At 40.5% G+C, this 72,089-nt stretch overlaps 1 protein-coding gene and 1 long non-coding RNA gene across 2 annotated transcripts; one reads left to right on the top strand and one right to left on the bottom strand.

Annotated features, from left to right (window-relative positions):
- Window positions 1-23,761: 23,761 nt before the first annotated feature.
- LOC128606395 (uncharacterized) lies at window positions 23,762-27,079 on the top strand. Its single transcript, XR_008385671.1, has 3 exons — window positions 23,762-24,166; window positions 24,316-24,917; window positions 26,957-27,079. It is a non-coding gene; the product is annotated as an uncharacterized LOC128606395 (long non-coding RNA).
- A 2,843-nt stretch (window positions 27,080-29,922) lies between these two features.
- kiaa1549lb (KIAA1549-like b) lies at window positions 29,923-60,663 on the bottom strand. Its single transcript, XM_053622484.1, has 20 exons — window positions 60,290-60,663; window positions 60,033-60,148; window positions 57,562-57,781; window positions 54,572-54,705; window positions 53,674-53,842; window positions 50,963-51,022; window positions 50,516-50,667; window positions 49,234-49,405; window positions 46,854-47,017; window positions 46,566-46,601; window positions 44,269-44,447; window positions 43,477-43,607; window positions 41,379-41,503; window positions 40,238-40,470; window positions 37,551-37,683; window positions 34,805-35,182; window positions 32,374-32,468; window positions 32,120-32,244; window positions 31,058-31,209; window positions 29,923-30,179 (listed from the first exon to the last, which is right to left on the bottom strand). The coding sequence occupies exons 1-20, from the start codon at window positions 60,657-60,659 to the stop codon at window positions 29,928-29,930; spliced, it is 3,396 nt and encodes a 1,131-aa protein (XP_053478459.1). The 5' UTR covers window positions 60,660-60,663; the 3' UTR covers window positions 29,923-29,927.
- Window positions 60,664-72,089: the final 11,426 nt, after the last annotated feature.

The raw sequence follows: 72,089 nt of genomic DNA, 5'->3' as shown, positions 1-72,089 counted from the left end.
CTCTCATGTCGCAGGTTTTGTGTAGCCATGTATTCAGACCAAGCACATGAGAAAACATACGTGCTCCTCTGGTTGGGAGTGATGTACCCGTATGTGTTCTGTCGAGGATGGCGGTACCGCAAGTAGTTTTGTTTCACAAACTACAGTCCTCTGAAGAAGTGTTTGGCAGCCTGATCAGCAAGTGGAAAGAGGCATTTTCTTTCTTGTCTGTCTGTGTGGAGGCAGTTGTGTTGTCCCTTTCTTTTCAGGAATGTAAATCTCTGTTCACAGGAGGCGAGTAGTCTGCTTTCAGAGGGAAAACCCTTTTCTTTTGCTGTAACATTTCAGTCCCAAACGTCTCTGGTTGTCGTGTAGGTGCCAAATTAGGTTGTTCGGAGCGCTTTGCTGAACAGCTGATGTGAAAATAAAACGTTAGAATGTAAAAGCAAGGGAGCGAAGCATGGAGGAGTAAGCAAAAGCACCCGAACAGTAGCGAAGCAGGAAGCAGTGAAATGGCAAACATCGCTCTCTACATCTCTATATGTAGACATGACTCAAGGTAACCAAAATCCAAATTGAAAATAGACTTAAAAGGTTCATAATGGATAAAGATCTGTAAAAATAAATAAATAAATAAATAAATAAATCGAATTGTCTCTAACGGTTAATTGGGCGGAGTTGAGTAAGATTTGAATGATATATATTTTTTTACTCATTGCGTTGTGCCCGCCCCCATTTCCACCCTTGCACACAAAGCTCCACCCCCAAAATTTATGGTGGTTCAACTGAAGTTAACATTAGCAAGAACTGTCATGACATCACTTTCAAGGGCGCTCGTATGTTCAACTGCTTAAAAGCCATAAACATGCAACAATAATGATTTATGAGGATGTGAAGGGGCATTGAGGGTGTGTCTATAAAATAACTGACAATTGGCCGATCCAATTAACACCCCGTCCAGGGTGTCCCCCGCCTTGTGCCCCATGACCCCTGGGATAGACTCCAGGTACCCTTTGACCTTGTAAGGTTAAGTGGTACAGAAAATGGATGGATGGATGGATGGAAGAGGGCAATCCAAATACAAAAAAAAAAAAAACTTAAATGATTTTTTTTTTTTTCTCCATAAGTTTCCACATGATTTGTACTATTTAGAAATGAAACATGGTGATTATTGCACCTTTTAATGGTTCACGGTGGATTTTTACTTTAATAAACATTTCCACAGTTTGGATTTCGCCATTCATGGCCTTCAGCGCATCCGTGAGTAACTTTAATTATGAGAAAGTTTCCCTCTTTATTAGCTTTGAGGAGAGCGGTTTCACCTCTGTTTAAAGACCTGTGTCATTGGAATCCGTGATTATCGGAGCACATGCTGAGGAAGAGGAAATGTAATTATACCCCAGCTGACAACTTACAGAGCTCTGTAAACTGTGCATACTTTTAGCATTTAATGTAAATATTCGTTGCAAAAGGGATATATATATATATATTTCTATAATGAAAAATTCTATGTACCTTAGGCTGCATGCATAATTCCTTTAAAATGCTTATGGCAACAGTTTGTGTAGGTCAGAGATTTAAAGTCGTAATTATCTCTGCCCGCTGAGATACACACGGTGTAATAACAGTAATGTACATCGTAATGGCCGAGTCCCACTGCGAGGCCCAAGCTAAATTTTATTTATAGTAAATAAGACCACAGCTAGAGAAACATTCCATTAGAGTTAGACAACATCTCAATTATAGATACATAAATGCTACAAGGTGAAAAAGTTTTCAGAGTTTTCCTTTAACCTTTTAATCTCATGAATTATTTATTCAGTTATTTATCTACAGAATATTACCCAGTAACTGCTATGTATTCGTTCGTACATTCATCCTCAGTAAGCGCTTTATCCTGGTTAGAGTCCGTGTGGATCCAGAGTCTATCCCGGGAACACTAGGTACATAGTGGGAATACATGCTGTATAGCGCACCAATCCCATCGCATACCTACGGCCAATTTATCGTAACCAATCCATCTACTAGGATGTGTTTTGGAAGATGGGAGGAAACCAGAAAACCTGGAGGAAAACCACACTGACTATTAAACCACTGTGCTGCCGTATAACTAAACAAAATAAGAGTCTATGTCAACAACTGTTATACCACAGCGCTGATGAAGACTTGATTCTGATTGGTCAGAAAGGGTTGATAAATCTTCTATAACAGCAGCTCTGACAGGGACTTGTATGGCAGACTGTCTACATAAATGGATTACAAATGTGTGTAATTGTTCATATGATGTAGTTTCTGTATGAAGATGTTTAGTTAGCAAGAAGGAAGGAGTCTCCAGTGTCGGAACAGTCAAAGGTAACTGCGTTTTTGTCTTATTAACTTCAAGAGAGTGAAAGAAAGACAACAGGAATGAACTTGATTCACGGATGTTCAGCAATGTTAAGTGTAACAGTAAATACAGATAAAAAAAATAGTTATTTAACAAATAAAAGATGTAATAATTGGCAAACTGTTGTGGTATAAGAGAAATAATAATATATCAGTTATAGGAAAATAATGAACGTCAGGTTGGTCATCACTCCATGCCGATGTTGATTATTTCTCTATAACAGCATGACATTATTGTGTTTCATTCCTTACATAATGTTCTGGATGTGCTTCAGAATAAATATCTGAACTTCAGTCAGTCTCTTCCTATCGACTTACTTCGCTCTGTCCACTCCTCAAGCTCACGTCTGCCAGTTTGTCTGCAGCTGATGATAATGAAATGTGTCCTTATTCATCACTCTAACAAAAGGAAGACACTTTTTGAAGTTGTTGTTCGGATACAAAGCGTCTCGAGTCTGCAGATTTACTGTACTTTTAAAGCTTTTCCAAAGAATGATGTACGCTGAAGTGAAATAAGGAGCTGTCGTAGGATCATGTGCCAGCTGAAACTGTCTGAGAATGAAAATAAATTACATATCTGCTAAATGTACCGTGGCCTTTTCATGCAATCAGAGCATCAGAGAGACGTAAACCTCTCGTCTAGAACAATATATTACGGTGTTATACATTGTTGTTTACAAATCCAGAGAGTTGCTATCCAGAGTGTGCACAAGACACATTTTACAACTCATGCCTGTGCTTCCTGTCCAAGACGACTACTGCAAGACAAACTGGATTCGCTGTGGGACTCCAAATGTTCCAGTGAATCCTAGAAAATGTGTTAAAGTTTAATGCATGAAGCAATAACAGTGAGACTAGAGAAATCTCAGCAGGGTTTCTGACACCATACAGAACATCTCAATTCCTCACCTGTCCATCCTCGTGTCTCTCTCTGCCTATGTCAGCCCTGTCTGTACTCTGTCTGTACTCTGTCTCTACACTGTCTGTACTCTGTCTCTACACTGTCTGTACTCTGTCTGTACTCTGTCTCTACATTGTCTGTACTCTGTCTGTACACTGTCTGTACTCTGTCTCTACACTGTCTGTACTCTGTCTCTACACTGTCTGTACACTGTCTGTACACTGTCTGTACACTGTCTCTACACTGTCTCTACACTGTCTGTACTCTGTCTGTACTCTGTCTCTACATTGTCTGTACTCTGTCTGTACACTGTCTGTACTCTGTCTCTACATTGTCTCTACACTGTCTGTACACTGTCTGTACACTGTCTCTACACTGTCTGTACACTGTCTCTACACTGTCTGTACACTGTCTCTACACTGTCTGTACTCTGTCTCTACACTGTCTCTACACTGTCTCTACACTGTCTGTACTCTGTCTCTACACTGTCTGTACTCTGTCTGTACACTGTCTCTACACTGTCTGTACACTGTCTCTACACTGTCTGTACTCTGTCTCTACACTGTCTGTACTCTGTCTGTACTCTGTCTCTACACTGTCTGTACACTGTCTCTACACTGTCTGTACTCTGTCTCTACACTGTCTGTACTCTGTCTGTACTCTGTCTCTACACTGTCTGTACTCTGTCTCTACACTGTCTGTACTCTGTCTGTACTCTGTCTCTACACTGTCTGTACTCTGTCTCTACACTGTCTCTACACTGTCTGTACTCTGTCTCTACATTGTCTGTACTCTGTCTGTACACTGTCTCTACACTGTCTGTACTCTGTCTGTACACTGTCCGTACTCTGTCTCTACACTGTCTGTACTCTTTCTGTACACTGTTTGTACTCTGTCTGTACATTGTTTGTACACTGTCTGTACACTGTCTCTACACTGTCTGTACTCTTTCTGTACACTGTCTGTACTCTGTCTGTACATTGTCTGTACACTGTCTGTACTCTGTCTCTACACTGTCTGTACTCTGTCTCTACACTGTCTGTACTCTGTCTGTACTCTGTCTCTACACTGTCTGTACACTGTCTCTACACTGTCTGTACTCTGTCTGTACACTGTCTCTACACTGTCTGTACAATGTGTGTACACTGTCCCTACACTGTCTGTACTCTGTCTGTACACTGCCCTAGTTTATTCATTCATCTCTAGAGGCGACGCTCCAGTAGCCCCCTGAGATGTTTATGTTCATATAAGCAGATAAAAAACTGCAGGAGGTGAAACATGCTGAGAGAGTCAGCTGACACATCAGATATCAGATATCAGTCTCTGACATGAACAAACCGAAACGAGCCTGCCAGGCAGAGATGGAAAAAAAGTTCTTTACTCGAGTTAAAGTGCAATTAAATATCTAAATAAATCATCTGGTGAAAGTTGAAGTACAGCTTCGAATTCTTCTCTCAAGCTGAAGTATCAAAGTGTAAATGCTTAAATTGTTATAATGATAACGAGTCTTTATTAATCACACATACTTTCCCTTTGTGTGCCATAGCCTATATTTGCAAAATTAAATCTAATGTAATTGTGATTATTTGCTTTAAAACTAAATCTTAATGGCTGATGATTACTCCTTTTTCCAATGTTTAACCTTGTTTCCAAAACTAAGTCGAGTAAATTTGAGTAAATTAAGTACAGTCCTTATCTTTGGTGCCAAGCACTCAGCCTCTAGCTTCTACAAAATTCTTTCAGTGCAGTAAACCTTTCTCACCTTCTCAATATTCAGAAAGATTATCATTAATATTCCAGATAAGAAGTGTAAATATTGACTATTTCTCTCCACTAACCATGGAGAAACGTGAAATACTTTCAGCTTGGGTCATTTTCTCTCTCTGGACACTGAATTGGAGTTTAATTGGAGACCAAACAGGGTGGACGCCATGTGTATGACGTATTATTTGATGAATGCATGTTCCAACCAGAACTAATGTTCCATGCACTGGAAGTGGAAGCTGCATTGGCTCTGGCTGACATTTTATGGATTAACTTTTAAATGATTCCTAAAGGTACAGAGCTGTGCTTGTAAATAAGTGTCTCATTTACACATTCATGTTGTGTGAAAAAAAAAATCGATATAAATAATACCTAAAAACTGGATTGAACGGTCATTAGGATGAGTTTAAAATGCAAGCATTAGTAACTTCAGGTTATGTCTCGTGTGTAAGGCACATTTCCGTCACCATGAAACAAGGTTCTCACTTACATCGTTCCTTCAGTTCCTTCAGACTCTCTTTTCTCTCTCTCTTGAAGAAGCTGACGCTGGAGACTCCTTCCATCCATCCATCCATCCATCTTCTACACCGCTTATCTTTTTCAGGGTCACGGGGAAACCTGGAGTCTATTCCAGGGAGCATGGGGGGTAGGCGGGGTACACCCTGGACAGGGTGAAAATCCATCGCAGGGCACAATCACATACACACTCACACACCCATTCATACACTACGGACACTTTGGACACACCAATCAGCCTACCGTGCATGTGTTTGGACTGGGGGAGGAAACCGGAGTACCCGGAGCACGGGGAGAACATGCAAACTCCGCACACACAGGGCCACGGTGGGAATCGAACCCCCGACCCTGGAGGTGTGAGGCGAACGTGCTAGCCACTAAGCCAACAACGCTAACAACATATTAGAACGTAAAGCTTGGGATTTGTGGCTGCGCTACTGTCCGAGCTGCTGTAATAGAAAATGAATCAAAACCTTCTGACCAATCACAATCCAGAATTCAACATGGCACAGTGTAAATATCTATAAACCCAGATTGTTGACTGTATACAGTATGTATTGGCAGCTTAAATAAATGATTACACAACTCGACTAGAGTCTTCTTAAAATGTTCTTTACGGTCTATCGTGACAAATTCAGCTCATGTTCCAGAATGTTCCAGATAAGGAGATCAGCGTGGTGACTCTGTACCTGAGGATTTCAGCTGCTTAGTTCCGCTCGGGTCGACAGCGTTGCTGGAGGTGGAGGCGAGTGAATGAGCATATGGAGGGTTCTGTGCTGCGTCAGCCTGTTAGAAAAGCTTTCGCTCTGAGTTAAATTTAGCTGTCTGAGCTGTCATGTCACTTTTAATAAAACCTACTCAGCTGAAAACTTGTGAGTAAGAGATGACATCTCTATTCGGTTATTCTATCTTACTATCCAGGGCAATCTCATAATATTTAATTAGCTAAACTTGTTAGACTAACAAAATTTCTTAACCCTTACGTGTGTAAATTATTTTCAAGGATATCCAGATTCTTTAGCTTTTCTCTCTCTTTTTTTTTTTTTTTTTTTTTTAACTTATCTAAAATATCAGGATGTATTCATTTTGATTCTGCGCAAATATTAAATGTTTACAAAGTAAACGGATCGTTTGAGTTAAAGAAAGGCTCAAACAGAATGTCTGAACAACAACAACAACATGAGCAATATATAAATCAATATATATTATGTCTAAAATATGAAATAAAGACAAAAATCACAATCACATACACACTATGGACACTTTAGACACACCAATCAGCCTACCATGCACGTCTTTGGACTGGAGGAGGAAACCGGAGTACCTGGAGGAAACCCCCGCAGCACGGGGAGAACATGCGAACTCCGCACACACACAGGGCCATGGTGGGAATCGAACCCCCGACCCTGGAGGTGTGAGGCGAACGCGCTAATCACTAAGGTGGGCCGTCATGAAATTGTATTTTTCGGGACGGGCGTAACACGTGAAGAATGATCATTCGTTACTCATTTTCAATAATAAGTATCATTACATTTAGTTCATTTTAGAGAAAGAAAAAAGTTCCTGTTCTGGCACAAATTAAGTGCTGGTGCGACTCGTATTGCAGCTTTATATAACAGATATAATAGCATTGCTTTCCCGAGCCTTGTTTAGTCTCAGATGATTAGCTCTAATGAAACAATGAGTGTGTGTTTGTGTGTGTGTGCTCATGGTAGAAGTGTGTAATTAAAATCACCTTCAGCACAAACTTTCCTTCTTCGTCAGGGGTACTTCTGATGGGCTGGAACGTAAGAGGCATTGAACTGAACTGAAAGCACCTTATCTGCATTTAAAATCTTAATTAAAAACTCCAGGGAATACAATTTTATAGGAGGAACAAGTCTGCAGGTCCGCCCGTGCTTACGTGTGTGTACGTGTGTGAAGTCCGGTTTGAGTAAATACACGGGTGAGAAACGGAAAGGTGGGAAGATTTGATGTCCCTCACAATGCCTAAGGGGTCAATGAGGATTTATCTTAAAATACACGCCGAAGATGACGTGCTGCGATCTGAAATAAAATTCACTAAGCGGGGGATGTGTTCTTCCCGGCTGTGGTTAAGGGGCATCGCGAAGGACAAACCTGCAGGGAGTCAGGAGGCAGCAGAAGGAGGCGAGAAGCCACTCAGACTGTTATCTCCCACTGGGACAGATGCTAATTTGCAGCAGAGTGAGCAAGTGCTCAAGGGGATGTAATTTCCACAGACACCTCCATCCTCTTAATGAAGCCTCTGTATTTATATGATAAGGTGACCTACTGTTTCAGAGCCCAAAGAAAAATCGAACAAACTGTTTCGCCATCTGCACGAACACGGTGCATTTCGTTAAGTGCTTACTAGAGGAAAAAAACTCATCAGTTCATTCGCATAAGTTTAGAAGGACAAGCATCATCAAGTGCTAATAGCAGTGTGGGGACATGCAGTGATTAATCTAACCTACATTTTATACCACATAAACCAGTTTTGTTTTTGTTTTTTTCTTTAACGTCTGTAACTGTTGATGATATGGCGACTTTTTCTGCAAAGAGATTTACGGAAGGAGTCTCCAGTGTCAACATTTTCAGCAAAGAGGAGTTTTTACGCTCCTCTGTAACAGGACGAGCTGGATTTTGTTTCTGTCTTATTAACTTTAAGAGAGGGAATAAAGAGATGAGAGAGCGAGTGTTTATAGCTGCTATAACGTAAGCGAGAACAGGAACTAACTTGTTTCGTAGACGTTCCATAGCGTTAAATATAGAAGTATGAAATGTCGATGTTTATTTTCATTGGATTATTGGAAAATTGTTGTGGTGTAAGAGGAGTAAAACACTTTGGGATGTGCTGTTATAGAAAAATAATCAACTACAGGTTCGCAAAACTGGCTCCACTTCATCACGCCACTATATACAGTCGGTTCTTTTCCTCTAACAGCATGACATATATATATATATATATATATATATATATAGTGTATACCTGAAATTTTTTTTAGGTATATAATGATGTTTTTCTCATCAGGTCCAACAAACCGAATGACAGTGAAAGGAGATCGAAAGCAGCGTGAATATGAATGAGTTCTCAAGCTCGGTCTAATCATAAAATCCTCATTCCACACAGCAGGTCTCCGTTTCCACCAGAAAGGTCACGATTATAATTTTAATCATATTAAATACTGTAAAAATCAACAACGTGAGCCTGGTGTGTGTACGATCTCTGCTAAATAGACAGAAAAACCCCGTGATACCAGTGCTGAATTAACGAGAATTACAGTCACTGTTTTCGTATTATTATTTGTATATAATTGTATAAACTGGGGGGAAAAAGCTATTTAAAACTAGATTTAATCACAGTGGCTCATGAAGCTTCATCAAAACATTTGTCTTTTTTTTTCTTTTGTAGTATAACTGTTTGATGGGTTTTGTATCAGATCGTATCAGAGAACATAGAAGGAGCTTTTCTTTGAAGCTTTTTTTATTATTATTATTATTATACCAACTCCAGGTCTCAGACGGATATATGTAATATTTCAAACTTCAAAACCTACAAGCATAGAAAATAGGATTTTTACATTTATTACTATTATTAGTAATATATACTAATAGTATATAGTAAGATATAGTAATTAGTAATATATTATAATTATTATTGTTATTATTAGTAGTAGTAGTAGTAGTAATAGTATTGTTATTATTGTTATTATTATTATTATTAGTAGTAGTAGTAGTAGTAGTAGTAGTAGTAGTACTGTTATTATTGTTATTATTATTATTAGTAGTAATAGTATTGTTATTATTGTTATTATTATTATTATTAGTAGTAGTAGTAGTAGTAGTAGTAGTAGTAGTACTGTTATTATTGTTATTATTAGTAGTAGTAGTAATAGTATTGTTATTATTGTTATTATTATTATTATTATTAGTAGTAGTAGTAGTAGTAGTAGTAGTAGTAGTGTTGTTGTTGTTGCTGTTGTTATTATTATTATTATTATTATTATTATTATTATTATTAGTTTGACTCCAGAGCTACCAACTCTAGAAACTGGTATATAACTGGTATTTTGAAAATTAAAAAACAACCCTACACACATAACAACCCTAAAGCCTAATAAAACAGCACCATTAAAAGTCCAGATGGTGGTTTGGACCTTGTGCCCTACATTCCGGGCCTCATCGCTGCCCCTCGAGGATGGAAGTAGAAACAAATGTCCAGTTTTAGCGCTTTATTATCAGTCCTTTTTCTTCTCTTCTTGCATTATTCTGTCGTCTCCTCTGAACAGTGAGCAAATTCAGAGCGTATTAAAACCTAAATCCTACCAGCTCACCTCTTCCTGCTTATCCTTCTGAGGTTCAGATTGTTTTATTTTAACGATGCACGGTATTGGAATCGAACTTCCAAACGAGCGGAAGTAATCTCTTGGATTATTCTTCAATTAAAGTTTGGGAATGTCTTTAAATATGATCCATGCTTCTCAGTTAAAGGAGATTTTATCCTCTATATAGGAAATAGCATAGCGTGTCTTTTTCTTGACATTCCCTGACTATCCTCACTTTAAAATAACAGGAACAGTGTTGATTTTAACTGCACTTGACAAGCGAACGACCGCTGTCTGCCAAACAGGACCGAATTTCCCGTATTCCTCTGTCTTTCTCTGTCAGGTTAAACAAGCACTCAGACTGGAAATGTATTAAATCTTTATATAGTTACACTATCATGTAACACTATCATGGTTACACTAACATGTGCACGCTTTCTCCTCTACATCATGGGATTTATATTTTACAGGCTCTCAATCACTTGGTAAAATTCCTTACCAATTTATTACCCAACTTTACCAATCATAATATTACCCCCCACCCCCACCCCCAATCGAACAATAAATACATTCATTATTAAATAAATAAATAAGATCAGAATCAAATCAAATGAAAAGCTTTGGATGTAAACAATGCTTCATAAAAGAAACGAAATCATTTTAGCCTGATTCATGGAAATGAAGTTTGCATGTCCAGCTTGTGGTCTTCTCCTTCCTTTCTCTCTCTGTCTCTCACTCACACACATACACACACACACACACACACACACATCCTGCATGATGTCCTGCCTTGCTGCCTCGAAATTGGCTTCATTCCGAGCTCATTATATCAGCCGATGGCCACAAATCAGAAACATATGCTGAGTGAAGCGTGTGCCACAGCAGAACATTTACTCTCAATTAGCTCACGAGGGCAGCTCGTCCTCAAGCATCTGATCTCCAAACCTCCTATATCTGATCTTCGATCCATTAATTTCTCTCCCGTCTCTGTCACTGTCGCTTATTCTGTCTTTCTGACATTCTTTACACAGTGTTCTGGGATACAGCAGCATGATGACGGAATCTAAATCTGCTAGCAGGAGCTTGCCTTAGTGGACAAATCCTACCGGGTCTGGTACAGTATGTGCCACGCCTTATCAACTCAATTCAATTCAGTTGTATTTGTACAGCACTTTTAACGATGGACATTGTCTCAAAGCAGCTTTACAGAAACATATAAACACAGGATAGAGATTTTAAGTGTGTGAATTTATCCCTATTGGGCGAGCCGGTGGTGACGGTGGTGAGGAAGAACTCCCTGAGATGATACGAGGAAGAAACCTTGAGAGGAACCGGACTCAGAAGGGAACCCGACGTCATCTGGGTAACGACGGATAGTGTGAAAGTAAAAGAAAGTTCATTATGGTGTTTATATGAAGTCTGTTTGTTGAACTAGTCCACTGTTCAGTAAAGGAGACCCGAGTGTAGAACTGCATGTGGTAATCGCAGTCCCAAGGCCATCGCTAAGGCAGCCGTAGTCCCAGCAACCACAGTGAGAACGTCCGTGTGGAATTGACGTCCAAAACCATTTCATGGTACTTCAAGCGGTACCGTCCTCAGCGACCTCCAGTCTGCACGGCTTGGCGTCGTCCACAGTGACAGAACGTAACCTCCAAAGCACCCATGCCTTACAAATAATCTCAGCTTGTCATGCTATGCTCCTGGCTTCTGAGTTATGACAATGCCACAGTTATCCTTGACCAGGGATTCTAGAGAGTTCTCTCGGTGGGAGGGGCACACTATCACTATCTTGCTGTCAATCACAGCAACACTGGCCAATCATGGGCATCTGTGAGCTCATGTATGTAGAAGAGGACGGATAGTGCGCTCGTCAGAGTGTGTTACGCCGCTCTGTCACATTGGCTTTACGGGTCTCGGTGTGAGTATGTGTTAGTCATGAACGTGTATACCTCGTTTAACAAAATCTGCACTGTCGGAAAACAAAAAGATTTAATAAAGTTTATCCTTCAGAGGTTGAGTGCCATTAAAGCCCCCCTTTTTAAGCTCTCGTGAATGCATTTATTACATGTTATGAATGTGTTCTTAGTTCATTATATAGTATATGGCCTTCATAGAAGGTGTTATAGAAGGTGATCATATCTATAATTATAAGATATCTGTATCTATAAACTATCTGAGCAGCTTCATACATTATAATAGAGGCATTATACACATTATAATTATATATAGGCGTTATACACATTGTTATAATTATTTATGAAAATGCGTTACACTCCATAGCTTTATTTGCACTGGGACTTGTTAACATGATGCATTAGAAGCAGTATCACCAACCCCCACTTTGCATAGAGCGTTATGAGGAGTCATGTCCGTGATGAAAACGAGAAAGTACCGTACGTTGACTTTAAGTTTGTGTAAATCTATTTGCTCTGTCGATATTGGCTGGAGAGATTAATAATGTTGTAAAACACACAAGTCCTTGAACTCCTCATCAATGCTTCATGCCTAGTAATCTTTCCGTACTTGAAGGTCAAGTGATGGTTAGCTCAATTCAAGACGTGTTTAGGAGCGAATACGTTCTCATCTGAGCTTTATTTTAAGACTAATGGCTCGAGTTACCCGCACAGACATCAGTGTACTTTGCTCCAGTGGAGGGAGAAAGCAATCAGGCGTTGAACTGAATGCATACGGGAGCGGAAGGAGCGAGGCGTCGGCCTCGGGAGACTCGGTGTCGCGGTGATAATGTCGTATTCATCTCCTTTACTGATAAAATTCATTAGGGAGAAGATAAGACGCAAACGTTATCTGGTGCAGGAAGATCTGCGTTATCCTCACAAACCGAGAGTCTGACCTGATGTGTATCAGATTTCTGTCTTGTAAGATTCTTGCAGATAGTGACACAGATGTTTGCCAGATAAATGTGTCATGTTTGGCCATATTTTTAGCTGTTTTGTTGTTGTTGGTTTTTTGCAAGTAGGAATACAGAAACCTGAACATGCACAGCTTCCTAATTTAACCTTCCGGGATAAGATGTCAGACAGAGGGGTGATGAACTGCCATGAGTTACTTTTACCATCCCAAAGTTGATTTCTTTTCTGAAGCGTTTTATTCCACTTTTACCACAGCAATTTTTATAATTATTACCATTTTTAATTTACTAATAAACGACACATCATACATTTTTACCATTTATAGTTACACTTAATAGACAGATGGATAGATAGATCACGTCATTCATCCCAGAGGGAAATTCGCCTATTACAGCAGCACAGAGAGTGAGAAGTATACCAGAAGTAATTGACATTATTATAATGATGTGAAACCTCCATGAAACAAGTTAGTTCCCGTTCTCACTTATGTTATAGCAGCTATAAACACTCGTTCTCTAACCGGCCTCGTCATGTTACCAAGAACCCACGACGCAAGCGTAAACTCCTCTTTCCTGAAGATGTCGGAAAGTTAGAGCTTTACCTCTGACTGATACAAAGCGCTGACACTGGAGACTCCTTCCATACACGTTAAATAATCGAGAAATGATGCCGTATTCAAGCGAGTGCATCGATACAGTATAAACCTATGATTTGCAGCTGCACGACTCTCAGAGCTTCACACCTTCTGAGCAATCACAATCCAGAATCCAACACGATAAAAAGGCTTGTGTCATAAAACATGGTAAAATCCAAGATCTGCATTAGATGTTAGCGATGTTTAACAGTGACCCACACGAACAGTGTTTATGATCGCCCAGACATCACAGTGATGGGAAGCTGAGTGTTTTACTTAAAAAGTCTCAAAGTCACTGAAACAGTGATGAACCCGATCGTTACAGCTTAGATCTACATGGCAGAGGTTCAGTGTGTCACTGACGAGCGACGTCTCGCCGCCGGTTCTACGTTCAAGCTGAAAGCCTAGACAACTCTTTTGATCTGTCTGAACTCATTCGAGCCTCATTCGAACCTCATTCGAGTCTAGACGAGCCTCTTGCATCAGCGTGGTATTGGATTCCCCTGCTGCTACAGGAGACAGTGTGTGGGATCAGTGACCTTGGTCAAGAACACCTCAGACCACGAGTGTGTGCTTCAGCCTGGGAAATACTAACACATGCTCAAGGGTTTCCATTAAAAATAATAATAAATCCATTACAGTAGACAACAAAAACAAACATACTGCTAACTTCCAAATCTTCACTTTCACTACTCAATTATTTAACAGTGAATACCATTCTAACTCACTGCAAAAAAAAATGACTTGCAAGTTGAAATATTTTAAATAGAGTCAAATGTATCTAGTATTTTCTATCATACATTACAATAAATCATATATATGATTATTAAACCTATTTCTAGACCTTTTTATTGTCTGTACATTTTATTTATTTTGGCTCGTAAACTTTAAACACAGCTCCAGGGTCATTGCTTTGCTCTTGAGCTCGGCTTAATATGGATCAGGTCATTTTACATTTACTCTGGGCTCTATAGTTTCCTCATTTCTCACATGAATAATCATTCATTCCTCTTCAGAAAGTTTTTCCTGCTCAGGGTTGCTGTGGATCCGGAGCCCATCTCGGTAACGCTGTACTCAAGGCCCCATGAATAATACCTCTCTTAAAAAATAATCAGCAAAACCCATCAGGCGCTATTGTGTGGATATAAAACGGCGGTCACCGAAAATGACCCGCGAGCGTAAAGAAAATGAGCTGGAACTGAATTAAATCAGTGAGAAGTTTTAGCAAACATGCTTCAAGAGGAATAACAGCAGCTCTGTGACATGTGGGATGGGAAAAGGGAGTGAGAGGAGGGAAAACCACTCGAGCACAGACATTTCAGACACTACGGCTGAGGAATGGCTTAATCAATCCACTCAAGGACAAAGATGGATGGAGATTAAAGTGAAATGGGCGTCGTGGGTGTGAGCCAAAGCGGTGAATCCTGCTGACGCTTTCACTTCCAAACAGCGAAAATTACAGTGACCGTTTAACAGCGCTGAGACACGCGACGATACATCGTAAATCTCCCTATAAACAAAATAAACAATAATAGTGCAAGCGTGAATGCCGTGAACGTGAAATATCGTTTTTATACCAACTCGCTTGACGTTCAACGACATTAAATGTAACTATAAATGGATAAAATAAAAAAAAAGTATGATGCGTCATTCATTTCATTAATAAAAAATTTGTCAGCTCGGGTAAATCGCTAACATAGCTAACGTAGCGTCACAGTGACTACGCTTCATCACAGCACCCCGTTGTGGATTATTTTCCTGTAACAGCAGCCCCACTGTGTTTTATTTCATACTGAGTTATTAGAAAGGATTCACACTGACAAATCATACAAATTTACCATATTATTCTACAACCTCCTCCTCAACTCTGTCTACAATCCAGCACGTGAGTCCTAAACAGCATCGCATATAATTTTATCTATATCATTATTTTCTTGCTTTTGAAGAAATTGATGAGGAAAACGTCCTCATCAATTTCTTTTATCCGTCCGTCAGAAATGCGTCAACATAAAAAGGTCAATAAACCTTCTCCAAGTGTGAGTGGAAATCGTGTCCTGAGGAAATAAATCTCAAGCAATGATTAAATAGTTCTGTAAATAATTCATATACTTAAATGATTTTGTTTAAAACATTTTGTCCAACGTTTATTTTCTCTCTCTGATCCAAATCTTCAGAACTTGAAGATGAGATTTCTGCAGCATGACAGCTCTTCAGAGAAGGACCTGAGAAATCGAAAAGAAAAAGAAGAAAGCAAGAAGGATAGGAACAAGGAAAAAAAAAGAAGAATTTTTCACCCAGAGCTGAGTCATTCCATGGAATCCTGATTAGTTCTCTCTAACCTTGTTCTCTCCTCTTCACGCCGTCCCGCTATGGAGTATTTACTCAGCGTGATGAGGAACTCGAGTGTGAGTGGACCAAACCTCAGAGCTGCTCAGACACGAGCAATTACCTCCTGGGTTACAGAGGAAACGCATCCAGCCGTGAGAGATACGAGGTGCGGGACGCGGACGCTCTCGGGGCTTTCTTCAGAAGATAGAAAGGGTTAGTGTGTTTCAGAGGTTTAGCTAAGGGCAGGATTTAGGCTGTTCCAGTTCCAAATGAATATTCGCAGGTGGTTATCGTTACACACATACAACACGATGAATTACTATATACTAGAGGTTGCAGAGACGAGCGGACTGATACATCCTCTCGTCTCCGCTGTCGGGAAGTCGACGAGTCGGACGGTGGAATAAAACGACGAGACAGACGGTAAATAAAGCAGAAAGATACTTTATTATAGTGAACATACGTCACGCTAGATGAAGCCGATTCTATCGCTTCGTATGAAGTCGAGAGGTGTGTGTGGGACATGTGTTTTTAATCCCACGCCCACCCTTTCCTGAAAGAACCTGTTTTGTTGTCATTTAAGGTGAAATAACTCCATCAGGAGTTTCCGAGTCAAGGGTTTCAGATGGGCGGCCATTTTGAGAACGGTACACCTTTATATATGTCGGGTTACATAGAAGGATACGGAAGCAAGCGCAGATCTTCAAACATTTAATAAACAGCAAACGCAAAAACAAAGGACTCTACAACAAACATACAAAATACTGTGGCAAAAACTAAATACGGTAGCGTAGACAAAAGCATGTGTAGACGATACGTGAGACAAAGAAAGCAGCGCGAACAGTGGCATATATACTAGTGCGCTCATTAACCGAAACGTAAATCAGGTGCAGGTGGTCATGTGACACTGATGAGTATGGTGCAGTGGCTGCTGGGAAATGAAGTCCAGAGTTCCCTCGTTGCTACATGACAATATAGTGTAATACTGTATGACACACAGATTTATTATTACTGGACGTTTATTGCACTGATTTACTTTCGTCATTAACAGCGTAGTCTAAAACGATGAAAGCAGTCATGCTGGAAATGAAGTGTGTATCCTGTGTGTGGATGTCGACTGAAGTGCGGGCTGATGCCGGTTTTTGCTTTAACTATGTAAACGACGGCTAGACGGCCGCTGTTTGGAATTACTGACTGACTGAAAAAAGCGTGTAGCAGTCGAGCAACACCTGTTACATGCGTGTCTAAATATGTTTTACGCAGTAAATGCGCTATAAAGATGTTTGGAAGAATTAATCATCATTCTTGCAATTCCTCCATATTGAACTGTGCCTAATAATCGAAACGTAGCTACGTTCCCCATAGTTTGTTGAGTGGTTAGCAGCTGCTATCATGACAAACCAATCAGAATCGTGCATGTTTTTTTCTCATTTCTGTTTGAAAGCTACTAGCGAGCTAGCTACACTCTGAGCTAAAGGTTACCGTGGCGATGAAATTTGCCACATGAGGAGAATAAAATCACCGTAAAGCATGCTCTAGCGTGGCGTATCGCTTTCTTAGAACGGAAAAAAAAATACAATTGAATAAAATCCTGCGTTCAATAAATAATTACATTTATTATTAATGATATTCGCTGTAAACAATTGCACCGCCATGCAATGTAGTCTGTTAATCGTACGCTTTGGTTGCTAAGCAACGTAACGATAAAAGATGTTAAAAGAGGGGCGCACGGTGGCTTAGTGGTTAGCACGTTCACGTCACACCTCCCAGGGTTGAGTTCGAATCCCATGTTCGGTTCCACTGCCCTGTGTGTACGGAGTTCGCATGTTCTCCCCGTGCTGCGGGGGTTTCCTCCGGGTACTCCGACTTCCTCCCCCGGTCCAAAGACATGCATGGTAGGCTGATTGGCGTGTCCAAAGTGTCTGTAGTGTATGAATGGGTGTGTATGTGATTGTGCCCTGCCCTATGTGCCTTGGGATAAGCTCCAGGTTCCCCGTGACCCTGTAGGATAAGCGGTATAGGAAATGGATGACGGAGGGCTGGATGGATGTTAAAAGGGTGTTCCATGGACATAACAGCTTTAGTGTAGCAGGTTTATTAGTATAAAACCCGGTGCATGAATATTAATATTAATTCTTTTGATCGGGGATCGGCCAGTCGGATTTTAAAACGTAAAACTATCCATTTTAGAATTGGTTTTATAAGACAAGACGTCATTTCGCCTCCATTACTAACACGTTAAACAGTTTTAATCGTTTTCAGTGGAGGCAACGTTATCGATATGGCTCAGTGGTTAAAGGCTCTGGGTTACTGATCAGAAGGTCAGGAGTTCAAGTCCCAGCACTGCCAAGCTACCACTGTTGAGCCCTTGAGCAAGGCAGTTACTCAGTTGTATAAATGAGATAAATGTAAGTCGCTTTTATCCAGAGCGACTTTACATTTATCTCATTATACATCATGGACTTATATTATACATCATGTAGTTCAGACACGAAAGAGCTTCTGAATTAAATTAATCTTACTAAATGAATGCAACGTTTGAATTCAATTCCTTACATTCTGACTCATTTGAAGTCCAGAGCGTCGGCATGAAGGGATTTCTTTCTCCTGTAAGATGAATTACAGCGCCATCTGCAGCTCCCACGTCGCTACTGCAGCTCCTGTAATACCACCAACGATTTAGGGCAAGAATATGTTGAGTAAGTGTAGATTGCACCAACAAGGATTAAATTGGACATAGTTTTGATACAATGTTTTGTTTTGATCAAAGATTAGGTTTGTTTTATTTCTTATAAATTGTGATGCACCACTTGGTTTAAACAGAGCCTTTTAATCACATATCAGCGATTAAAACTTGAGCTCATTCAATCACATTATCATTATCATCAACACTTTTTTCTCCTTTACAAAAAATCTTAAATTATTCACAACCTGTCTAATATATTCATATACCGCGTTGTTGGAAAAATTTAAACCACTTTGGATGTGAGATGAAAAGTCTGAAAGTACTGTAATGGAGCAGAAGAATAAAGATAATGTAAATGTACTGATTAAATCCGGGATTAAACGATGGCTGCTTATGTACTGTATACACGAGGTTTAAAGTTGATGCAACTCGGTCAAAGACGAATATTTAATCATTCTGGTCATTCAAGGTCGGCTTCATTTAACTACCCATGATCCCAGAATTTATAAATAGGATCAGTATTTATTTATTTATTTATTTATTTATTTAATAATTAATTTTATTTAATTTATTAATTCTAATTTATTTATTATTGACCTTTTTGGATCAGCAGACAAACAAACTGTACACGAAAAGCTCATGATGTTAAAATGTATGTACTTTATAGTATCGTTCATATTTTTCACAATACGTGTGAAATATGTGTGTACTTTATCCACTTAACACTCTTATTTTTTCTTGTGTGTGTGTGTGTGTGATGAAATCACTTACAGATACCACCCTGACGTTGATTATTTTCCTGTAACAGCACATTCTGGAGTGTTTTTATTCTTCCTTTTTTAAAAAAAAAAACCAAACAAACAAACAACAATTTGCAACCAATTACAAAGTTTAAGTTTTTATCCATTTACAGTTACATGTAATGCTGTGGTACATCAGTGAAATCATGATCCATCGCTGTGAATGACCTGCTGCTATAGAAATGATAACGTTTTAGAGCGAGTGCATTAATATAAACCTGTGATTTGTAGCTGCGTTACTGTCTGACCTGTTGGTCATGCAGAATAAATCCTTCTAAACTCAACTCCTTCCTCCTTCCAGTGTTTACTGTGTGCTACGATCGAGGCTCTATGCTTCAGGCTGTTAATTAGTGAAGGTACAATACTTTGACAAGGGGAACAGGCCATAAACAAGGCAGTGAGGAGTAGCGGAGATGGAATGTACCCTGAGACGAGAGAAGAGACCTTCCCTGACTGCTGCCTTCATTAATTTGGAACCCTGGCGAGGTGAGATTTATACCTATAATCAGTGTGTGGGGATGTGGAGGGGATGATATGGTGGCTGCTGGAGGGAGATAAGTGCTTCTAGTGCTTGCTGGTAATTGTCAGAATGGCGATAGTGTGCTGAGATGCCATTAAAACTACCGAAGTGCCCTGTGGGCCTTTTTCTTCAAATCAAATAATGGGTCTGTGTGAAGATCAGGTCACGTTCTGCTTGTGTGTGTGTGTGTGTGTGTGTGTGTGTGTGTGTGTTGCTTTATCCTCCCTTTTTCATTTTGAATTATGAGGTGTTGCTGAAACAGGGTGCAGCACCATGTCATTGTCTTCCAACACCTTCTCACCTTCTCGCCTTGTCAAATAAACATGGTTTTATTCGATTCTAGTTCTGGTTGTAAATAATGCCACGGTAGTCCGGGTTTGATTTTTTTTTTTTTTTTTTTTTTAATAGATTGTAAGGGGAAGTGATAAGATGCCTTGAATTAAAATGATGTGAGATACATTTTATTATCAATATTTTTGATTCCATAAAGCTCTGGGTCATTCCTGTTACGCGGCTCCATTTGGACCTCGGGAAACTGCTCAGGTAGACAGTAAATAAATAAAATGGGACGTTTTAAGGAAATGAATCTGCTTTAAACTGATACTAGCGATAATGTGATAATGATAGTAGCCTGGATTCATTCATTCTTTCATTCATTCATTCATTTCTTAAAGATAAAGCACCAGAAAATAACAGAGCGGACAGTGATACCGGGGACATAAATGATAAATACAACTGAAAAAAATGGTAATTTATGAAAAATGAGAAGCTTGAAAATAAGATTGAGGTAATTATTTATTTATAACGTTACAATTTTCTATATATTTGCATAAATATGACCTAAAACATCAGATTCTCACAGAAGTCCTAAAAATAGACAAAGAGAGCCCATTTAAACAAATGACACAAAATATTATACTCGGTCGTTTATTTATTGAGGAAAATGATCCGATATTACATATCTGTGAGAGGCAAAAGTATGTGAACGTCTAGGATTAGCAGTTTAATTAGAAGGTGAGATTAGAGTCAGGTGTTTTCAATCAATGGGATGATGATCATGAGTGAGTGAGTGAGTGAGCGTCCTGTTTTATTTAAAGAACAGGGATCTATCAGAGTCTGATCTTCACAACACGTGTTTGTGGAAGTGTATCACGGCACGAACAAAGGAGATTTCTGAGGACCTCAGGAAAAGAGTCGTTGAAGCTCATCAGGCTGGACAAGGACACAGAAGCATCTCTAAAGAGTTTGGAGTCCACCAACAAAGATCTCTCCAAGAGCAAGACGTGTAATAGTCCACGAGGTCACAAAGGAATCCAGGGTAACTTCCAAGCAACTAAAGGCCTCTCTCACATTGGGTAATGTTAATGTTCATGAGTCCACCATCAGGAGAACACTGAACAACAACGGTGTGTGTGGCAGGGCTGCAAGGAGAAAGTCACCGCTCTCCAAAAAGAACATTGCTGCTCTTCTGCAGTTCATTAAAGGTCATGTGGACGAGCCAGACGGCTCTTGGAAAAATGTTTTGTGGACGGATGAGACCAAAATAGAATTTTTGGTTTAAATGAGAAGCGTTATGTTTGGAGAAAGGAAAACACGGCATTCCTGCATAAGACCCTTATCTCATCTGTGAAACATGGTGGAGGTAGTATCATGTTTTGGGGCTGTTTTGCTGCATCAGGGTCAAGATGACTCGCCATCGTTGATGGAACAATGAATTCTGAATGATGCCAACAAATTCTAAAGGAGAATGTCATCTGTCCAACTGAATCTGAAGAGAAAGTGAGTCATGCAGCAAGACAACGATTCTAAACACACGAGTCGTTCTACCAAAGAACGGTTAAAGAAGAATAAAGTTAATGTTTTGGAATGGGCAAGTCAAAGTCCTGACCTTAATCCAATAGAGACGTTGTGGAAGAACCTGAAGCGAGCAGTTCATGTGAGGAAACCCACCAACATCCCAGAGTCGAAGCTGTTCTGTACTGAGGAACGGGATAAAACTCCTCCGAGCCGATGTGCAGGACCGATCACCAGTTACCCCAAACGTTTATCTGCAGCTATTACTGCACAAGGAGCTCACACCACATACTGAAAGCAAAGGTGCACATACTTTTGCAACTCAGAGATATGTAATATTGGATCATTTCCTATAATATTTTTGTCTCATTAATTTAATTGGGTTCTCTTTATCTACTTTTAGGACTTGTGTGAAAAATGTATGTTGTTTTAGATCATATTTATGCAGAAATGTAGAAATTTTCATGCACCACTGTGTGTGTGTGTGTGTGTGTGTGTGTGTGTGTATTTTTTTTAACACAGTCTAAAACCGCTGTACAGTTAAAATGAGATGTTTCATCAACATAAAACTAAAAACACTGCCTAACGACTTCTCCATGATAAAATACCATTACATCCATTAATCAATGCTACATAATATTGTAAAATGCTGAGGTACACAAACCACAAGGTCGGCACAAGGTTAGTGTAAGAGCGTGTAGACGAGCAGAAAGGGATTAGCAGAAAAAACAGTAAGGGATATGGGAATGTAGGCCTCAGGGCATAGCACAGATATTGGTGTATCAATTGTGCCGTTGCATTGAAAGTCATTACAGCTGAATCACAGCAGGAAAATAATCCGTGCATGGACTATAACAGAGCTGTGTAACACAGAGGTAAATCTGTAATGACGACACGGGGCCGAGAGAGCTGGCGAGGAGACTGCATGTAGGCAGCGTCGGAGAAAAGTACTGCGCAGTTATATTTAAGTGAAAGTATAGATCATGTGCTGAAATCTTCGTCGTGTATTAAAATGTAAAAAGATGATGTTCATGGAAGTTTTTTTTAAACGAATGAATATGATCATTTGGGCGGCTGTGGATCAGGTGCTAGAGCGGGTTGTCCGCTAATCGTAGGGTCGGCGGTCCGATTCCCGGCCCACGTGACTCCACATGCCGAAGTGTCCTTGGGCAAGACGCTGAACCGCACGTTGCTCCCGATGGCAAGTTAGTGTCTCGTGTGGCATCTCTGCTACCATTGGTGTGTGTGTGTGTGTGAATGAGAACCAGTGTAAAGCGCTTTGTAGAACCGCTAAGGTTAAAAAAAAAAAAAGGCGCTATATAAGTGCAGACCATTAGAATTACCATTTGCTTGAAACTGAAATGTAAATAAAATGTGCAGGAGTCCATTCGATTGATGAGAGAGAGCGAGAGAGAGAGAGAGAGAGAGAGAGAGAGAGATTTGTACAAATATTAAGAAGTAAAAAAGCCTTGTTTTGGGGGTTTTAGCTAGTGTGCTAGCACTGTCTGTTTCATGCTAGACATTTTGACAGGGTGGAACACTATATTTTAGCTCGATTGCTAGAGTTAGCTTCTAACTACACCTATTAATTCCAGAGATCCAAGTCACTGGCTGCAAAACAAACAAACAAACAACTACTGCACAAAACTGAAGTGTTTATTTGCTGAGGAGGCTCGAGAAGACTCCGTGTTTTCGCTGATTACAATATTGTTTTAAAGTAAGTGTGGTTTTCAGGTAGTAATGAAGAGTTCCTGACTCACAAGGTTGAAAAAGGAATAAATATCCCATTTCTGCAATTTATCATTCAGTACAGCTGCTCCAAAAGCTGCCTTTCTCTCGGTGCAATTTTCTAAGCGATTTAGAAACCCTCGCCGAACGGACAATCTAGAGTTGTTTCTAAAAACTATACGCCAGCTGAGAAGGACGGATAAAAGTCAGGCAGGAAAATGGCACCTGCTGAGTGAGAAACACTCGATGTTAGCTCGTCCTGTCCAGCTCTCTCGCTAGGTTCCACAACAAGGACACGATCAGGACACAGTCTTATTCAAACAGTGACAAATCACAGCTATTACAGCGAGAAAGAATTAGCGCATGCAACTTTCTCTACAATTATCCGCCGGATCAGTCACATCTGTGTGATAAACATCATATCAGACCTGACATCCAGCACGATCAGCTGTTCTCCACCTCAACGCAGGACAGCAACATGATTACCATCGGAGAATCGATCCATGTACAGTACAGCAGCCATCTTACCAAGAAACCATAAAGTGAAAACAGCCTCACCTCCGACTGTTACGAACGCCCTGACACTGGAGACTCCTTCCGCAAAACGTTAGCCTACATAAACATCTCTTTACAGAAAACATGACTCAAGGTTACAAGTATGAAGTCAAATAAAATCCAAACACCTTCCTTTATTCGCATTCGTACCAGTGTTTCAAAAGATAAGGCTAAGATGGGTGCAGCAGGTGGAGTCAGATCTAAAGACGTGGCCGAAATACGAATGTAAACAAACAAACAAACAAACAAACAAACAAATAATTCCCGTATACCACAGTGTGGTTGAATTCTCAAGGACAGAAGATGTAGTCAGAAGACGTGGATTAATTTTATTTAAGCGTCCGGCTCTGGGAGTAGTTCTCGCTGTAGCATAAACAACAGGTTTATATTAACGTGCTCGCTAACACTAATATTTTATCGTTTCTATAGTAACAGCTAATCTGGTGTCCATAAAAACACGTATAAAGTGTTGATATGGTGAAGTTTTGAGCTTCCTAAACAGGTTCTAAATGGAACCTTCTCTGATACAGGGTTCTATGTCAAACATTTATCTCGTGGTTCCTTCAGTGGGCGGAGTTTTAGAGGTAAATTGTTAAATTTATTTAACAAATATAGCCTAATAATTTATTTCGTTAATTTTTTGCTACGCATGCGCAGTTGGAGTGACGGCACCTGTGGTTGTTACGTCACGCTCATATTCAAGTTTTTGTTTATTGTTGTTTGTTTTTTTTAAATAAAAACGGTCTGAGGCCGGACAGAAATACAGCTCATTCCTCACGGTACCGAATAACGAGCGAATTGGGGATGGATCCGAAGCAGCCGCGGGATTTTCCGCCCGTTCACGAGCCGCCGAACCCCGAGAGAAACTTCCAGACGCCGCGGTTCTCGGATCAGCGTGACGGTCCGAAGCCGTCGCCGAGTACGAGCACGAGCACGCGCACTCCGGTAGCGGGGCAGTTCGAGCCACTGGAGTTCTACGGTGCACGCGCAGAGGAGCCGCAGGGCGCGCGCAGCGAGACGGACGACGACGTGTGCGAGCTTAACATCAAACTTAAAACGCTGGAGCTGGAACAGCTGATAGGATCCGAGGACCCGAGATAGCAGACGAAAGCGGTGCAAAAACTGTGAAACTGTAAGCTTTTGTTTTTTCTTGTTTTTTTAAAAAAAAAATAATCTACAGAGCCCTCCAGTAATATTGGCACCCTTGGAAAATATGAGCAAAGAAGGCTGTCTTTATTGTTTCAACTTTTGATCGTTTGTTCAAAAAAATTCACAAAAATACTCTGCTGTCATGGATCTCAAACACTTGCAAACACAACACAGGTTTTATGTAAAAAAAAAAAATAATAATAATTTAAAAAATCTGGTGTGGAACAATTATTGGCACCCTTTTAGTCATTACTTTGTGCTAGCTCCCTTTGCCAAGATAACAGCTCTGAGTCTTCTCCTATAACGCCTGATGAGGTTGGAGAACACATGGCGAGGGATCTGAGAGCGTTCCTCCATACAGAACCTCTCCAGATCCTTCACATTTCGAGGTCCACGCTGGTGGACTCTCCTCTTCAGTTCACCCCACAGGTTTTCTATGGGGTTCAGGTCAGGGGACTGGGATGGTCAGGGCAGGACCTTGATGTTGTGGTCAGTAAACCGTTTTTGTGTTGATTTTGATGATGTTTTGGATCATTGTCCTGCTGGAAGATCCAACCACGGCCCATTTGAAGCTTTCAGTCAGAGGCAGTCAGGTTTTCATTTAATATCTGTTGATATTTGATAGAGTCCATGATGCCATGTATCCTAACAAAATGTCCAGGTCCTCTGGCAGAAAAACAGCCCCAAAACATTAAAGATCCACCTCCATATTTAACCGTGGGCATGAGGTAATTTTCTATATGACTACCTCTCTGTGTGCTCCAAAACCACCTCTGGTGTTTATTACCAAAAAGCTCTATTCTGGTTTCATCTGACCGTAGAACCCGATCCCATTTGAAGTTCCAGTAGAGTCTGGCATGCTGAAGATGCTCGAGTTTGTTTTTGGATGAGAGTAGAGGCTTTTTTTCTTGAAACCCTTCCAAACAACTTGTGGTGATGTAGGTGACTTCAGATTGTAGTTTTGGAGACTTTCTGACCTCAAGACACAACTAACATCTGCAGTTCTCCAGCTGTGATCCTTGGAGATTTTTATCCACTCGAACCGTCCTCTTCACAGTGCGTTGAGACGATATAGACACACGTCCAATTCCAGGTCGATTCATGACATTTCCAGTCGACTGGAACTTCTTAATTATTGCCCTGATGGTGGAAATGGACATTTTCAATGCTTGTGCTATTTTCTTATAGACACGCCCCATTGTGTGAAGCTCAACAACCTTTTGCCGCACATCACAGCTATATTCCTCGCTCTTACCCATTGTTATGAATGACTAAGGGAACTTGGCCTGTGTGTTACCTCATATTTATACCCCTGTGAAACAGGAAGTCATGGTTGAACAATTTCCTGTTCCTAGTCACCCAGGTGTACTAAAAAAAAAAGTAAAATATCAATGGGAATATACTTCACATATATTTTTCTTATATGAATTCATAGTGGTGTCAATCATTGTTCCACACCTATATTTAACAAAGATATCTTTTTTGGGATAAACCCGTGTTTTGGCTGCAATTCTTCGATATCCATGAGAGCAGAGTATTTTTGTGAATTTTTTTAACAAAAGATCAAAAGGTTAAACAATAAAGGGTGCCAATATTAGCGGACAACACTGTATACAAGTTTGCTCATGCAAATTCTTATCCATTTTTAGTTACAGATCTCACCCTGAAGTGAGGTTAGTGGCAGGCAGTGTATAATAAACCCATATATAAACCTGACATGTGACCATATATGCACATACCAGACGTAAAAATGGTATTATTGTTATTAAATATCATTATTATTATTATTATTAATTGATTTATTTAAAGCGGTTCATTTGCATGTGTATTTAGCTGATAATCTGGTATTTACTGCATTTTAGATTTGCAATAACGCTTCCACTAAAATATTTTGGTTCTGGTACTGAAAAACCAAACCAGAAAAACATTTTATTTACACGTAGAAATGCCATTATAATTATTAAAGCATAAAAAAAGAAGTTCTTGCATAGACGTTAACACAAATATCTGTTTTGTTTGCAGAATTTTTCTGGAGTTAATGTGCAGTGAAACAGAGACGGGATTATTTCAGGAGAGGCGGTCAATTAAAAGAAATGTGAATAAAAGTGTTATTGTGGCATAAAATTTGTAATTACTTCCAAGTAGATTAAATAAGATAGATAGATAGATAGATAGATATAGACAGACAAGTGGATGGATAGATAGATAGATAAACAAGTGGATAGATAGATAGACAAGTGGATGGATAGATAGATAGACAGACAGACAGACAAGTGGATAGATAGATAGATAGACAGACAAGTGGATGGATAGATAGATAAATAGACAGACAGACAGACAAGTGGATAGATAGATAGATAAATAGATAGAGATAGACAGACAAGTGGATGGATAGAGATAGATAGACAGACAGACAGACAAGTGGATAGATAGATAGATAGATAGATAGATAGAGATAGATAAACAAGTGGATAGATAGATAGACAGACAAGTGGATGGATAGATAGATAGATAGAGATAGAGAAACAAGTGGATCGATAGATAGACAGACAAGTGGATGGATAGATAGATAGATAGATAGATAGATAAACAAGTGGATGGATAGATAGATAGATAGATAGAGATAGATAAACAAGTGGATAGATAGATAGACAGACAAGTGGATGGATAGATAGATAGACAGACAGACAGACAGACAAGTGGATAGATAGATAGATAGATAGACAAGTGGATGGATAGATAGATAAATAGACAATCAGACAGACAAGTGGATAGATAGATAGATAGACAAGTGGATGGATAGATAGATAGATAGATAGATAAACAAGTGGATAGATAGATAGATAGACAGACATAGATAGACAAGTGGATGGACAGACAGAGACAGATAGATAGGTAGACAGACAGATAGATAGACAGACAATTGGATGGACAGATCGATAATATTGATGGAATGTGTGTATAATCTAACTCGCAGTCAAGTCTAATGATTTTATTTCGTTTTTTCCCCAGAGTAGGGGTGTTAACGTCTGTAGTCAGAGCTCTAACGTACACCTTTTACCATTTTATTGATTGTAATAAAGAGCGAACGTGTGTAGTGTAGTGTTCCCTCACCTGCATTAAATAATTTTTTTTAAGTAGGGGTACACTAACTTTTGCATTCAACCGTAGATCGAGAGATTGATTCATTCAGACTCATTCGCAGAGACATCCACAATTCCATCCACAATTTTATTTCTTCTTCCCATGGAAACAGCATGAATGTTCCGTCATTGTGTTTATTCGACTGTAATTTAAGTACTTTTTTTTTTTCTTTTTTTTTAAATGCAAAGAAAAACGTCCCGGTTTCAGTCGGCAATATTTAAAGTCACTTCCAATAACATGTTTTGGTTTTGGCGCTGAAGCTCTTCAAAGATAAAGGAAAATGAACATAAGGATAAATCCACATTAATGGATCAATGAAAGAAAATAAAATGAAAAGAGGACAACCGTCTCGTAGGGTTTTTGTTTGGTTTTTTTTTTTTTTTTTTTAAAGAGGTGGATAAGAAAAAAATATTATTACACACCGGTTATGATTGAGTTCCTGTTTCCAAATACAGAAATTGTGAGAAAAAAAAATAAAGGGGTCAGAAAAGCATAGAAAATAAAAAATGTAAAAAGGAGCAGCAATTATTACACCATTACCGCTAATTATTCTGTAAAATGGTGCTTTTTTAGTTAGTTTTTTTTTTTTATTTAACAGAATAATCACTGGCCAAGTGCTCATATTAAAAGATAATAATAATAATAATAATAATAATAATAATATTTCTCTCACTTTTCTCTCCTTTAATTATTTGTTTATTCTTTGTTTCCACTTCCTAACCCATAGTTTAATAGTCCACTGTAAATTTACATATTGCTCGCTTATTATTATTATTATTATTATTATTATTGTTGTTGTTGTTGTTGTTGTTGTTGTCATTCATAATAATCAGCTATAAAGAGCATTTCACAATATTATATGCATAAACACAAATACATCCCAGCGCTGCTGAGTTCTGGATGGTGATTGGGTCAGAAGGTGTTGATTAATTTTCTCTAACAGCAGCTTTGACAGTAGCGCAGGTTTATATTAATATAACGCGCTCGTTCTAATACGTCACCGTTTCTATAGTAACAGCTCATTCACGGAGACTCGTACGGCAGACGCTGTTCATACGGTGATGTTTTCTGTACGGAGACATTCATTTAACATTCATGGAAGGAGTCTCCAGTGTCAGTGCTCGGAGACTCAGAGTCAAAAGTAAAGCCGTTTACGCGTTTTCCGTAACGTGACGATACTGTATGTGTGGGGGTTTTTGTCTTATTAACTTTAAGAGAGGGAATAAAGAGAGGGATGGTGAGGGAAGGAGTGTTTATAGCTGCTATAACGTAAGTGAGAACAGGAACTCACTCGTTTCACCGACATTCCAGAACGGAAATTGTAAAATTGTTGGCAAATCACAGTGAGGAATAAAAAAAAAAAATAAAAAAAACACGAATAATTAACTGGATAACAGTAACTCCGCTTCATCACACCATGCCAGTAGTTTATTCCCTACATGTATCACACCCGAGGACGCAGTCATGGATGGAGTTGTGCATGGCGGAAACAAACAAACAAAAAAAAAAACTTTAATGTTGAAGATTTTTTCATAACCGTCATCATTCATCATTCCTGTTTGTCTGCAGTTAGAGTTAAATATGAAAGTAGCGATGGATTTGATATCTTTTATCTTTTATCCAAAAGCTTTACTTGATGCTAAAATATAACGCCGGTGTAGGAAAAGAGACAAAGCTGTATAAACACGCAGGCTTTTCATAAAACACATACACCTTTAAGTTCCTTTAAGGAGTGGAAGTTTCCAGTAAAATTCAGGAGCTTGGCTGTAACCAAAAGTCAGCAGGAAGAGAGCTCCAGAGCTCCAGAGCTCCAGAGTGCAGTTTGTGTTCCAGTTCTGCAGGGGGAGCTCTAGACCTGGAACTCAAACATGTCCGCTTGCTTTTTGGCCAGCTTGGCGACCTCGTCGCGGATAGCCTGGACCAGAGCCGAGGTGGAGAGCGTGATGGGGGTGATCACGTCCGCGGGTTCGGCAGACAGAGAGAACGGCTGATCGGGTTCCACCTGAGGAGGAGACACCGCCTGGCTGGGGTTCCACGGGAAAGGACTTCCTCGAGGGTAACGCGGGTTCGGAAAAGCTTCTGCGTATCCTGGCAACGGAACCTGAAACAGAAATCGTCGCTTTAGCAAAGTTTTCACATCAAACTTTCTTAAAATGTTTCCGACAGAGGAGTTTACGCTTCTTCGCAGTTTCTCTGTAACATGACAAAAGCGGCGTTTTTTTTTTTTATTTTTTTTTTTTTTGATTTTGTCTTATTAATTTTAAGAGAGAAAAAAAAAGAGTGAAGGAATGACCGTTTATAGCTGCTCCAACACAAGAAATAACATTAAATATGACTTACACTACGTTACAACATTAAATGTAACTATGAACGTACAAAAGCTACAACGTATTGCTGTTTAATACATTTTTTAAAATGTCGTTGTTGTCAAATTGCTGTGGTATAAGAGGAATAAAACACTCGGGGAAAAGAAACTGGATAAATCTGCTTCATCACACGTTGATTATTTTCCTACAGCAGCATGTTTCCAAATGATGTATTCCTTATTCCTTCCATGTCCACTGACTGTGGCGCTCAGAGCACTTCTGGTGTAGGGATGGGCAATATAACAGTAGGAAAAGAGGCGCATTTAAAAATAATAATAATAATAATCCTTTTTATTTATAATCAGGCTCCTTTTAAAAATAAATAAATAAATAAATAAAAGTTATAAAAAGATATAATAATACCTCAGAAAAATGTATTGTGACATAATTTATCACAATCTCAGTATTATATCATCATCATATCACTCTATTCAAGAGTCATGTTATATTATATAACTGTAAATATATAATAATATAATTGTTATATAATTGTTTGTGCTAGGTGTCATGAAGGATTTACGTAATGCTCTGAACACCACAGCGAGGATTACAGCTCAGTTATGTATCAGGACTTTTCCACGTGAGACCGTAGGGGTGTGAAGGAGTCTCTTACGGAATCGGTCCACGATTGGGACACGTCCTCGGGCTCTGGGGGATACGACATCCACGAGGGACTGTGATAGGACGAAGGAGGAGTGGAGATGAAGTAGCCGGGGTAGCCTGGCCTGCTGGCTGGGATGGCGTACACAGCAGTCATCGGGTTTCCTGTGAGACACGTCAAATGACATTTCAGCACTGCTAATAACTCATCACCTGTCACGTGTCGTTTCTGACACTCGGGTTCTTCCATACGCTAGAATTTTCCTCCCGGCTGTATTGGGGGGTTTTATCGCCCATGTGTTCATCCTTTTCTCTCGTATATTATATTTATGTGTATTTATCTTATTTATTTCTATTTTATTTTCCTGTGTACTCATTTCTGTTTTAGTCAGATTGTTTTTTTGTTTATTTGTTTACGTGTGCATGCACTCCATGTTTATTGTACTACATTTTGTTATTTTCTTTCTCCTTTCTCTCTGTTTTTATTTTTTGTTTGTATAATTTTTTTTCTACATTCTGCATTCTCTCTTAGGAGTGGCTTTAATAGTCTATAAGAATGTATATATTGAAATTTTATATACAGTATTGCTGTACATAATAAGTACTTACTTATTGTCCTCAGAACAATGAGTGAGTTGGCAGGTTTAAAGATAATAATAATAATAATTATTATTATTATTATTATTATTATTATTATTATTATTATTATTCATAATAATCAGCTATAAAGAGCTTGCATTAATGTTATAACATTTCATGTACATTACTGTATACTACACGGTAACATATTTTATCTTCTTAACTCTTAGCAATTCCAGATTAATTCATGTTACAAATTTATCTTTGTAATCTTAAATTGAATGTTAAGGACATTTACGTTTGTTTAAGTTTAAGTGCTTTAATCAAGTTACTTGAAATTAAGTTACTTTTTTTTTTTTTTTTTTAAACAAGAATGTGATATAAATGAAAGCACATAAAGAGAGAACTCTTCAGATTTATGTAGTAAAGAATACATAAACATTAGCATTCAGACAGGTGATGTGTGTGTATATCACACACACACACACACAGACACCTGAGTGGTTGGGTACAGGCTCGGTGGTGACAGGTGGGAGTGGCCCTCTGCTGCCCTGCTGACTCGGCATGTCTGGCAGCGATGATTCAGAGCTGTGAGCTTTTGGGCCGAGATCCGAGGAAGACCTGAGGAAATTTACAACATGCATTGACTTGTATTCACCACTAGATGGCAGAGTAGCAACAGAAATCTTTGAGCTTCTACACATCCACACTGACAGTCTGTGAATTTAGCATTGGACTTGATGCTCGCACCTCCGCAGTGAGCTCCTGGGCGCTGGGCCTGTTCTGGGAGGGACAGGAGGAGGAGAGTCCGTGACCATCTCTGGCAGCTGAGTAAACCTGAAGGTCTGAACAGGGCAGTGAACATCAGCACCATTAGAGACACACATACAGATAACTAACAAACACCTTGCTGAAACCAGTCTAGTGCTGATATAAGAGCATGTTTGTGTGTGTGTGTGTGTGTGTGTGTGTGTGTGGAAGCTAGTTTACACCTTTTACATGTCTTGTGTCTGGTTTGGATTCTGATTAGATATTAATCACGTGCATTTAAACTAGGAGTCAAATGGGTACAGCATAATGTATTGGGAAGGGTTTAGTTGATGATGTAATGTATTGGGGGGGGGGGGGTTCTGTGATGATGTAATGTATAAAGAGGGTTTTTGTGATGATGTAATGTATTAGGAGGGTTTTTGTGATGATGTATTAGGAGGGTTTTTGTGATGATGTAATGTATAAAGAGGGTTTTTGTGATGATGTAATGTATTAGGAGGGTTTTTGTGATGATGTAATGTATAAAGAGGGTTTTTGTGATGTAATGTATTAGGAGGTTTTTGTGATGATGTAATGTATTAGGAGGGTTTTTGTGATGATGTAATGTATTAGGAGGGTTTTTGTGATGATGTAATGCATTAGGAGGGTTTTTGTGATGATGTAATGCATTAGGAGGGTTTGGGTGATGATTTAATGTATTAGGAGGGTTTTTGTGATGATGTAATGCATTAGGAGGGTTTTTGTGATGATGTAATGTATTAGGAGGGTTTTTGTGATGATGTAATGCATTAAGAGGGTTTTTGTGATGATGTAGTGTATTAGGAGGGATTTTGTGGTGATGTAATGTATTAGGAGGGTTTTTGTGATGATGTAATGTATTAGGAGGGTTTTGGTGATGATGTAATGTATTAGGAGGGTTTGGGTGATGATGTAATGTATTAGGAGGGTTTGGGTGATGATGTAATGTATTAGGAGGGTTTTTGTGACGATGTAATGTATTAGGAGGGATTTTGTGGTGATGTAATGTATTAGGAGGGTTTTTGTGATGATGTAATGTATTAGGAGGGTTTTTGTGATGATGTAATGCATTAGGAGGGTTTGGGTGATGATGTAATGTATTAGGAGGGTTTGGGTGATGATGTAATGTATTAGGAGGGTTTTTGTGATGATGTAATGTATTAGGAGGGTTTTTGTGATGATGTAATGTATTAGGAGGGTTTGGGTGATGATGTAATGCATTAAGAGGGTTTTTGTGATGATGTAATGTATTAGGAGGGATTTTGTGGTGATGTAATGTATTAGGAGGGTTTTGTGATGATGTAATGCATTAGGAGGGTTTTTGTGGTGATGTAATGTATTAGGAGGGTTTGGGTGATGATGTAATGCATTAGGAAGGTTTTTGTGATGATGTAATGTATTAGGAGGGATTTTGTGATGATGTAATGTATTAGGAGGGTTTTTGTGATGATGTAATGTATTAGGAGGGTTTGGGTGATGATGTAATGCATTAAGAGGGTTTTTGTGATGATGTAATGTATTAGGAGGGATTTTGTGGTGATGTAATGTATTAGGAGGGTTTTGTGAAGATGTAATGCATTAAGAGGGTTTTTGTGATGACGTAATGTATTAGGAGGGTTTTTGTGATGATTTAATGTATTAGGAGGGTTTTTGTGATGATGTAATGTATTAGGAGGGTTTGGGTGATGATGTAATGTATTAGGAGGGTTTTGGTGATGATGTAATGCATTAGGAAGGTTTTTGTGATGATGTAATGTATTAAGAGGGTTTTTGTGATGATGTAATGTATTAGGAGGGTTTTGGTGATGATGTAATGCATTAGGAAGGTTTTTGTGATGATGTAATGTATTAAGAGGGTTTTTGTGATGATGTAATGTATTAGGAGGGTTTGGGTGATGATGTAATGCATTAGGAAGGTTTTTGTGATGATGTAATGTATTAGGAGGGTTTTGTGATGATGTAATGCATTAAGAGGGTTTTTGTGATGATGTAATGTATTAGGAGGGTTTTTGTGGTGATGTAATGTATTAGGAGGGTTTGGGTGATGATGTAATGTATTAGGAGGGTTTGGGTGATGATGTAATGTATTAGGAGGGTTTGGGTGATGATGTAATGTATTAGGAGGTTTTTGTGATGATGTAATGTATTAGGAGGGTTTTTGTGACGATGTAATGTATTAGGAGGGTTTTGGTGACGATGTAATGTATTAGGAGGGTTTTGGTGATGATGTAATGTATTAGGAGGGTTTTGGTGATGATGTAATGTATTAGGAGGGTTTTGGTGATGATGTAATGCATAGCATTCTGGTTATGCTGTACACTAAATAGATTTCGTTGATCTGAAAGGCCTTGGGTCGCTGAGGATGTAGCTTGTGGGTCATTTAAAAGCTTACCGGCTTGCCCAGGCTGCACTGATAGAGGTCATGGCCATAGGCTGGTACCCACTGCAGTCCACCTTGGGCATGGTTCATGGTGTCAGGTGCACTAGTTGGCCCCTCGGTGTAGGGAATAGAAGGCCCGGGGCTGTAAGGGCTAATCGCCTGGTGCTGCTGGTTGTAGTGGTGCCTTCTGCTGGATGAGGTATGACCTACAGAAGCCAGGCTGAAGGCTTCTTCTAACAGCAAATGCATCTGCTGACGCACTTCATCTATAGAGGGCTGTGAGCTCAGTGTGGACGTCTCCGAGTGACCTTTGACCTGCCGCCCATAGCCGTAATGACGGCGAGCAGCCAAACCATCCACATCGGTCTCCTCGATGAGTTCAGGCTCCGTCTGAGACATGAGCAATACGAACACGCGGAATACATAACAAGAGCAGATTCAGCTACTTTCATGTCAGCCATGAAGCCTTCATTACAATTCCTTTTCTCCTAGAAGAGTCATTAAAGCTGGGACTGGTAACACTACAGCATAAATCCATAATCCACCTGTTCTCCTTAAGCATTAGTTTCTTGCAAACAGTTTAAAAATCATCCAGTTTAAGACCTGAGTTAACAGCACATAATCTGCAAAAAGCAAAACCTTATATTGCTGTGTTTAATCGTTGAAAGGTGTATTAGCTCTGGTAGCTCATTTATACCAGGTGCCACTGCTGCTAGTTACATTCATTATTAAATGCTTTTCATTAATAATCTCTCTGTGTTTATAATAACGTGCCCTAACGAATGCACACCGAGCTGGTGTTTGAGATCTGTGCATTTTGCTGCTGTTGCTTAAACAGCATTGAGAGACCTGTGTTTATTTATCACTTGCCTCGGCTCCGCCTCCTCTGATTAATAGCCGGGGCTGAGCTCGTAAACGCTGAGTTAGTGCAGTAATGAAAAACGAAGCCCATCTGCAGTCTACTGCAGGTGTGTGTGTGTGTGTGTGTGTGTGTGTGTGTGTGTGGTGAAATCTCTCTCTGCATTTATCTGCCTCAGTCCTCCATCTTTCCCCTTCCCTTCCTCCCTCTTTCTCATGTCACAGGAAATCGGGAGCACCGCACGCTGGGGCTCATAAATCAGGTTGTGCTTGACTCGAGGTTCTGCAGTAATCTCAGATGGATTCTCTTACTCTGATCAGGAGATCCAGCTGCAACGTGTTTTACTGGATATTGCAGCAGTGAAACAGATATTACAGGGGTGACAAGAGTCCTGTTGCAAAAGACAGCCATTTTATTAAGAGTTGAATTAAGAGTTCTCCTCGGACGCATCGCGTCAAGACTCGGCTCAGTTCCATTTGAACAAGTGTTTCGATCAGGGATGCCATTTTCCCCCCCGACCGCGTACATGTAGATGTTTTATTTCACTCCAGCATTCAGTTATCAGGTATGAGTAGCTGAATTTTCTTTTGAGAGATTTTAAGTGTTTAATGTTTAATCATTATTTCAATAAGCCTAGTTTGAGAGCTGCCAAATCCAGCTGCCAAAGAGCTCTTATTTTCACGCAGCTAGCGTCCCGTTGACGTTTCCTCCCACCATACTTTCTGTACACTTTGCACTTTAAAAAAAAAAAAAAAAAAAATCATCTACAATCTACAAAGATGTCACGATTGTGCGATCTGTAGCTGCAAAGCAAAATGTTTGTACACTGCGATACTCATTTTACACCAACATGAGGAAAGAAATATATCGCTTATTCACTGTCCTATTGTCTCATGTCATGTTTTCAATTACAGCTGGCTACAGACGTCTAGATCTCCTGTTCTTCTGCTGCGTTGTTTTTATTTAAAAAAATTCTTTTTTTAATTTAGAGGCGGGGGCGTCGGGACTTTACATCCAGTCGATTGTATTAGCGACCTCTTTAGGACATTTTGTCAAAACTGTTTAAGTACCTATAGTCACCATAGTCAGTCCCTGCAAGATTTGATGTAGATTTGGGCCAAGAGGCGCGATGTGACATCATCACAATGCGCATTCAGACAAAGCCCTCTACGATTCACATGCGTCGGACATGAGTACGGCTGAAATGTCTCATTTACCAACAAACATCACTGCGAAAGAATTTCCCGCAATTGCAATTTAAAAAAAAAAAAAACAAACATAAAAACTCGCAAATTGCATCCCAAATTGTGCGGGAAAATGCAGCAAAATTAAGCATTTTTGGCCGCAATAATCACAATCTCCTTAGGGGCGGGGCGGAGCGGGGCTGGGATGGGGGCGTGGCTGTCAGCTGGGGATTCTGCTCTAGCTCTAGATCTCTCTCTCAAAAAAAACGCCGGAAATGTAAATCCAACTCCTCAAAAAAAGTTTAACCCAAATCCAAGCGTACCGTTGCTCTTTCTCTTGCAAGTAGCGCGTACAGAAACGCGGCTCAGACACGTCGGCTGCGGACTGACTGAGGCCTTGGTGTGATATTTACGTGATGTTTTCAGTGTGGATTCAGGGTCTGGTTCTACTCCGATTGAGTTTATTTTTAACTAATAATTAACTCCTCGCCAATGCTGATTATGTTTATAATCAAAGAGTGTTTGGGTCTTTTTTTTTTTTTTTTTTTTTAAACCCACTACTTCCATCAAACAGATATAAAATACCAAACTCCCTCCTCTCCTATACATCTTATAGTCTGATCTTCTCTCATTAAAACGCCAAAACAGCAGCTCGACTTACAAGAACCAAAACCATGCAACAGACCGTGCCGATTAGCAGATTAGCATTACTCACGTCGTAGCCGCTGTTGCGGATGCCTTTCCGGGGACGTTCTCTCATCACCAGCAGGTCCATCTCGGTTCCCCCAGGACTCGGGCTGTTTAAAGATTGTCTGCTCCGATACTCGGGATATTTTACCTCAGAGTGTCTGCAATTAATACACGCAGACATCACCGACATATCATTCTCATCCTAGACTTTAACAGACATTCACTCACTCTTGTACGCTCCACGTAAACAGATTTTTAAAAAGTCGCTGATACGGTGAAGCTTTCTATGAGATTAAGATTGAACATTTACGGTATGGAAGGAGTCTCCAGTGTCAGAGTCAGATATAAAGCTGTAACCTTTCCGACATCTTCAGGACACACGAGTTTACCCTTTGCGGTTTCACAGACGTTCCCGAGATCAAATGGAAGTATAAATGTATTTTTAAAAAGTACAGCGTGTCATTCTTTAATGAATCGAAATGATAAACGTTGGCAACCTGCTGTGGTATAAGAGGAATAAAACGCTCCGGGAAAATAATCGACTTGGGAATGGTCACAGTAGCTGCGCTTCATCACACCACTCTACTGTTGATTATTTTCCTATACCAGCACGACACCGTGTGCCGTCACAGTGGGGGTCTGAATGAGTTTTTAAACAAAGACAACACATATATTATATAGCCAAGTACACTAACTACATCTTTCTGTAAGAAGTCAGTCTGAAAATACCAGGCTGAGGATTATAAAGTTACGCACGAAACTGACAACGTGTGCACCGATTTCGTGAAGCCTGGCACTACAAAGCACTAGAACTAACTGCTTGATTTCCGTTCAGGGATTTCAGATTGTCAGTAAAGGTGAAACTTAACACATTAATCCAGATTGAGTGCTTTGGCACTTTTCCAGTTCTGACCAGCTTGCAGTTCACTTCATTTCCCTTCTATATGCAAAACTGATTGACTGTATCATCAGCGTATGTATGTGCACGAAGCATAGATCTTCCCATCACACCATTACACATCGCACACAAGCATGAAATTAGCCAAAGGAGGCTAAAGAAGCCTGGCGTCACGTCGCCAGCTGGATCAGATATCCTCCAGTCGGCTGCAACCAGAGCCATTAGTTGACCCAGATGTCCTTGCATTGGTAAGAAATAAAGTAAGAAATAAATGAAAAGAAAAGCTGGGTTTAATTGGGTTTAAGAAACACTGGGCCTTGGGATAAACTCTTGGGCTCAGTGTGTAATCGTCAGTAATTGGCTGTAGTGAGAGAGAGAGTGCTTCTGTAGGACCACTTGTGGTTCGCAGCTTGATAAGAGGATTTGCCTAAATCGGCAGACACGATTTCGAACCCCTCGGCCACCAAAGCCGATGCTTAAAAGTCGCGTGTTTAATTTGAGAATTGACGGCTGTTTATTCGTAGGATGGGACTGTCTGGATCATAACGAACGAGATGAAAGTAGTACTTGATACCTGTAGCATCTGAGGAACATCTGAATCGTACGACTATGCTGGGGTTACGGTACACATTTCTACACCTCAGTTGTAGCCGAGATGAATCGGCACCAGTCTGGCCAAGTCTACAGACTCTTGGGACATCCAGAGTCACCTCATCACGTAAAAAAAATTAGTATGTGAAAGGTGCAGATGCTAATTTCCCACAGAAATGTCACATGAAGATGGAGACCGTTGGAAAATCCACACAGACAGTAACGTAAGCTCAGGATCGAACCAGGGACCCTGGAGCTGTGACGCAGCAACGCTACCAACTGTACCACCATGCCACCCCGGATGTGGAAAGAATTCTTTCCGAACCCGATTCCATACGTCACTTTTTGTGCACTCAGTTATTCCAAATGGTCGGCACTAGGATTATCCATTTGTTAATGTTTTACTATTTTCCTTTAGTACCTACACCCATGCTCGGAAGAACAGTGCTCTTTTGGATGCATGGCATGCCGTTGTGCAGGAATTCCTTCAAACATGGAGCTGACCTCGTATAAAAGAAGATTTTTAACCAGACAGGCTTTCATGAGAAGTGCGTTTTTCATGACGCTCACAGTGCAAGCGCTCGCCCTGGAAATCTGAACTAATTACAGCACTCTGGTCCTGTGAAAGACTAGTTTTATACATCGGTATCCACGATAACACCTTCCCAGGCATCACAAAAGTACTGTAGAAACAATCGCATGGTCGGTACGCAGCCGGTCGCATTTGCGGTAACCAGGGATATGTTCTCCAGGATAGAAAACAGCGTTCACACCTCTCTGATTGTAGCGAATAAAAAAGGCAAGTGTCAAAACCAGCTGAGATCCCTGATGACCAAGCAAGAGGTGACAGTGACGAGAGGAAGGAATTTTGAGACTCAAAATTGAACCCAGTTCTTCTGGGTGTCACCAGAGAGTGGGATTATAAATCATTAGGGGTATACAGGTGTAGAAGAGTAAAGACAGGAAGTACCAGGTGTGTTTACAGGATGTTCATTATGAGCAGATTGTAAATAAGAGTCTTGGGATGAGCACATGGCCATGTTTATGATTATAGCTCATTACAGCTCTTTGGTACATATCGACAGTATCCAGGTTAGACTATTGAAGCAGCAGTGAGAATTGAATTATATACATATATACCAATAAGATAACACACTTGGACAATCCCAGTAGCATTCCATTCTAAAATACACAACAGAATGATGACGTGTTCGCACACTAACCTCCTGCGAGATTTGACGTACGTGGAGCTCCGGTCGTCCTCGTACTCTGGCGTTCTGCTGGGGGGTCGGGTAGCCGGGATGCGTTCGGCTTTTTCGCTCGCGTGTCTCGTAGCCTTGGAGCTGGTTTTGCCCTCGGCTGACGGGAAGTCGTAGTATCCTTTCCTCTTGGCTTTCAGCCTTAGCTTGTTCCTGTAATGCTCGATGTCTGACTTCTGCTTCAGAGCCAGATTCACCTGAGGAGAGACAGAGGAGGGGAACGTGGTTTGTCTGAAAGCACAAAATAAAAGAATTAAGAAAGAGGAGCACTCATGTCTTGATTTCCCATCGGTCGACTAATTATACACACTCGAGGGAAATGTGTCATGGATTTTTTTTTTAATGCTAATTTAAGTAAACGAGGCCAGAACAGGTATGCATTTGGTGCGTTATTTCACTGCATGGGATCCGGGGCATAAAACTACTATTATATGTACAGTTTATTGTTTTAAAAATCGATCAATCAACACATTCTGACCAATCAGAATCGACAAATCAACAGCACCGTGTTGGAGTTCAGTTGGTGGAAAGACGTTCAAACCAGTCATTTGACGCTTGTCCAAGAAGGTTTGCGATGGTTAGGACAAGTTCAGTTGGTCTGCTTAACTAGCAAAACCTTGCAGGTAGAGCTGACCTGGTGTCGTTCTGGTCATGCTGTTCTATGCTGGATTTTTGTCATAGAGCTAAAATTCTAAAGAGGGTTAAGCTTTTAAAATCACTTGAGGATTTTCTGGACTCGAGCGACGTCATCATGACTTCTGCTAAGTACCGGGACATTTTATCCAATAAAAAACCTGACTGCATCTGCCATGAGGTTACGACTTGGCCATAGATGGATCTTTCAAGAAGACAATGACCTTAAATGTATACCTAAATCGACAGGATGGAATCATTTTTGTGATTTAAAGCTGTGGTCAGACGTGTGAATATGCAGGAGCTTGAAATGGAGGGAGGATCTCAAGATCCTCAACGAACGTCATCAGTCTCGTCAGATTTCACAGGGACCGACTCTGCACTGTTATTCTCTCCAGACCACAGAGAACAGCGCCAAAAATTTCATTGCATGGGGCGCCAATAGTTTTGAAAACGGTGTTTGGCGGCGTACCTCGCCGTTCAGGACGGCTGAATCTTGACTGCGGTCAGAAGATGCTGGTTGCGAGTACGCCGGCGGTGCTGCTATCGGTTTTACAGAGATGAGCTGAAGTGATCCTGACGAGGTGTCATACGGATCTGCCAAACACACACACACACACACACACACATACACAGTGGCTACATCAGCAGAGCTGTGTTCTGAGCTACAAATGGTGCAGATCATTAATTGGCTAAACTAGGAATGCATCAATACCATTATTTCAGACCGAGTACGAGTACTGCTGCGTTTTCTTTCTGTACACATCGATACCAAAACGAAAATGAGTAACCTACTTAGTGTTAATCAATTATGGGCCTCATAGAAAGTTCTATTTAGCTCTGTTTATGATGGTTGTCCTCATTGTGTGCTGCTAGAAATGAACTCCTCGTGCTGAGTTTTATATTTTCAGATGTCATGGTGTTTAAACAGTATATTTCATAGACAGCGCTCTCAAAAAGCACGCGAAATACAAGGACTCATGTAGAGGTTGTCCGATAATGGATGTTACCGATAACGATAAAGTTGTGCGGTACATACCTGCTGATAACCGATTAATCAACCGATAGTTTATAAAACATACCGTAACACGCAAAGTAAAATATCGCTGAACTTTATTACAGAAATAAACAGCACTGACTGTACCGTGAAAACGTACTGTACTTTTTTTTTTTAATGAAATAAATATTTATATATATTAACTATTATTAAATATTAAAGTAAATAAAAGATACACATCCGAACCGAACCAAAAAGTAACACTCCAAATAACAATAAAAACAGTGATGTCCAAATGAATAAAAAAATAAAAAAATAAATAAAAACACTTCAAATAACAGGACAAAATTAGTCAGTGATTAGAGTTTTAATTTCGTCTCTAGAGGTCACTCTCGTACCGTATAAAGACGACGGACCCTTCTCAGATCCTCCGCAACGGACGCAGCCGGGAAAAACGATCGGTGTTGATTTTTGCCGAAAGCTGAAAGTTCCAGCGATCGGTTATGGGTGATGATTAATTGGCAAAACCGATCAATCGGTCGACCTCTAGACTCATGCTTCTTCTGTGAGGCTGAATCTCACGTGGTGCTCTATTGTTCATGTAGGGCACTAGGTAGGACACACAGTGCCCTTATGTTACACCCTACAAAGCGGGCGGGAGTTGGTTTACGACTTTGGCATTAATTATTAATACAACACTGAGCTAAATGAATGAAAACGAATCAAACGTAGTCGACATTGTGATGTCTGAAATATGTAAGAAAAATGAGATGAGAAAGAAAATAAAAACATTCTGTGATGGTCCGGCACAATTTTGGGATCGGGTATCAGTCCAGTAGTGTGTTTATTTACAACCGATATACACCAGTGACCGTATATTAAAGCGTTAACGACTTTTTCTTAACATTAACTTCCTGCATCAAGCCCACATGACACAAGAAAGACACTTTATTTATTGATGTACTAGTAGCTGTTCCTCTCTCTTTGTATCTGTAAGGTCAAACTCAGTCTGTGTCAGCAGAGGAACACGAGGCAGCATATGGCTGTGACGATGTGCTGTACACACTCCCTGCGATACTAACGCAGCATGAGGGAGAACTCTACATGACAGATAATTATGTGCGAGGGAAGCGTCTGTTTTTCCTCTGAGAGGGTGTGTTCGTGTGTGCAGAGACGCCTGTGTGTGTTGATTATTCACATATCATATATACGGCCCTTTTTACAGTCTAGTTAGCATCCGCTTGTTGCTTAGACAAAATTTGTCCAAAATAAAGGTGTGGAGGGGCGGAGCTAAGCAACAAAGTGTGAGAACAATCTGCTGGAACTGTGGAATTTTATAACACAAAAGTTTCTCATATATATATATATATATATATATATATATATATATATATATATAGTTTATTTATGCCTTTGGATTTCTGTTTTAGCTTCATAACGATATCTTTAACCTCTGACCTCCTTTTGAGTACGATTGTAGATTTCCAGATTCCACAACTATCTATACTATACAATTGTATGTATGTGTGTGTGTGTGTGTGTGTGTGTGTGTATTGCTCTCTCTCTCTCTCACCGGTCCTCTTCTTACTTTCCTCCTTCATGAGATTTTGCTGTGTCGTGATTTTCTTGGCTGTGGAGCCTCGTACTGAGACGGGCCTCGCCGATTCGACGCTGACCGCAGAACCGTCCTCGCTTGGCAACCTGCTGCGAGGAGAAACCATAGCAACAAGACGGCGGAGGTTCATGCGAGAGCTGAGCATGTACATTACAGTGCATGGGCTTTCTCACTGAACACACACAGATAGACGTCAGGATTATAACAGCATTGGAATAATTACATGACAAGGATAAATTCAGCATTTAAATGGACACAAAAGCAATAATTAATGAAATTCTTTTATGAATAATACTTCTTTCACTTAGTGTTAAAATTTAATTTCAATAAACTCAAACTCGGGCGCACGGTGGCTTAGTTAGCATGTTCGCCTCACACCTCCAGGGTCGGGGTTGGATTCCCGCCGTGGCCCTGTGTGTGTGGAGTTTGCATGTTCTCCCCGTGCTGTGGGGGTTTCCTCCGGGTACTCCGGTTTCCTCCCCCAGTCCAAAGACATGCATGGTAGACTGACTGGCGTGTCTAAAGTGTCCGTAGTGTATGAATGAGTGTGTGAGTGTGTATGTGATTGTGCCCTGAGATGGCACCCTGTCCAGGGTGTACCCCGCCTTGTGCCCCATGCTCCCTGGGATAGACTCCAGGTTCCCTGTGACCCTGAGAAGGATAAAGCGGTGTAGAAGATGGATGGATGGATAAAACTCTGCCTTTTTTTTCTACCCCGGGGAACATGAGTGTCCTTCGTGTCATCCAAACCTTTTCCGGATTTCACCACTGAGCGTCTTTTTGGAGTTGGTTCCGTCCAGGCGGATGACCTTCTCCATGGAGAGAGAGGCGTCCCGGATCGGCAGCGGCGCCTGAGGAAGGGGTGCGCTGTCCTCATCGGCGCCCAGCTGACCCAAATGCTGCTTGGCATAGTCGAAACCCTGAACAGGCTACACCAGAGACCAAATAGCAAATATTATAAAATCACACTTCAGCAGATAATCAGAAATCCGGCTGTAGGAACGGGTCGAATATTTACACAATAAACTGTTTACCGTTGACGTTTTCATTCATCACTTACTTCAAAATGCTTCCATAATAACAAGGGGCATGTTTTTAATAAAGTCAGTTATTATTGAAGATGTGACCAATTCTGGATATTAATAATGTAGCTCTGTGATATTCATTCTATAATATTTGGCTACATTATTGTACGGTTTCATCTCACACACACACACACACACACACACACACACACACACACACACACATACTCGGCTAAATATTTATTTTATCATCATTTCCTCTCATTCCGTCAACTGAAATATATTGTTTAATCTAGAACGATTACATCTTTGATTGTCTTTAAAGGGTCTATGTAGGTCCTTAATAAATGCTCTTACACACTCGTGCTCTCTCTCACACACACACACACACACACACACACACGTGCACACACAGCTTAAATGATTCATGAGTGTCATGAATATTTATACCATTTAAAGTTAAATTTAACGTTCTCACTTAGTCTATGTTATAGCAGCATTAAACAGTCGTTCCCTCACCAGCCTCTTTCCTCTCTCTTGAAGTTAAAAAGACAACAACAACAAAAAAAAACCCATCATGTTACCGAGAAACCGTAAAGAAGCGTAAACTCCTCTATCCTGAGGATGTCAGAAAACTTAAAGCGACAGATTTACCGTTACAAAGCGCCGACACTCGCGACTCCTTCCAGAAACGTTAAATAAACGGGAAATTATGAAGGATTATGAACCATATGAACGACTACGCACGTTGTTTAATCCGTTTATATGAAGCATCCACTGTACGAGTGCCTGTGAACCAGCCGTTACTATGGAAACGATAACGTATCAGAACGAGCGCGTTAATATAAACCCGCACTGCTGACAGAGCTGCTGTTCGAGAAAATAACTCAACACCTTCTGACCAATCACGACCCAGAATTCAGCAGCTGTGGTTTTCTTCCTAATCACTGGATGATTAGCCTTAGGGTTTGGAAATTCACAAAGAAGCGGTTTTATATACTTTATACCGACACGTTTGTGTTAAACTCAGGAAACTCCGTTGTGTCTGGATGGGAAGGTCGTTTTCATTTCTTAATTTCATTTCTCTCAAACTTTTCTCCGTAATTGGATTAAACTTCAAGCCCCTTTAATTGCATTAAGCCGCAATTAAACTGGAAGTCATGCAGGAATAAAACACATTACAGCTAATTTACTTCCAGCTGTCGCATTAAACCTGTACAGTGTCACTCGGTATGTACATTAAATAACCGTAAAGACACAGCAAGCCCTGCGTCAAGAATCTGTAATGGAAAGATGTCATCATTTTAGAGCTTTCAAACTATTTGACCAGGGATCAAACTTTCAAATCAAGTCTCGTGCAGATTTTTAAGGATCTATAAATAACGAAAGAACATAATTCTACTAATGACTGTTGTTTATTTAGTTTTTTTGTTTGTTTGTTTTTTAATGCAGAAATATTTAACGGAAATCAACGTTAAATCTGTTTAGATGCGACACTGGTGATGCGTCTAGATGCGGAAAATCACCGGGCAAAAAAATCATCGGTGCACAAAAATGGGTTACACGAAGAGAACATGGGTCCAAAGCAGAGAAGATCTACATGCGTCATTGCATCGCGTTATGTGTTTTTGTGTCAAAAGCAAAAAAAAAAAGAAGAAATGAACTTAACGTTAGCAGCAGGAATCTGTAGTTTAGCTGCTTTTATTCATTTATTAATACAAGTTCGAGAACTTGGTAGCCTGCATACCACAGCTGGCCTACTTTCATGCAAAAAAAACACCTACAGAGAATTTCTGACCTTGTTCCCAATATATACTCCACTTATTTGGGTCTACACACACGTGTACATACATACACACACACACACACACACACACACACACACACACACTCAAGCTTTCGCAGAGCATCAGCATCACCTTGTAAACTGTCCTTGAATGCAATAAAATTCATAAACCTTATTGGTGATGCACCTTAATACCAGAATATGAACATGAAAGAATATGAAAGTTGTGTACGTACCTGGTGATAATAACTCATGTCTCTCCGGTAAGTCGTCTACATGAGAGAGAACAGTACAGAAAGGCGTTATCTACAGGTACAGTCTCAGACTCTCGCTCTCGCTCTCGCTCTCTCTCTAGCACTCGGGGTGCTAACTGCAAAGCACGTTAAGCATTCATGGTTAGAAGCTCTCTTTATTTTTATTTTTAAATACTATTGTAGCGTATGTAATAATAGTAATAATAATCCAATAATAATACGAGAAGCAGAAGGAAGGGAGAAAATACCGCCACACATATGTCTCTTTACCTTAACCCGTGGATTCAGGTTGCCAATTCCGTCAGTTTTAAAGTCGTTCTTGTTTTTGTGACAAAGAACAGCAGTGATGATGATGATGATGATGGTGACAATGCCGATAGGAGCCAAAACAGAGGCGATGATCCAGAGATTGTTGGAAGGGCCCTTCACCACAGCTGCTTGACGAGAGGATACGAAAGAACATACAACATACATGCAATCTCGCCGACATCCACTAGCATGAGCTTGGATACTTCACTTTCAAAGACTTATGTGCATTGGAAGTGATTTGTGAAAATCACTCTAACCACGCCCACCCCTTTAGAACATATTTTACCACACCCACCTGCTACCACAGACACTCTGACCACACCCGCTTTTCCCCATAGACACTCTGACGACACCCAGCCTTTCGGCACATCATTTTACCATGCCTACTTCCTCCCTGAGACACTCTGACCACACCCACCTGCTCTCAAACACAGTCTGACCACACCTACCCCTTCAAAACATACAATGACCACACCCACTTGGTCCCTACAGAAACTTTGACTACACCCACTTCATTTTACACAAATTCTGATTTCATTTGTATATACTAAGACCATGCCCACTTCCTCCAAAAGACACTCTGACCACACCCACCCGCTACTACAGACACTCTGACCACACCTACCTGCTACTACAGGCACGCTGACCACACCTACCTGCTACTACAGGCACGCTGACCACACCCACCTGCTACTACAGACACTCTGACCACACCCACCTGCTACTACAGGCATGCTGACCACACCTACCTGCTACTACAGGCACACTGACCACACCTACCTGCTACTACAGACACTCTGACCACACCCACCTGCTACTACAGGCACGCTGACCACACCCACCTGCTACTACAGACACTCTGACCACACCTACCTGCTACTACAGACACTGACCACACCCAACTGCTACTACAGGCACGCTGACCACACCCACCTGCTACTACAGACACTCTAAACACACCTACCTGCTACTACAGACACTCTGACCACACCCAACTGCTACTACAGGCACGCTGACCACACCCACCTGCTACTACAGGCACGCTGACCACACCTACCTGCTACTACAGACACTCTGACCACACCCAACTGCTACTACAGGCACACTGACCACACCTACCTGCTACTACAGGCACACTGACCACACCTACCTGCTACTACAGACACTCTGACCACCCATTTACTCTTGCATATACACTAATCGCACCTTACCTGGTATACATTGACTAATCTTGCCCCATCCCATGGATACTCAGACCCCTCCCGTCTGCTCCTGCAGAAACTCTACCGCACCCATCACCCACGCAACCATACCTTCCACACATGCTTTGAACACTCACACCTGGTCTCTGGTCTTGCCTAAACTCATTCCCAGTCCACAAATTCTCTGAACACTCCCTCACACTATTCCAGATGCTCCTTCTCACCATCCCTTAGATACGTCCTGCTCACACCCTGATCCTGAGAACACTGCACCCTCCCACTTCCAGATGAACTCTGACTATTTCTCACCAATGCCCATAGGTCCTCTGACCATGAACGTAGATACTTTGACACTTTCCACCCACTTCAACACATTCTTATAATATACAAACACTATGCTCTCAGTGCTATCCTTCAAGTAGCAGTTACTCTTACCCCACACTAGTCAAATTCACCAAGGTGAACTAGATTAAATCACAAATGAGTGGCATTTGAAGCATGGCATGACATCTCGTCTCTTCTTTATGAACGCATTAATAATAAAGAACCTGGCCATTCTTAAGTAAGCTTACAACGATGCTGTGCTATCTCTAGTTGTTCTACAATCTTCGTGTCTTACTGCCAGCATGCGAATAAAAGCATCCCACAGAATCCCGGTCCTGATGAAAACCTCAAATGTGCAAATGTACATGTGCAGTGCACATGTAAATATTCAAATGTGATTACACTCATCTCTGATTCCAGTATGAGCTGATTGATGTGTTTATGCTAATGCTTGCGTTTATGCATGCCTGAGGCAGTGGATGTGATATGTTTCTGAACTAATCCCACATCCTAGATCTTGCAAGAATTCTTCACGGTTATAAGAGATTTATCTCCCCTGATTTCTTGCTGAGGTTCTGCACTCCCTCCTTCTCTCCCTCCTGTGGAGAACTGAAGTAGTTTATAGTACCTCAGAATACAAGCATGTGTGTGTGGGGCTCAATCAAATCCCTACATAGTTACACATGAAAATGGATTAGTGGCTAAGTGTAAAAACACTCATTTTAAAGTCGAATCCCTGAACTGGGAGTTGTTTGTCAGTAAGGCAGGTAGGAGTGCAGTACTGACTTTTAATAAGAGCAGAAATTTAAACAAACCTTCAGCCTGGAGCTGGACAAAATATCCCAGTGTCAGAGCCATGGTCTGAGAGTCCACAGTGTTCAGGACTTTAGCTGCAGTTGTACCAGGGAGTGGTATTCCATTCAACTGCACATAGTAGGTGAGTTCAGCTGGGTTTTTTGGGCCTACCACTCGCCTCATGCCAACCATCTGAGATCAGAGAGAAAGCACACAGCAGAGATGTCCTAATGTGAATACTACACAATACATTTATGTGATAACTACATCCTGTCTTTGTTTTTTTGGGGTCTCTAGCTAAAGTCTTCACAAGGTGGCTTCTGAGACAGTACGTTGCTTTGGGTGCTGGATTTCAGATAGTACTTCTTCATGCTTGGCAATCGAGGCCAAAATTCCTGGTTGCTTGATGTTGATTCTCCAATCCCTAGTTTTTTGTTTTTTTTTTAACGTTCCTGAACCATGTCTCCTTTGATGCTCATGGCTGTACTGCCCCTGGTGAAGTCTGTATGGTAAGTGAATGGTATTCATCCTGCATACGTGATCGAAACATCACAACCTTCGTCTCTGGATTTCCTCCTCGATCATGGGTTGCTGTTCACATCTGATTATACGCTGGTCTCGTTTTGAAGGTAATTGCTAGAGATTGTCAGAGATTCCCAGGATTTTGTCATAGTCATGTCCCAGCTGGTTCATGTCTGACTTGAGCATCGTCCACATCTCTGATCCATAGAGCAGTCGTGGCAGGATCAATGTTTGGAAAAGATGCATCTTGGTCTTGATGGATATGTTTGATTTCTTCTACATGCTACACTTGAGAAAAAGCCTGACTGATCCTGCTGTGAATCTGGGCAGTGGATGCCTTAATCAGTGACCCCAGATAATGAAATCCTTGACCTGCTGGATATGGACTCTAAGCAGAGAATGGTCTGTGACTCATCAGTTGCCAGGTCTTTTCTCGTTTCTTGTAGGTCTACAATTACTGTAGCTCATCTGCTGCTCTGCATAACCACATCTCTTCACATCTCTACCTTATCCATGTAAATGGACCCCCACAGGATCACCAGATACTGATCAGATGTCATGGTAGTGTTTGTGATGTTGGTAATTTAATTTAAAGTAGACTGGAAACCACCCAAATAATACCATGCTTAGTGGTGGTCCTATAGGGGTCACTTCCCAATGATGGATGTTATAGAGGGAGACAAGCAACAGTGGTACTAGTACCTTCATCCCACAACCACATCATACACCAAGTAACATCCAACTGTCACATTACTCCTTTAGATTCAGACTCGGAGTTACCTGAACAGTGTAACTGCCCACTGTGGTGGCACGTTTAAAGCGGACACCCTGCTGACGTGCTACCACAAAGAGCTCTGCCAAGCGCAGCTCCATCAGACTGGCGAAGCTCTGGTACTGACCCTCCAGAGACGAGTTCTCCACGTCCTGAATCACTGCACACAAACCACAGTAAAGCATAGAAGAAAGACAGATCTTCTAGTTATTCACCTACTGCACTAGTGTTAATCCAATCTTTGATGTTGACTCTTCGTTTTCAGTTCCAGGTACAATTCCTGGAACCAACTCTTTATGGGATCGACTCCCAGCAGCTTCAGTGTGAAGTAAAAGTAGCGTATGACTTGATATACAACATATATCATATATCAACATACACAACAATGTAACAACGTTCCCTGATTGGTCAATATGAAGGTTTCCTGATTGATTGTTCTTAACCAACATCCTTACCCGTGATTACCCAGAAATCCTTGGTAGATGCCGAGGTGTTGAGGTTGTGGTACTCCAAAGCTGGAAGAGAGGACAGAGAGAGATACAGGATATGAAAGTGAAGTGCTTTGATCCTCAGTTCAGAGACTTTTTAGAATATTTCATTGAGCAGACCAGCCGTACTGGTGTAGCGAAGCCTTGCAGCATTTTCCTAATGAAACTTTGACTCGGTTGCATATCAGTAGAATGATTAAAAGCTTTGGCCGGGTGCATCCTCTCAGGGCATGTTGGAGCAGAGAGCATGAAATCAGAACCAGGGTTTGGCCTATTTCTTCTGTGACAGAAAAAAAAAAAAAAAAAAAAATCAAGAGCATGCAGCTTTTTTGCATATTAAATACGTTTGCGAAAAAAGTTCGCAGTGGGCTCGATTAGATTGGTACTAGCCAATTATGAGCTTTTGAAAGAACATTTATCCTTTCTCAGCGCTAAAGAGAAAGGCTTGAGGCTTGAGAGACTTAGAGACCAAATTAATACGGCTCTTGAGATCCTGCAGCAGATGGGCAAATTGGGCTTTTCCAGCACTTTGAATGGAGATGTCAGTCTTTCTGTAATGCACTAAATTTAGCCCCTGGAGGCTTTGCTAATTAGCTGATGAGTTCAAGCCGATGGATCAAAAAAAAGCAAGTCCAATCAATTAAAAAAAATATATACACATCAAAATTTCGGTTATATTTTTGTATCATTTTTCAGTCATTTCACTGGTGTGGTTCTTTTTAATGAGATTAGTGAAGCTTTTTGAAGCTTCTAGGACCAGAACCAAATAAACAAGAGCATGTGTTCTCAAGCAGGAGAGTGTATGTTATTCCCTCCCATCTGCCAGAGGGGCTCTATAATGCTCCACCCTCACACACACACACACACACACGCACACACGCACCCACACAATGACACTCCCCCATTGTTTATTATTTCTCTCTTAATTAGATTTAGTGATTGACCTTTCCCGTTTGCCAGGAAGGGCAGGATAAAGCCTTCACTTCCTGTGCATGCCAAGTGTACAAAGGTTTCTTTCTCCACCTTGGCATGCCCCATGCCCAGCACGCTGCTTTTCTCTCATCTACAGTGCCCTCCATTAATATTGGCACCCTTGGTAAATATGAGCAAAGAACGCTGTGAAAAATTGTCTTATTGTTTTAACATTTAGATCTTTTGTTTAAAAAAAAAAATAAATCACAAAAATACTCTGCGCTCATGGATATCAAACAATTTCAAACACAACACAGGTTTATCCAAAAAAAAAATCTGTGTTAAATATAGGTGTGCAACAATTATTGGCACCCTTTTAGTCAATACTTTGTGCTAGCTCGCTTTGCCAAGATAACAACTCTGAGTCTTCTCCTATAACGCCTGATGAGGTTGGAGAATACATGGTGAGGGATCTGAGAGCGTTCCTCCATACAGGATCTCTCCAGATCCTTCACATTTCAAGATCCACGCTGGTGGACTCTCCTCTTCTTTTCACCCCACAGGTTTTCTATGGGGTTCAGGTCAGGGGACTGGGATGGTCATGGCAGGACCTTGATGTTGTGGTCAGTAAACCATTTTTGTGTTGATTTTGATGATGTTTTGGATCATTGTCCTGCTGGAAGATCCAACCACGGCCCATTTGAAGCTTTCTGGCAGAGACAGTCAGGTTTTCATTTAATATCTGTTGATATTTGATGGAGTCCATGATGCCATGTATCCTAACAAAATGTCCAGGTCCTCTGTCAGAAAAACAGCCCCAAAACATTAAAGATCCACCTCCATATTTAACCGTGGACATGAGGTACTTTTCCATATGGCTACCTCTCTGTGTGCTAGTTTTGAAAGCACATATTTGAGACATTACCTCACTTCCTGTATCTCTAGAAGTCTTCTTAAGCAGCTTTTGACCTCTCCTCGTGTCTCATCCTTCTACTCTACTGTTCCAGACGCCCTGACTCGGTCTATTCAATAGACTGCATAACCTTTCTGCTTCAAATACCATTTCAGATTCATCCCCAGTCCGAGAGCCAAAAATAAAAGGGTAAGAAGTGAAACGGAGATAAGCAGCAATCATACCGCTCATGTAGCACAGAGAAAGCTGCATTACGTACTGACTGAGTGAAAAATGTAGGCCTGATAACTAAGCCAAAGCACGCAGAAGTCACACAATCTGCCTCTAACCACACAACAGTTATTTTGTTCTGTTTCAGATGAGACGTCAGATGGCTTCCTCCTGACCTTCTGAAGAAACAAGAACCATGCTAAGCGTTCTAAAAATAATCCAACATGGTATACTGGATGCTGTGATTCCTCAAGCGGAGTTCTTATGTACAGAAATGTGTGAATACGATCGCATCAGATTCATAAGTATGATATCCCATATGACAATTATCGGTATTTTTTATTACTGTACATGAACGATATAATAAGAAAGTATTGAGAAGAACGGTCTTGTAAATATTGTGCATGTTGTAACATTTCTGGAAGGAGTCTCCAGTGTCAGTGCTTTGTAACAGTCAGAGGTAAAGCTGTGAATTTAAGTTTTACGACATCTTCAGGATAAAGAGGTTTACGCTTTGCCCTTTCTCGGTAACATGACAAGCTGTGGGGTTTTTTTGTTGTTTGTGCGTGTGTTTTTAATTGCCGGAGTTGGGTGAACATATAAACATGAACAAAAATTGTAAGAGTCTATCAAAAAATCTTACGCTCTGCAGTGATGAGCGGAGGGTAAAACAGGAAGTAGCCCACAAGCTCAGCAGTCAGGCGGCTCAGCAGGTTACTGGCAACGGTACCGTTCAGGGTCTCGGTTCTGTTGCGCACCACGTATATCAGAGACACTGCTGGAGAACCGGCCGACTGAGATACGCTCAGGATCTGAGAGAATAAACAGGACCAGAAATTAGAAAGACAAGTAGAGACAGAGGTGGAAATGAGACACAAGTAAAGCAGATGATCAAACAAGTGACATTGTCCTTATAGCCTTAGAAAAAAAAAGGGTCACATCTAGTCTAAGTGGTCTTCAGCTGTCCCTCTTGGGGAACTCTTAAAGGTTCTACAGAACCCTACTCCTACGACAGAGAGGGGTCCAAACTAGAACCTTTTAAGAACGCTATACAAACTACACAAAGAACCCTCAAAGAACCATTTTTTCAAGAGATATATTCAGAAAAATACTTTAAAGCAAAAGACTTGGTTCGTCTCCAATACTGCGATTCTCAAAGCAATCAAAAAATAATTAGCCATGCTAAATATGCTAATTCTACATTCATATTACAGCTTATTATGGGCACGCACGCACAGGGAAAACAAAATCTGTTCAAGGAAAAAACAGACTGTTGCATGAAAGAAAAATGCCCAGTTACGGTGTCTTTTGTAAGGAATAAAACACTTGCCCACACCGGGGGTCATGCTGTGATAGAAAAATAATCAGTGACAGGGTGGTGTGATGAATCAGAGTTCTGACCAATCAGAATTCAACAGCACCGTGGTACAAGTTAAAATATAACTTTATTGCTATAGTAGAATAATCAGAGGTTTTAAATGAGTGTGTGTGTGTGTGTGTGGCGGGGGGAGGTGGGTGGGGGGAGGGAGGGGTGATCAGACCTGCACGCTGAGTGTGCTGTAGGAGTTCAGAACTTTGGCCTCAGCTTCAGCAAAAGCGTTCTCCAGTCTCTCCTCCATCAGCTGAGCAAACCTGCAGGACCTCAGATCATCTCCCGGTCCTACAAATCTCAAAACTGGTTCACACACATACACACAGTTACACACACACACACACACACACTCACTCCAGACTTTACAATACACGTATATAAATACAAAAACTAAACACTAGCATATGTTTAACAGGCATGATATTATCTCAGGCATAGTATCATGGGAAATATGGTCTACTGGTTAACATTTTCAGTCACACTTCAGCTAAGAGTGCTGCTCTTAAGGATACATGATTCCAGCAGAAGCGCTTCAAAATGTCTGATAAACCTTCATAAAATAAGGCTTTTCCAGGCCGAGTCACGTTAAACGTCATGATAACTGACTTCTGGTGTGTCAGAGTCACATAATGATTACGAACTGATGTAGGTCACCAAATGAAGGTTAAAACCGGGGACGACCCACAAAAGGTGACACTCTGACGTGTCTCCTGAACCCGACACTATTCAATTCTGGATTCTGATTGGTCAGAAGGTGTTGATTATTTTTCTATAACAGCAGCTGCAGGCTTTTATTAATGTGCTCATTCTAATACGTTCGCGTTTCTATAGTAACATTTCATTGTTAATAAAAAAAAAAAACAAATAAAATAAATAGAATTAAAGATTAAACGCATGTAATCGTTGGTGAAGTTTTCTGTAAGGAGATTTATTTCTCCAGTGTCAGTGACATCTTCAGGACAGAGGAGTTTACGCTTCTTTGTGGTTTCTTGGCAACACGACAAGATGCGTTTTTAGTCTCAATAATAAAAATGTAATAAGGAGAGGGCTGGTGAGGGAACGACTGTCTACAGCTGCTATAACGTAACTGAGAACAGGAACTAGCTTCTTTTGTGAATGTTCACCAACATTAAATGTAAATATTTATGTTTAATAAAACGTACAACAAATTCATTCATAAAGAAAGTATTGTAATCATTGGCAAAATGTTGTGGTATAAGAGTAATAAAGCACACTGGCTATGCTGTGAAAGGACGATAAGAAAATCATTTTCCGTGTGGTAACAGTGACTCTGCGTCATCAGATCACGCCGTGCTTTATTATTTCACTAGAACAGCTCAGACACAGATTGTTTCGGGGGGGTTTTTTCCCGCTTATTTAACAGTGTTATGCATGTGCTCTCCTTACTGGTCCTAGTTTCATATCTCTGCTTATGAGATTCTTTAAGTCTGTGATTCTTCTGTATATAGCTGCATTCACGCCATGTAGTGATTACAGCGATTACGCGATTCCGACTTGTAAAAAGCGTCCACGTCCTCGTAAAATTACAACCGAGTGCTCTGACTTGTACCACCTGACCGCTGAAACACTCAAAATGGCGGCGGCTTCAGGAGTAACATGTAGGTAAGGAGTTAACTCGTAAAATCACTGTATAATAATTTGTATAATTGACTATTATTAATGTCTTAATGATAGAGGAGTAATCCGAAAATAAATGAAAGACATACAGTACAGTTTAATGTAACTAGTAGGGCAGTGGTGGTTTAGTGGCTCTGGGTTACTGATCGGAAGGTCGGGGGTTCAAGCCCCAGCACTGCCAAGCTGCCGCTGTTGGGTCCTTGAGCAAGGTCCTTAACCCTCTCTGCTCCAGGGGGCGCTGTATCATGGCTGACCCTGCGCTCTGACCCCAACTTCCTAACATGCTGGGGTATGCGAAGAAAAGAATTTCACTGTGCTCTACATGTGATTAATAAAGACTTATTATCATTATCAATAGTACAGAGTTGGAGTTGTTGTTTAGGTGTTATTGTTATCTCATGCGCTTTCTGTGTTCTCAAATAGTTAGCAATAGCATAAAAATGTGATTTAACGCTGTAATTATGTATTTTCCAGTTGTCAACAACATCATCTCACACAGGTTCATTTTGCCGTATAGAAACACACACTTCCGAGCACGGGGACGTGAACAGCTCCGAGTAGAACGTCTAGGTTGTCATCTAGTAATTACGGTAATTCTGCCATGACGCGAACGCAGCGTGTATTTGAAAAGTTTTTCCACAGAGTTTCATTTGACGTGCAAGTAAGTTGGAATAACACCATAATGACAGGGTTATGAATTAGAGCTTTATGACCATGAGAAACAGTCCGTTTTCTTAACATCCGAACGTTCTAATTTAAGCCGGAACAGAAAGTGTCAGAACATAACCTAATGCCAAGTGGCTCAGCTGTTGTCACAACAGAAATGATGGGAGCTGTTGGAATAAGCCTTTGTAGAGGTCAGCTGTCAGGAGTAAAGGGCTTGTCCAGGTGCTGTGTCACTTTAGGAACACCACCTTTCAGTGAAGTCTTACCAAATTTTCTCTACTCTAATGATTAACAGTAAACCCTTCAAGGATCATCCCGGTGGTTAAAACGATCTTCCAGAACCGACTTGGACGTCAAACTTGGATTGGGATAAATTGCTATGATTTCTACTGGTCTTATTATTTATTTGGTATTGTGTCAATTTCAATACTGCTAACAAAAATGTGTTCACTTGCTTTTTAACATAAGAACTAACCCTGTTTAAAAAGTCTGATTACATTTTATGATTGGAAGCTGAAAGCTAGCGAATGGGTGTGTGCGTGTGTGTGTAAACACGCACAGCGTGCTAGAAGTGATGACGCATGATAAAACTGAACGAAATCCCGAACGAGATGCCGGCCAACATCTCTTCTCAGTTGACAGAGAGCAATGACACTTTAATATCATATCACGATAATCAGACAAGTGACATAAAAATTAATCAGCACACGCCTAATTCAGACAAAAATCCCTCCTGCTCTTTAGAACATTATTAGATTAGCTCATCCTCTGGTTCCTGGCTGAATGTATCTGTTATTGGACGTAAATCAAGCTCATAGCAGGCGCCAGCTCTCCGAGCCAGTCTGCGCCTCTGACCTGTCTTCAGCATGAGTGAAATAGCAGGAGTAGGCCTCCAGGGGGCTGCTGGGACCGGCACCGCCTGCACCATGGGCACAAACTGCCGGATATCCGCCATCAGCCTGTCCATGCCGTAGGAGCCCAGAGCTTCCACTACGACGGACGTGGTGTAGACCATATCGCCACGGGTCACGTAATAACCCACGGTCACATTGGGCACCGTGGACAGACTTTCAATCTGTAGGAGTGAAGCATCAGAGCATCAGTCAATCGCAAAAAAATGATACACGTGTACAAGTGAAGAATCAGCCTTGCGAGGAGGAAATGAAGCATGGAATTGATATGTTGGACAAAACAGAACAGATCCTTCATAAGGTGGAAAAAAGAAGGAAGATTACAAAGACGCGAGCGGTCAGCTCTTACTAACTAGGTGTCTTAAGGTTTGAAAATTTAACGCTATAATAACCTAGTCTAAAAATATCACGCATTCACGAAATGAAAGGAAAGTATTATCGCAATATCTTGATACTTTTGTATCTTTCAACATAAAAAAAGGAAACTAAAAAGTTCTCACTAACCGTTCTTCTTTCTTCGAAAGTTCTTTTTGAGAACGAGTTTTCCAGTAAACGTCTTACATGGACAGTTTTTAATCACGTCGTCGTTACGTGCTAAAAATTAAAAAAGCATGGCTATGAGGAAAGGCAGCGCGCTGAGATCTAACTAGCATGGCAGTGTGTAGCGCTGCTTAGCCAGAAATGTAACAATGCTTAGTTTAGTTCTGGTCAACATTGCCATGTTCATGTGTGTTTGATAGAGTTTTGAGAAATCAGAGTAGTCACCCCGGAGATATCAATATAAAATATTTTCAACCTTAGCTGATTAAACACACCCAAAGGATTTTCAGTACATCGAGAAATTGAGGCTGTTGTAGTGTGATTTGGAACAAGTCCAGAGGGAAGGGGTTGTGAATATTTTTGTAGAGTCACAGCCGGATACAAAAGGATAAGAACCGTTGGAGTAAGGAACTCGATCAGGTTAAAACATCAATAAATGGGAATACGTTTAAATTTCGAAAAGCTCGAGGTCGAGGTCGCGGTCTGGTCATACACAGTGACTAACTGTAAAACCGTGACACCGTAACAGCCCTATTGTTATAAGAGAAATTTCAATTTACTTGAAAACATTCTCCGGGATAAGAACAGGGTTGGGTCGGCTCTCCGAATGACAAAATGACAGATGGCCTCACAGCTCAGCACACATTAAGTCTGTGTGTAAGTGTGTGAGAGTGTGTGTGTTGGGGTGGGGTTTGGATACTGCAAGATTTCTTGTACAATTGAGTTTTGTTGCTCAGGATGTGAACTGGCGTTTTTTTTCCTGAGTCAGCCATCAGCACCTCATGAAGGTGATATTGAGGGATTGTGTTTCAGTGAGGCTCGGAGTCGAATCTCGCTCACACGTCCCTCGATTCAAAAGATCATTAAGGGATTAGAGGACTGCATTTCCTCTCAGGGCCTTCAGGAACATCAACAGGACTCATTTGCGGTCATGGAGTCTTTCATCTAGTGTTACTACTGGGTTAACATTTTTGGTAAACTCCAGAACTATTGGTGCCCTTTATGAAAATGTGCAGAAAGGGTTGCTAGGGGTATAAATAAGAGGAAACACATGTTAAATGAATGGAACACAAAAAGGAATGGATGTTCATCGAGAAGTACAAGACCAGAATAGATACATAATACATAAACTGACATAGATACCATTAAACACAACTCAGGCCATCATTTTTTAAAGACATTTTATTGCAATTGGAAGCATGAGCGTACTGCGACAAGGAGGATAGTAAGCGAGGCTAAAACCGCCTCCAAAATCAGGTTTCATATGAAAGTTTTAAAATCAGGAGAAGCTAAACAAAAACCTGTTTCGTGGTTGGTAGTCCAAAAGCTCTTGTAATTTCAGCTAAGCACCAAGATATTTTAGCCCAAAACCTGGTTGCCTCTGCCAAAAGATTAAGACTTGGCAGTAGGTGGATCTTTAAACAAGATAACAACCCCAGACATACATCCAAAACTCCATAGACACACAATGACCATGTCAAACCTGTGGTCTGCATCCACATGCACAAACCGAAGAACATAAAGGAGCTTAAAATGTTGTGCAAATTCTCAAAAATGTCAACATTGTTAAAAAAATTTTTTAAAAAATGACAGGAAGTGGCTCTGTGCTGTTATTCTTTCAAGGGCTTCAACAATTATTAACCATGGGGGTGCCAATAATTTTGAAATCAGCGTTTCGCAGAAAAGTCTGAACTATTGAAATGATGTTAATATAAATCTCTAGTGCCGCCATATGTTCATTGCATGTGCTAGTTATTTTATTTATTCATTTTAGTTTTATAAAAGGTGCCATAAATGAAATGCGTCTACGCAGACAAATGTCAAAAGGGAAAAGAGATTCAAATGAGCAAGACAACAGAGCAAGACCAAACTGACCTGTGCACGGACACCACTGTCATTCAGAGCCTTCGTCAGTGCCAAAGTCAGGCCTTTCGGAAGGTTCTGTTTCAAAATATTGTCCAGTCGGTTCCTCCGGCTGTGGACGGACAGAACTGCCGGACAAGGTCAAAGACATAAAGAATGAATTGGAGTGCCAAAGCTTATACGTGGCTTATAAGTGCCACCCACAAGCCACGAGACCTAAAGAGAGCCATCATCCATCCAAGAATTAAAAGGAACATAAGGGTTCTCACCTGTTTTAACCCACATCTTGTTGGTTATGTTGCAGCTGAGTGGAGAACTTTGAGTAGTGGTGGTGGTGGTGGTTCTGGGTGGACTGGTCCTGACACGCTGGGTGGTGGGGGGCAATTTAGGGGGCACAGTATGTGCTATAGTTCTGGGAGGCTTTGCCGTAGTTGTGGTTGTTGCAGAAGTGCTAGTTTCTGTGGTGCTGGTTAACTGAGTTGTGCTGGTTGGTTGTGTGGTTGTGGCAGTTGTTGTGGAGGCGGTTGTGGTGGTAATGGTGGTGAGTTGAGGGAAATTGCTAGGTGGTAGTTCCTGGGTAAGTGGTTCTGAATGGACTGAGGTGTTTACATTTTTGTTGGGTAATGTAGGACTTATCATTTGGAATGGAGGTAAACCAGAGTCATTTCCTTTTGCTTGAAGCCTGGTCTCTCGAGATGTAAGGACAGAGGACGGAACCCCGGACATCCTCTGGTCCAGCGTAGACTTCTCTGTAACGACAAGATGAGGTTCACTCACTTCCTGTGAAAGGTGTGACGGGATTAGTGCAGAGATCTGAGAGAAAAACAGTGAAGGCTTTGATGGCAAGGAGAATGATTTTGATGGTGACACGGATATGAATGGTTGTTTGTTTGTTGATATTGTTGTTTGTTGATATGACAATGGTTCAGATGATGTAGACGACATCAATGATGATTTTAATGAGAATGATAAAGACAATGATGGCGATTCAGATGTTATTACTGATGGTAATGATAATGATGAATATTTTGTTAATGTAAAATCATAAGATGCTGATGATGGTGATGAAGATACTACGAATGGAGATAAAGCTGAGGACAATGAAGACATTCTTGATGGTGATAGAGATCTAAATTGCTTTGTTAACAAAAAATCATAATAAGATGATGTAGCTGGTGATGTTAATGGTGAGAATGCTGATGGTGATAATGAGGGCGATGAAGTAAATACAATTTTTGATGGTGATACAGACGACATCAATGGTTTCAGTTGTTTTGTTAACACAGAATCATAATAAGACAGTATTGATGGGGTTGCTGGTGATAATTCTGATGGTGGTGATGATGGTGATAATTCTGATGGTGGTGATGTTGGTGATACTCCTGATGGTAAAGAAGCTGGTGATGATTGCGATGGTGATGATGTGGGTGATAATTCTGAAGGTAATTGTGATAATTTGGATTGTGATGATGGCGATAATTGTGGTGGTGATGATTGAGATAATTCTGGTGGTGATGGTGTTGGTGATAATCCTGGTGTTAATTTTGATGGTGATGATTCTGAAGATGATAATACCAATGTTGATATTTCTGATGATGACGATGCTAGTGATAATGCTGGTGGTGGTGAAAATTCTGGTGGTGGTGGTGATAATTCTAATGGTGATATGTCTGATGGCGATAATTCCGACTCTGATGATGGTGATACTTCTGGTAGTGATAGTGTCTGTGATGCTGCTGCTGATGATGATGATGATGCTGGTGATAATTCTGCTGATGATGTAGGTGATAATTCTGTTAGTAATATTTCTGATGATGCTGGTGATAATTCTGGTGGTGGTGGTGAAAATTCTAATGGTGATATTTCTGATTGTGATGTTGGCACTTCTTGTGGCGATGATACTAATGATAATTCTGACGGTGATGATGCTGTTGATAAATCTGATGGTGATGTCAAAGATAATAATGATAGTGATAATGATACTGCTGATAATTCTGACAGTGATGATGCTGTTGATAAATCTGATGGTGATGACACTGGTGATAATTCTGATGGTGATGATACTGGTGATAATTCTGATGGTGATGTCAAAGATAATAATGATAGTGATAATGATACTGCTGATAATTCTGACAGTGATGATGCTGTTGATAAATCTGATGGTGATGACACTGGTGATAATTCTGATGGTGATGATGCTGTTGATAAATCTGATGGTGTTGCCAAAGATAATAATGATGGTGATGATACTGGTGATAATTCTGATGGTGATGACACTGGTCTTAACTCTGATGGTGATGACACCTGTGATAATTCTGATGGTGATGATACCAGTGATAATTCTGATGGTGATGATACTGGTGATAATAATGATGGTGATGATACTGGTGATAATTCTGATGGTGATGACACTGGTCTTAACTCTGATGGTGATGATACTGGTGATAATTCTGATGGCAATGATGCTGTTGATAATTCTGATGGTGATGATGTCAAAGATAATACTGATGGTGATGATGTCAAAGATAATAATGATGGTGATAATGATACTGGTGTTAATTCTGATGGTAGTGATACTGATGATAATTCTGATGGTGATGATACTGGTGATAATTCTGATGGTGATGATGCTGTTGATAAATCTGGTGATGATACTGGTGATAATTCTGATGGTGTTGCCAAAGATAATAATGATGGTGATGATACTGGTGATAACTCTGATGTTGATGCTGTTAATAAATCTGATGGTGATGATACTGGTGATAATTCCGACAGTGATGATACTGGTGATAATTCCGACGGTGATGATACCTGTGATAATTCCGATGGTGATGATACCTGTGATAATTCTGATGGTGATGATACCGGTGATAATTCTGATGGTGATGATACCTGTGATAATTCTGATGGTGATGATACTGGTGATAATTCTGATGGTGATGATACCTGTGATAATTCTGATGGTGATGATACCGGTGATAATTCTGATGGTGATGATACCTGTGATAATTCTGATGGTGATGATACTGGTGATAATTCTGATGGTGATGATACTGGTGATAATTCTGATGGTGATGATACCTGTGATAATTCTGATGGTGATGATACCGGTGATAATTCTGATGGTGATGATACTGGTGATAATAATGATGGTGATGATACTGGTGATAATTCTGATGTCAATGATGCTGTTGATAATTCTGATGGTGATGATACTGGTGATAATTCTGATGTCAATGATGCTGTTGATAATTCTGATGGTGATGATACTGGTGATAATAATGATCGTGATGATACTGGTGATAATTCTGATGTCAATGATGCTGTTGATAATTCTGATGGTGATGATACTGGTGATAATAATGATCGTGATGATACTGGTGATAATTCTGATGTCAATGATGCTGTTGATAATTCTGATGGTGATAATGTCAAAGATAATAATGATGGTGATAATGATACTGGTGTTAATTCTGATGGTAGTGATACTGATGATAATTCTGATGGTGATGCTGTTGATAATTCTGATGGTGATGATGCTGTTGATAAATCTGGTGAGGATACTGGTGATAATTCTGATGGTGTTGCCAAAGATAATAATGATGGTGATGATACTGGTGATAACTCTGATGGTGATGATGCCGGTGATATTTCTGATGGTGATGTTGATACTTCTTGTGGTGATGTTGGTGATAATTCTGGTGGTGATGGTGTTCGTGATAATGCTGCTGGTGTTGGTAATGATAGTTCTAATGATATTTCTGATAGTGATATTTCTGATAGTGATATTTCTGATGGTGATGCTTCTTGTGGCGATGATACTGGTGATAAATCTGATGGTGATGCCGTTACTAAATCTGATGGTGATGATACTGGTGATAATTCCGACGGTGATGATACTGGTGATAATTCTGATGGTGATGATACTGGTGATAATTCTGATGGTGATGATTCTGATGGTGATGATACTGGTGATAATTCTGACTGTGATGATACTGGTGATAATTCTGACTGTGGTGATACTGGTGATAATTCTGACTGTGATGATACCGGTGATAATTCTGATGGTGATGATACCGGTGATAATTCTGATGGTGATAATTCTGACGGTGATGATACTGGTGATAATTCTGACTGTGATGATACCGGTGATAATTCTGATGGTGATGATACCGGTGATAATTCTGATGGTGATGATACCGGTGATAATTCTGATGGTGATGATACCGGTGATAATTCTGATGGTGATGATACTGGTGATAATTCTGATGGTGATGATACCAGTGATAATTCTGATGGTGATGACACTGGTCTTAACTCTGATGGTGATGATACTGGTGATAATTCTGATGTCAATGATGCTGTTGATAATTCTGATGATGATGTCAAAGATAATAATGATGGTGATAATGATACTGGTGATAATTCTGATGGTGATGATACCGGTGATAATTCTGATGGTGATGATACCGGTGATAATTCTGACGGTGATGATACCGGTGATAATTCTGAGGGTGATGATACCGGTGATAATTCTGAGGGTGATGATACCGGTAATAATTCTGACGGTGATGATACCGGTGATAATTCTGAGGGTGATGATACCGGTGATAATTCTGATGGTGATGATACCGGTGATAATTCTGATGGTAATGATACTGGTGATAATTCTGATGGTGATGATACCGGTGATAATTCTGACGGTGATGCTGCAGTTGATAAATCTGATGGTGATGCGGAAGATAATAGTGACTGTGATAATGATACTGGTGATAAATCTGATGGCAATGATATTGGTGATAATTCTGATGCCGATAATACTGGTGATAATTCTGATGGTGATGATGCTGGTGATAATTCTGATGGTGATACTGGTGATAATTCTGATGGTGATGCCACTGATGATAATGACTGTGATAATACTGGTGATAATTCTGATGGTGATGCTGTTGATGAAACTGATGGTGATGATACTGGTGATAATTCAAAATGTGGTGATGATGAAACTGATGGTGATGCCACTGATGATGATAATGAGGATGCTGGTGTTATTTCTGATGGTGATAATGCTGGTGATAAGTCAGATGGTGATGCTATTAGTAATGCTGCTGGTGATAATTCTGATAAATTTGTTGACAATGATACTGGTGACAATTCTGACAGTGATGCTAATGATAATTCTAACGATAATTCTGATGATGGGGGTGCTGGTGATAATTCTGGAGGTGATGCTGCAGATAATTCTAATAGTGATGATGCTGATGTCAATGACGCTTGTGATAATGCTGAAGTTGTGGATGCTGATGATGATTCTGTTGGTAATGATGCCTGTGACAATTCCATTATGCCTGGAGGTAAATCACTTTCTCTTCCTGATGTGTGAACAGCTAACATACTCATAGTGGGTGTAGACACAGCTGCTGTTCTGTCTGACAAAAGGTTTATCCCTGATGCTGGAAATCTAGCCGGTAACACTGATTCATTTGATGATATTGTGTTTAATACCATATGCAAGGAAAGTGTTGTATTGCTTGTTGAAGAAAAGGACTGTCCATTTTTAATTATAAGTACCTGATGCAGTGGATGTTTTATGTAGCTAAAACCTCTAGACACTGCTGGATTTGATTTACTTGCTTCTGAGCTAGCCTTTAACGCCAAAGTGGTATAGAACTCATTATTCATTGACCTCTCTGTCCCAGCAGAGTTGCCATTCGGTCTTACGGGTGTAAAGTTCAGGCCCTGGGCACCAGTACCAGGCACAGATGTCTGTTTTGATGATACAGTAGATGTAGTTTCATCAACAAATGTGTCTTTTGATGCCTTTCTTTGAGCTGAGACAAATAAAGCATTTTTGGAGAATATTCCAGGTGTAGATGGCATTCTTCTGTCTGAAGATGTCAAATAATCTGACTTCTCCACATCATCTTTAGTCATTTGCATCATATTATGAAGTAGTAATGAAGGTGTGGGAGAAAAAGACATATCAGAGGACCTCTTGCTAAAAGTTGAACCCAAGAACTTCGACATGAAGGGAGACCTTGTCTCCGTAGGTGTCTGCGATGAAGTTGAAGCAATGTCTGAAAAGAGTTTTGCTTGATAAGTGAAGTTATTTCTGAAAGGGTTTTCAGATTCCATCAAGTGCATCAGGGTGTATGTTTTTTGGATACGTCTTTCAGGACCCGATGTAGTTACAAAATTGGAAACTATACCATTTTGAGAGGTTAAAGACTTTCTGTCCAACAGGATTGGTGTCTTGTTACTTGACAGACGATCAGCCACCTGTTTTGCTGTAAAGCTGGAGACGATGGCAGATATTAAAGGTTTCGACAAGGTCACTGCGCTTGCTGTAGTCTCAGAAGAGACTGTGTCAATTCTGTGAGCCCTGAGTGGTGTTGATGGGATGCTGGTTGGTGGCACATCCCTAAAACCTTTTGCTATCTGTTCAATACCATGGGTTTTTAGAGTTTTGTTAGTGCTAGTTTCCAGACGTCTTGTACTTGGCATGTTCTCAGTGAATGCAGAAACTGTTAGCATTGACAATGCCTTTTTAGGCCTTGTATATTCTGAGAAGGAGACCAGTTTCTGTAGAAAGCTCACTGCTGTTGGCTTATAAGTTGGACCAGACAAATGGATTCTAGAAAAAGGGACAGATGTAATAAGTCGAGACTCCACGGTTGTCCTGTCAATATCCAAAAGAGTGTTTAGAGACGTAGCTCTAGGTGATTTATTTTTGGCTTGCCATGGAACCTGTGTGGTCAGATATGTTCTATATAACACCAGAGACTTGTTGCTGTCTTTAGAGTATGGTTCTTCCCAATTCAGGTAACCAGCTGGAATTTGCTTAGTTGGTCTTCTTAGAAATGATTTGTACCCTGGAGATGTTGGGTTCTTATTTATTTCAGAGAAACCTGTTGGAGAAACCATCAAATGCGTGGTTATGAAAGAATTTGAAGGTACGATTTCCCTTTCATTTAAAGATAATGCCGCACTTGAATCTGCCTCGGTGTGGATAAACTGCTCAAGAGCTGCCGCAGACTGGCTTGCCGATTCTTCATAAATCTTTGTAAACATGCTGTTTTTAGAGTCATATAACTGCATTTGACTCTCTCTTGATGTATCCAGTGGAAAAGAACTATACAGCTTTCCCTGATCATAAATTGTTCTAGTGGTTCTCCAGACAAAAAATCCACTTGGCTTATGAGATAACGAAGTCGGTTCTTGTGATGGTTGTCCTGAGAGGTGTGTAACAGGGGATAATGATGGATTAGGCTCTAGCTTGGAGGATGCCTTTGACACTGGGCTCCTCGTTAACGGCTTGTTAAATTGCATGTACGTATCATACTCTACTGGGGTGTTTGAGCTTTTCTTAAGTGAAAGTGGTTTATCTGAGTATAGTGTGTAAGAACCAATGGCTGGGCTAGTTGATATTGGAACAGAACTAGATGTGTAAGGGTGGTTATATGCGGGTTTTGTTTCTTTCAATGGTGACCATAACGAGGCTGAATCTGAAGATGATAATGACGGTAATAATAAGGATTTTAACACTGGCGACACTGTTGATGATAACGATGATGGTAGTGTTGGCGAAGGTGACATTGAAAAAGGTGGTGTTGCTAATGACGATGACATAATATCAACTGGACTTTCAGTACGAGATGGTGGTTGAGATTGGACAAAACTGGTAATTGATTGTGGGCTGAACACCAAACCTGAAGCAGAAGACTGGTTTCTAATGTGCAACACAGCAGAGGATGGGATCATAAAAGATGGCTCTGCTCTCTGAAGAGAACCTTCTGCAGGAGAATGGTCAGTTTGGTTGGCGTCCTTAATGGGGCTCTCCAAAGTGGAGTCTGAATGAAGAGTGATCTGTGAATTCGCAGCAGTTCTGGCTGATACAGACTTCTCTCTCATGTCCCTTTGTCCACTTGCAGGATCAGAATGGATAGCCGAGACGGGATCCTCATCAATCATAAGCAAACCAGATGGCCGAAGAGGAGAGGTGGACAGGGTTGCTTGGTCCAGAGATGATGCCAATGATCCAGACGCCTCGTAATTTGCTTCATCTGTAGGAGAAGAAATTTGGATGGTTATATTGGGAGTATTTCATCTTTACAACGCAGAACCTTAGTTCAAATCCTATAGCGGATAGAAGGTACAATTTTCCTGTCATATGTTCTAGAAGTTTCTTTGTGGAGAAGGCAGTCAGAATTATAGCTATGCTGAACAATACAACGTACTCAAAGCACAATTATTTTAAAAAGGCTTTAAACAGAACAGAACAGAACTGGTATAATATTTTGTAATTTCGGGGGGTTGAAACGACGACCATTAGCCATTACAACAATGAGAATCTTTTCAGAGTCCATACTTTTACTTTGTCAAGGCTTTGCTGCACAATACCCTTTACACCACAGCCACAGACATTCATTTATAGAGAACAGAAGAAATATTTAAACAAATGACACCTATAAAAAGACAGAAAAAGCACTGTGCCACATTTCTAGAGGTGTTAGATGTGTCAAAGCTCTATGCAGGATGTCTGGGATGGGTCTCAAATCCATATATGCATCCATCCATCCATCCATCCATCCAACCAGCCTACTCTCTCACCAGTCGATGCTCGACAATATCTCGGAGCCACTATGACTCATTTATTAGGATTTACGAGTCTGGCACATAATAAACAGGAGGCTGTTACTAAGTCATGTCATGCTAATGAAAGCTCATTCAAAATATAGCACATCATTTTGAATAATTAAGATAAAAGAAGAACTAAGTCAAATGGTTAGCTGTGATAGACAAAAGAGACACTGTGTTAGCAAATTAGCAGAACGGAGTACAGACCAGTGTTCCTTTCGACACCTATTTTGGATTTAGTTTTAGACTTATTTTATTCATTTGACTGTAGTAAGATTTAGTCGAGGTTTAGCTGACAAAAACTACAGCATTGTAAGTAAACAAGCTCAAACACCATAGTCAAGTAAAACTAGCCACCAATAGGTTCTTGTTAAATTCTCAAAAGTAAGAGTATTCTTCAGTGGCTGAGGTCTTTCTCCTTCTCCCATGTGTGCTGGCAAAATGAAAGATGTGTGGTGAACACATTTATTACATCAAAATAAGTTATTTTTGTTTTATCGATCGAATTTACATGGTCAATACCATCCATCCTGCTTATCCTACACAGGGTCGCGGGGGAACCTGGAGCCTATCCCAGGGAACAAAGCGGGGGGACACCCTGGACGGGGTGTCACCCCATCATAGGGGCGCAATCACACATACGTTCACGCACTACGGACAATTTGGAAATGCCAGCCTACAACACATGTCTTTGGACTGGGGGAGGAAACCGGGGGATACCTGGAGGAAACTCCCGAATCATGGGAAAAACATACAAACTCCACACACACACACACACAGGGTGGAGGCAGGATTCAAACCCCCAACCCCAGCGGTGCGAGGGTCAAGACCATGGTCAACTAAATCAAAACAGTGCTGACTGTTGTGTGGAAACAGGATCTATAGTTATACTGTATAAATGCGGTCTTCTGGCTCACAGGGATTCAGTCTGAGGGATGGAGGTGTGAGGAGAACAGGACAGGAGGGATTGAGGTGTGTGATGTCACACTCCAGTTCCACACCTGAGTTTATAACAACGACTTACTAGAAACAGTGAAGGTCATGGTGTCCCTTTGTCCCATTATACGCCTAGTCGGGAACTGACACACTTTCCATCTCCCCGGAGTGTATACCTACACCCTGCAGTATCTCACGTGCAGCCCGACACATCTCAAATTCCTACTTCAATCTTTCTGCACACATCTTCCGTCAAAATGTCCCTCTTGTTCTTCTTAACAATCCTGCTCAGTTGGAGATTAACTGATATCTGAAGAGAATTTTTATCCACATCATCATCATTTATTCAGAATCCAGTGCTGCAAACGAGAGCAGAGTCTCTCACAGAAGCCACATTACAGACCTCTGCTCCCGCAACGCTGAAGAGGTCAAATAAACCATTTATTAAAAATGAGCTTGTGTTGAAAATGGCCTGGTCTGGTGTGTCTGATATCCTCGATGACTTTGTTTACAGTGAATTATTCGGTGATTTGAGCTTAATATAAATATAAATCTAAATATAACACAACGCAACAGTTACCTGAAGACCCGGAGTAGTCTATACTTCTTGATACTAAATTGTTTAGGAGTTAATTGGTCTCAAATGTGCAAATTCATTAAAAAAAAATTATTATTTTTTTAAATTGTACAACCCAATAGGTACTTTTATATGCAACCAAATAATCCTTTAATAATCGAATCGATGGCTCAATTGGATTGAAAGCCTTCATGTAAACACCTCGAAACACACTTCAATACATTTATGAGCACACACACACATCCTCGGATCTACACTCTTATTTTGTGTTCTTGAGTAATTTCGGATACATCTCACCATTTCTACGTGGTGATGCATAACTAGACATGCATTTTATTTGTTTAGAGCTCATTATCACATCTGAGAGCTCTCACAGAAAACCCCTTGACTTTCCAGGTCATTTAAATTACAGAATCACTCTGCGTCCATAATCTGTAACACACAACCAGAAGGAAATATACCAGACTGCACATGTAACGTGGTCTCTCTTTATTTGGGATCTTAGTAAATCAGGGTGAGAATGAAGAAATGAAAAAGTGAAATATTAAAACAGCACTCGCACTGTACGATTTGGACCTGCCTGGAAAATAAACGTCGTCGTTTTTTTTCCCGTCTGGATCGCTCAAAAGGTCAGCGTACAAGCATAAAGCCTTCATGCTAACCTACACTTTCACTACCATATATACGTAGCGACTCTGTAAGAAGCTCTGGGAATCAGGAAGTCCAGCTGACTGTCGCTTAAACACGTCTGATCGGTTGAATAAGGCCGAGCTCATCAATCTAACCCCTCTGAGACGGACCTACTGAATGCGACACAATTTTGGCCGAGCTCAGATGCTGCAGTATGCGCTGAAGCTCTGTGTCCTTTTGTCCAGGAAAGCTAAAACAGTGACTGAATCTAGGTCTCCTGTCTTGGTTTTTTTTTTTTTTTTTTTTTAGAAGCAAAGAAGCCTTAATTACCCAATGAACCCTTAAAGAACCCACAAAAGACCCTCATTTTCCAACAGTGTACGTATTAACCGTTGGGGTTCGTCACGTCCTAAAAAAGGAAGGAGTCTCCAGTGTCAGCGCCGTGTAACAGTCAGAAGCGAAGCCGTAACTTTTTAAAGTTAAAACGTTATGTTTTCCGACATCTTCGGAACAGACGAGTTTACGCGTTGTGATTTCTTAATAATATCGCACGCCGGTTTTTTCTTTTATTCTTCAAGACAGGGGAGAAAAAAAAGCGAGACTAGCGATGGAACGACCGTTTACAGCCGCTCTAACCTAAGCGACAACGTGACCTAATTTGCTGTATGTACAGTATAAATGGATAAAAAGAGTGTCGTTCTTTAATAAATGAAATATGATCGAATTATAAGTGCAAATCACTGTGGAGGAAAGATAAGAGGAGGAAAAGACTTGCTGATACATGAAAATAATCGAAATCAGGGTGGTAACAGTAACGCCGTTTCATCACACCACGCCATCGCTGATCATTTTACTACAACATCACAACACACAGTGTTTAATTCCTTGAATAGTGTTATTAAACAGCGTCAAGCTTACTATGTGACTTACTATCCACAAAGAGCGGCTTAGGATAAAAATGTCCGAGAACGGCTGAAGCAGATTAAAAACAGATACTACAAAAGGAAAATAAGCTGTTTCTATTCTCCAACGTGTGTCGTCTTTTACCGTACACGTATACACGGGATTCTTTTTTTTTTTTTTAAAGCTGAACTATCGAGGCTGCTCAGGCTCGACCCACCAAGTCGGCACGTACGCGCTCCTTCAAGCCTCTTCATATCAACCTTATGACGAATATGACGTGATTTACATCAACCGTGTCTCCAGCTTCGCGGTCGTTTCTTTCACACTTCAGTCCACTCTAAAAGGTTTAACACCAGGGCAGACGCCAGACATGCGAGAAAAACTGT

Source organism: Ictalurus furcatus, chromosome 4 (assembly GCF_023375685.1).
Source record: "Ictalurus furcatus strain D&B chromosome 4, Billie_1.0, whole genome shotgun sequence".
In the NCBI taxonomy this organism is placed as follows: Eukaryota; Metazoa; Chordata; class Actinopteri; order Siluriformes; family Ictaluridae; genus Ictalurus; species Ictalurus furcatus.
The sequence above is the reverse complement of the archived record's forward strand: the minus strand, read 5'-3'. Positions and strand labels throughout refer to the sequence as shown.

Bases quoted from the DNA above. Each gene is read 5' to 3' on its own strand.
- kiaa1549lb (XM_053622484.1), bottom strand. From the start codon at position 60,659: ATGATAAGTCCTACATTACCCAACAAAAATGTAAACACCTCAGTCCAT. The intron at 46,602-46,853 runs GTAAAGAGACAT...TCTCTCATGTAG, and splicing joins ACCTGAATCCACGGGTTAAG to ACGACTTACCGGAGAGACAT. The intron at 30,180-31,057 runs GTAAGAGACTCC...TTTCTGTTTCAG, and splicing joins CCCAATCGTGGACCGATTCC to GTTCCGTTGCCAGGATACGC.